At 44.9% G+C, this 72,089-nt stretch overlaps 3 protein-coding genes and 1 pseudogene across 3 annotated transcripts in view; 3 read left to right on the forward strand and 1 right to left on the reverse strand.

Annotated features, from left to right (window-relative positions):
- The window catches only part of LOC147976248 (uncharacterized), a 3,420-nt gene extending 2,624 nt beyond the window's left edge, over positions 1–796 (forward strand). The window contains exon 3 of the mRNA XM_087520795.1: positions 1–796. This exon is cut by the window's left edge and continues 166 nt beyond it. Coding sequence (XP_087376921.1) covers positions 1–796 — 796 coding nt within the window.
- A 9,658-nt stretch (positions 797–10,454) lies between these two features.
- LOC125552215 (uncharacterized) lies at positions 10,455–12,368 on the forward strand. Its single transcript, XM_048715703.2, has one exon. It carries the CDS (start codon positions 10,953–10,955, stop codon positions 12,042–12,044), a length of 1,092 nt encoding a protein of 363 aa, XP_048571660.1. The 5' UTR covers positions 10,455–10,952; the 3' UTR covers positions 12,045–12,368.
- A 10,168-nt stretch (positions 12,369–22,536) lies between these two features.
- LOC125552213 (Chaperone DnaJ-domain superfamily protein) lies at positions 22,537–28,930 on the reverse strand. The gene is made up of 9 exons (XM_048715702.2): positions 28,719–28,930; positions 27,261–27,351; positions 27,102–27,162; positions 26,394–26,471; positions 26,196–26,269; positions 23,437–23,550; positions 23,251–23,358; positions 23,040–23,078; positions 22,537–22,963 (listed from the first exon to the last, which is right to left on the reverse strand). Exons 1-9 carry the CDS (start codon positions 28,805–28,807, stop codon positions 22,877–22,879), a joined length of 741 nt encoding a protein of 246 aa, XP_048571659.1. The 5' UTR covers positions 28,808–28,930; the 3' UTR covers positions 22,537–22,876.
- A 648-nt stretch (positions 28,931–29,578) lies between these two features.
- LOC125554819 (uncharacterized) lies at positions 29,579–35,365 on the forward strand (annotated as a pseudogene).
- The last annotated feature ends 36,724 nt before the right edge of the window (positions 35,366–72,089 follow it).

Here is a 72,089-nt window from a genome sequence, read left to right on the forward strand (position 1 = left end):
GGGTGCTGTGTTTGTTTGGACCAGTGTTGAGGACACAGCCTTTCAGACACTGAAGCAAGCCTTGGTTACTGCTCCTGTCCTGGCTTTGCCAAATTTCCAGAAACCATTTACCGTCGAAACAGATGCTAGTGACTGTGGCATAGGTGCTGTGTTATCACAAGAGGGGCACCCCATAGCGTTTGTCAGCAAGGCCCTGGGCCCCAAAAATCAGACACTGTCGGTATATGAAAAGGAATTTTTGGCAATTCTGCTAGCAGTGGAACAGTGGCGCTCCTACCTGCAACTAAAAGAGTTTAACATTATAACTGATCAAAAGGCTTTAGTCAGTTTAATAGAGCAACGTCTGCATACAGCTTGGCAGCAAAAAGCCTTAACCAAATTGTTTGGTTTGGATTACAAAATCATTTACAGGAAAGGGACTGAAAATAAGGTTGCTGACGCTCTGTCTAGACGCCCTCGTCTATCAGGAGATTGCTATATTCTATCAGCTATACAGCCAGCGTGGGTGCAGGAAATCATGGATAATTATACTTCAGACTCTCATGTTACTGCAATCCTACAGAAGTTGGCCATTGATCCATCAGCTGTCTCTAATTTTACTCTACAAGGAGGGTTACTTCGTTTCAAGAAACGACTGTGGATTGGCTCGAATGAACAGTTACAGCGCAAGATCATCGACAGTTTACATGCTAGTTCGGCTGGGGGTCATTCCGGGTTTCTAGTGACTTACCGCGGAATATCTCAGCTGTTCCATTGGAAGAAAATGAAGCAAATGATCAAAGTTGTACTGCAATAGTGTCAGATATGCCAACTTGCTAAACCTGACAGAGTTCCCTACCCAGATCTGTTGCAGCCTTTACCTATACCTTCACAGCCGTGGGAAATGATGACAATGGATTTCATAGAAGGATTGCCTGTTTCATAGCATTACAACTGCATTTTGGTGATTGTGGACAAACTAACTAAGTATGGGCACTTCATTTCTCTCAAGCACCCTTACACAGCTACCACAGTGGCAGAACAATTCTTGGATCGTGTGTACCGTCTGCATGGCCTTCCTGTATCGCTGGTTTCTAATCGCGATCCAGTTTTTACCAGCTCGTTTTGGAAAGAGGTGTGCAACAAAACAGGTATTAAACTGCGCATGAGTTCGGGTCAACATCCTCAGACTGATGGGCAAACCGAACGGGTGAACCAGCAGGTGGAAGGGTATCTCAGATGTTTTATCAGCGCCCATCCGAATAGTTGGTTCAGCTGGCTCCCGCTCTGTGAATTGTGGTATAATACAAATTGACACTCTTCAACTGGCCGTACTCCATTTGAACTGGTCTATGGGCACCCTCCCCGTTATTTTGGCATATCTCCAGTGGACGCTGTTGGCAGTTCAGACGCTCAACAGTGGTTGCGTGACAGGCATGTGATCATGGAGTCAGTTAAACAGCACTTGTTACGTATGCAGCAGCGAATGAAGATTCAGGCTGATAAATACCGAACGGAAAGATGTTTCAAGGTAGGCGACACGGTGTTCCTCAAGATGCAACCGTACATTCAGTCTTCTATCGCCCCCCGCGCAAATCAGAAGCTGGCCCTTAAATACTTTGGACCTTTTGAAATACTGGCCCGGATCGGTGCAGTGGCTTACAAGCTGAAGCTGCCGGACAACTGCAGAGTACACCCAGTTTTTCATGTCTCCTTGCTCAAGCGCCAGGTCAAACCAGACCAGCAGGTATTGCCTGTTCTTCCTTCAACAACAGCTCACCTGCAGGTTCCGTCTTACTTCATCGATCGTCGCTTGGTTTCGCATGGGGACAAGACGGTGGCTCAAGTACTGGTCAAGTGGAGCCATTCTCCAGTATCGTCGGCAACCTGGGAAGACCAAGACATGCTGAAGCAACAATTTTCGCGCACACCGGCTTGGGGGCAAGCCGTTTTCCTTCCAGGCGGGATTGTCAGCAGCACTGACCAGGACACATCGACAATGCCTGAATCGCTACAGAAGGATCCGGCAAGCGCAGAACAGGCCAGGCCCAAGAGGAGAGCCCAGGCGTCGGCAAGGTTGCGAGGCCTAGAACGGGCCCGCTAGTCACTGTCTATATGATGACTTGTCCTAGTTCTGTAACGGGTGGCTGGCGGCTTCGGCCGAGGAATGGATAGGATAGCTGGCGTGAGTGAATTGGCTGTAATCTTCCTCCTCTCTCGTTGAAACTCGCATGAACAGAGTTGAGATCTGAGTGAATTCATAGTTAATTTCGAGAACCAAGCTTGAGCTTCCAGTCACTTGTTGGAATATCTAGAAAGACTTGTATTTAGGAACCGAGGGAGGAGCCAGTAGGCTTTGGTTAGACTTTTCTGCATCGAGCACATGGATAGCGAAAGGCTGCATGCATTCAGATCAGAATGGACGATCGGCAGGCGGTCTTTCGTTGTTGTTGTGGGCTACAGCTCGTCTAATCAGGCGTACACTAACCATCTTCTCCCTCCCTCCTGCAGACTTGTCGTACAGCATTACTAGCTTCCACACATGTGCTGACACATACGTGAAAGAATCGTACGGCGAACACCCAACGGGGACGTGGACTTGTCAAAATTTCCCCGTCTGCTTCCACACAGACCCAGATGCGGGCACCGACCACGTGTACGTAGCGCCCCACGCAGCAATTCACCGATCTAAACAAGCTGCGACGTCACCCGGTGACAATGTAAATGACGACGCACGCCGCTGGGTGCAAAACGAGCACTGACTTTTTTTTTCCCATGAAAGGGGCCACATGCATGGCCCCCATTTTCACCAAGGAAAATGGAGTCAGAAAACGAGCACTAACTCAACCGATGCATGTGCGAGCTCTTCCCACGAACCCCTGCATATGTGCCTGGAGACGCAAATGCGCGGCTAAGGCGAGCGCACCGTGCTGCCGTTTTAATCCCTTGGATGCTCGTCGCTACTCGACATGGATCACACCCGATCCAGTGCAATTGGGGATCGTTGACGAGTATCGAGAGCAGCCGCCCCCTACAGTTCACGGTAACACGCCTCGTCCCCGTGCTATATGCTTTCGAAGCGCACCGGGTGGTTGCAAATGGTTTTTCTCTGAGATGTGGTTAGGTCTCAGTTGACTAAGATTTAGCCAAGTCTCAGTCAAGTTATACAATATTCTTTTTAAAAATGGAGAAGGACCCCGGCCTCTGCATGACGATGCATGTAGTTATTTTATTAATTGTTCATACAAGACCGTACAAAATCATACAACAGTAAGATTAAAACCCCTGTCTAGGCAACATCTGTCGGTACTCCTAACCAGTTGATGAAGGGGCGCTGATAATCTGAGGCTAATATCAAACAGATCTCGCATCCAAACCTAACAGCTAAGACCTGAGGTCCCAACCAGGACGTCTGCCGGGTATGGGGTACCCACCAGTCCGGCGAACTTCTCAACCAGGACGCCTGCCGGGTATGAGGCCGCCGCAGCCAGTGGCGGAGTCAGGATTTTCGACATGGGTATGCAAAGTCAAAAAATAATTTTCTACACAACAATGTATGACTTAAAAAAGTTCATAATAATAACAACAAAACTATAAATTACTCTTTGGCTTTCAAACATCGATAGATACCGGTGTTGGTGTTGATGTTGAACTTATCTTCAACGCCTTTGAAGCTTTGTCCCATCAACGCTTCGAATCACCATACTTGTTCTTCAGTTTTAATATATACACAAAAAAATACATGTTAGGTAGTGAGTTGGTGGCATCGCGGACAGTCTTACAAATTTGAATGTTGATAATTCTGGATTTTAGATGGATAAAATACGAAAATTCAACCTGTTTTTCTTGCACTTCTGCACAAGTTGTATAGCGAGCTAATGCAAATCACGCTCAAAATTGACTGGATGCTACAAGAGATTAATAAAAAAATAGGAAATGAAGATAATCATCTATTCTCTACTAACAATTCGAAGATATAAAAAATAATAAACCGAATTGCGCACACCTCCGTTGAGGACTTGTCTGGTAGATGGCAGATGCGACTGGGAAGGAGGACATGGGCAGACTAAGCAGATCGATCGGCGAGAAGCGGCGATCTGCGACGGCCGAAAATTGATGCGGCGATTTGTTCGGATGGCTGACGCGGGCATGCGGCGTGGCGACGCCAAAATTTCACGATGCGGCGGTTGTGTCAGCGAAATCACAGGCTCGAGGCGTTGCCTTTTCTTTTCAGCGGTCGAGGCGCTGGCTCGATGTCCTGGACTTCGATCAAATCGGCCAGCATTAAGCGTCAAGGAAGCCCACTAGCATAGACGCATAATACCAGCCCAATATAGGTGCTGAATCGTTCTTTTCATCGTTTCTACGTACAACTAGACAGCTACAAGATCTAAAAAGGCGTACAGGCGCTTACATATTGAAACTTTCTTGCAAAAAACATTGGGTATGCATTGCATACCCTTGCATTAGCCTAGCTCCACCCCTGGCCACAGCCACCTACCACTAATCCATCTTCAGTGTTGTACTGCTGCATCTACCTTGCCCGGTTTCGCTGCCGTCGACGCCATCATGACGCCAGACGGCTCCACCGCCCTGCGCTCATCCATCCAGTCGCATTCGTCGTCGATATGCAGCTGCACTATACCGCCAAAACTCGTCGTCATCTATGCAGTGGATACAACGCCGCACCACCTGACAACCTCCACACCATCGTCACTGCTGGTGGTACTCGGAGCCCATCATCCACAACATCTCTTCCCCGAACAGCAGGTCCTCCCTGGCCAGGCTTTGCCCGACAACGCTGCGGATGGCGGCGAGGATGGACAGGGGCGGAGGAGGTGCTAGAAGCGGCGGCTAGGGTTTGCCCCCGGGTCGACCGCGGGGGCGACGCGAGGGGGCGAGAGTCTGGGGCACTTTATAAGACAAAAAAAAAATGAAAATTTTGCACTGATATTCATGCAAGATCAAACGAATATAACATGGATCGAGACATAATCAAATCTCAGTTGACTGAGACTTAGCAAGACTGTTTTTCCTGACGGAGACGGGCTAGAGCTTCGTGCGAACGAAAGACGATTCTGTTGCATGCCCAACTTTTACCAAAAGCTCGAGATATTTTACCTGTCCTGTCCAGATTAGGTTTAGGTGTGGCATCGAAAAGAAAACCGCCGCCGCTGGCCCCTGAAACGGGCGGCGGGCACGTCGCGCGATGCGTGGACGATCGATTCTCCCCGCCCAGCTGGCCTGCAGTGTCCGCATACGCGGGCGAACCTGCACCTGCACCTGCACTGCAGCGCCACCAGATTCCTCCCCCCCTCGCCGCCCGTGCGGTGGCCCGTCCATGGCACGCGCCCCACCCTACGGCCCATCGTCCTCGGCCCGGCACACGCGCATACGGCCGCGGAGTTCGAGTTGCCCGGAGCAAGACGCCGCCCCCAGCCGGCCGGCGGGTGTTGGTCTTGCTGAAGAGGCAGAGCGCCAGAGGACTGAGCGGTGCCCGGAAACGACGCCAGCGCCTTGGTTGGATGCCAGTGTACATGCTTGGTTTTGGAGGATGCATCGTACTAGCTGCGTGTGTAGCCTGGACCCTTCCCATCTGCGCGCTGATCAGGCGTTTGTCTTGCACTCGCACAGCTAGCACGAATGACGCTGTGTTATCGTCACTTGCACCGTTGCACGTACGGTGGACACGCTGCATGCGCCTGTACTGTAATGGTGGTTTTGGGTGATTGAGGGTACAATTTGGATGATCGACAGTACTGTACCATCAATGAGCGGGCTTGTGGGTTTATAAGAGTATATCGCCTAGACTCATTAAGAAAGTTTTAACCCTTTTTTAGCAGTCTTGCTAAGTCTCAGTCGACTAGGATTTAATGAAGTCTCAGTCGATATTATATCCATCAGATGTTACATTGAGATCCGTGCAAAATTTTATTTTTTATTTTTTCCTTTTTTGCATGTTATGCCATTTAATTGAGACTTTTTTTGCGGGGTTAAAAGGATTTCATTGCTCAACTGTTGGAATATTCGTTCCTACATAGCAGAGGAACGTCTGCAGGTCCAGACCATAACCAAACTGCAGTTCAGCCCTCTGATCGTTCGAAAACAGCAAGGGTGTGGCTAACAACGTTCTGATTCCTACTTGCATGAGCAATAGATATACCCCTTTCACCAAAGAGCCTCTTAATATCCTGAACTATCATTCTATGTGGCGATCTGTCAAGGGTAGGCGACTTGATCAACTTGACCGCATCCATGCAATCCATCTCGATGTCTACCGGGCGAGTAGAACATTATAGAGCAAGGCTTAATCCCTCTTGGCATGCCAACAGCTCAGCCTAGAGCGGTCCGGAACAATGCAAGATGGAACGACAAGCGGAGAATATAATGTTGCCGTCATTATCACGTAGGATCATACCGACTCCTGCTAATCCACCATCGGTGTCAACGAACGACCCGTCAACATTCAACTTCACGCGACCACCCGCGCGGGGCAGACCGCTGAACCGTGGTTGCACGTTGTGTTGCTGTATTTATCATTGTAGAACTATACCGAATCGGCGGCAACATCATCTTCCCTTTGATGATGTCAGTGGTTGGAAAATGATTGATGCATCGAAGAGATTCATCATAGCTAATTAGAAATCTGCAGGAAGCTTCAATTGAAGGTGGTAGCTTATGATATACTATTTCATTATGTACATACCAAGCTAAATGTTGATTAAGTAGTTGCACGTTCCAATTTCCTCGGTCGTCCAGGGGCGGCAAATTTTCGTGTTTGGACCCTTTTCTAAAACCTATTCGAGATTTGACCCTAGTTTGAAAAAATTCGAGATCTAACCCTTTTGTTACCGCCGGAGTCCATGGCGGTAGGGTCTAATAGCCTACCGCCAGGAACTTTGGCGGTAGGAAACATTGCTACCGCCAACCGGGCTGGCGGTAGCCTGCATAACCCTACCGTCAAGGTGCTTGGCGGTAGGCACGAGCATGCGCTGTGTTCAATACTTAGGAGTTTTTTGGCGATAGGACATGCAACCATACCGCCAGGGACCTTGGCGGTAGGCTGTTATACCCTACCACCATGATCTCTAGCGGTAGCAAAAAGGTTAAATCTTAAAAAAAAATCAAACTAAAATTAAATCTCAAATAGGTTTTAAGAAAAGGTCAAAACACGAAATTTAGCCTTCAGGGGCTCGCTAACACGAGCAGCGCCCTGGAGCTCGCTAACTGAGACAGTGAGACTTGATTAAATCCTTTAGTTGTATGAAAGTTTAACTTGTAATAGGATGATGTTACACGTGCACACGGTCCGTACTGCGTCAACATCAGTCTTGAACGAACACAAGAGAAGAAAAGCAAGGAAAATCATTGCCAGTGGCGCCGACACATGCATAATGAGGAGTTCTCGGAACTTGCAAGCATCTGCGCCATACATTGTCCATTCGAAGTCAGAAATGCAGCTAAGCAATCTGGTGCTTTTCCGGCTTTTCTCTAGGTTTTATTTACTTATTTCCCTCGCACCGAACACATGCATTGGCTTTGCATACCAGCGGCGATCCAAGCGCACTTCTATAACCTTGTGTTGAACGATGGTTTCCTGACTAAAAGTTCCGAATTTAATAATGCGGAAAATTAGGGGCGAACTCTCTGGTTCGAAAGAAGCGAACACCTTCTGCCACCATGTGATGCATACATCTGTGTGCGGGCGAGATGCGCTGCGACGAAGAGCATTAGAGATTTAGAGGAAAGGCGGTAGGAGGAAGTGCATACGAGCATCTCCAATAGATAACGTAGACATGTAAATACTCAAAATTTACATCATTTAGCCCTCAAAACAGTGCTTTAACAGTGATGTAGATAAAAAAAAATCTCAGTTTATACTCTAGATGTAAAACACATCACTTGGTGATACAAATCTACATCACCAACTGCCGCACGAGTAAAATCAAATCACGCCGCGCGAACGCCCAACCGCCAAGCAGAAGTTTTCTGCCGCACGCTCGCCCTCCCGCCTATTGCAGGCTGCTATGGACTCCTCTCCCCGATTCCGCAGCAGCCACCGTAGCTCCGCCGCACCTTCCCATGGGCCATGGCTAGCCCCGTGTCTCCCGCCGTTCCCGACACCGTCGTCGCTGCCATGCCACCCCCAAATCACCGTCCCCGATTCACACCCCCTCCCCCCGTTTGGTGGCCGCCGAAGAAGAAAGCTGCCGCGGTTGTGGTGGCGACGCGAAGCGGTGGCCGCGCGAACCCGCCGCCCATCGGAATGGGTGCGCTATAGAAGAAGACGAAGGCAAGGGAATACATTATCAATTGAAGATGCTCTAAAGAGGGTGATGCCTGCAGATGGAGGCGTCACATGAGAGCAAAGTAAGGTAGGACTAGGAGCGCCAGCAGCGTACCAAAGGAAGTGTTGCTCCATTACACGTGGCACGGTGATCACAATACCACGTTTCATCTTTGAATCTTTATTCCTTTATATCATGGAATTGTCTATATCAATATTTCAAAAGTACTTTTGAGATGCTTTGTTATATCAACACAATATAAAATTAGCCTTTGCTATATCAATTGTCCAACCGCCGCATAGGCATTGCCGGACGTCTGCAACTAGCACCTAAGCACCTGCTTGCTTTTTATGACAGCGCCGTCCACCCAGGACCCGTCCACAGCCAGGTACATTCCGCCCCCTGTCGATGACGTCCATGGCGGACACCACACCTAGTAGGTGTTCAGTCAAATGATGTTGAGCTTATTTTCATACGTCATGTCGTTTTTAGAGTACGAAGGATGACGGGGTACTCGACCATGGAGGAAGAGTTGTTGTGCGATGTGTGATTGGCCGTAGTCTTGGATTTCAAAGGCAGGAGCAGAAGGGGGCTCTTCTAGCAACGCGTATGATTTGTTTCACGCACGAAAGCACATTGCGCCCTACGACATGCACATCATCCATGATCACAATGTAAATTCGTTATCGTATCGATGATACGCCATACAAACCACCATCACAAAGTTTTGTGACACAGTAGCTCGGCTGGTGGCAAGGTGGCCATTGCGCACGACAGCGAAGGAGATTGTAAGTTTTACTTCTTCTTACTCAACTTGTATATTGAATCACTCATTTGCTCAATGTTGCTCTACACGTTGTGTAGCCCGTACGCGTTGCGGTGATGTACCATGGGATAGAGGGATGACCTTTACGTACATACACTGTTGGATGAAGCTGAAGGGGCAGTATGTGTGGGATGACATGATCCGTTCATGAGAAACTTGTTGAACATCCGGTTAATCTCATTGAATTTGAACTATTGCCGTGCTAAACTTATTTGCATGCTATGTATGCATGATTTATGCTATTTTCTATCCGGACTTTCATGAATTATGCTGGGTTTGATGAATTTCATCTAGTTTGTTGGAACCCGGCTTGAAATGTATGCGGATATCCGGCTTCCACATTCGTGTCCGCGGACTGACCCACCCTGCTTGCGGACGGATGCGAGAGGAAATTTGCGGGTCAGCGTTGGAGATGCCCTTAGTATTCTTAGATCTGTAATAACATTATAAGATGGAGATACATAGCGTAGTCCATGGAAATAAATTACAAGGTAGATTCGGCCTGTAAGACAAAGATTTCAAAAGGGTTGAACTCCCTCCGTTCAATGGTCTCTTTAAGTATTCTCTGGACAATATACACGGGCAATCTATTCCATTCCATGTCAACTTATGAATTATACGGGTAAAAAGAAAGAAAAGAAAGGAACATGTTCCTTGATGCATGAAGTAGGAAATGCCCCCAGACTAAATGGAGGGGCGGCATTTGCTCCCAGCTCTCTCCACAATCGATGCCTTCAATTAAGTACACTTTGAGGCTTTTGTATGACGATCAAATATACTACTCCTACAATGCAAAGGGAATTGACTTATTGCTAAAAAGGAAAACAATTCGCGGTCTCTTTTGTTATTAGTGGCGATTCCATGTTCCGGTTGCTTGCTAAAGGATGGACTTTAAAAGGGTGTCATATAGTAGCACATAACTAAACAGAAATGGTCGGGCTATTTCTCATGGTGCCGATTTCGAAATCAAGTCCGGCCACGCTTGAGCGCAAAATGATGAGAAAATCTTGACATGGCTTGGTAACCATCAAATGATTGACTGAGCCATGGCCGTTTCAATTGGATTGGAAGAGTGATAAGATGATATGAATATTGTCCCCGCCAAGAAAGAAGGAGATAATATAGATGCCGAGGCACCTGCCTCTGTGGAACACTGTAGATGAAAGATGCAAACATGTTCATTCGGTGATATAGCAGTGTGCGTGTGGTTTTGCCCGATTTTTTGGCAGTGGAGTGCGCATATGTCACGGAGGGGCCCTCCCACTGGCGGCAAAAGTATCTGTTCCCCCCATGCTAGTGGGATATGTGGTGAGCAGCGGCGCAGCCCCCCTACAAATACCCCCCGCCCCTCCCTCCGGTTTCTTATCGTGTGTGCGCGCCTCCCAGCCCCCAGCCGAAGCGAGAGCGAGAGCGAGCGGAGCCCCTCTCCCTCCCTCCCTCTCCCCCGGCACAGCCAAACGACGAGTCAGAAACAGCGCGAAACCCAGACGCGCGTTAGAGTCAGTCTACCGAGCTTATCCCTCCGCCGTCCTCCTCCGCCTCTCGTCTCCTTCACAGTTCACACACACACACACGCCCTGTCAGTCAGCCAGTCAGTCAGTCGGCCGGTCAAGCCAAGCCGCCCTCCTCCGCTTCTATCTCGCCGCCGCGTGCCCGCTCCCGGTTCGCCCCCCCTGCTCCCTCTCTCTCTCTCTCTCTGTTCGTGTGCCTGCTCTGCTCTGCTCTCCCGAACCCCGGTCACCACCAGGTGAACCAGCCCAGCACCAGCCACTCGATATAAACGCACCTACTCTTCCCGCAAAGCAGCACTGTACCCTAGCTAGTAAGTACCTGTGACGCCACCTGCGACGCGTCGAGACATGGCACTCACGGCGCTCGAGACCGCGGAGCGGCGCCTGCCGTGCCACGCCGAGCAGGCCGACGCCGGCGGCAAGGTGGTGGCTGCTGCTGCTGCTGAGCAGGCCGTGCCGCTGCAGGAGGCGGACCACGGCGGCCGTCTCGAGAGGGACGACATATGGAACATGATCCAGTCGCAGAAGCCCGCGGCCCCGGCGTTGACGCCGAAGCAGGCGCCGTACGTGCCGGCCCCCGTGCGCCGCTCCTCCAGCCTGCTCACCCAGAAGAGCCTGGAGATCTGCACAGAGAGCCTCGGCTCCGAGACCGGCTCCGACGGCTTCTCCGACGCCGCCGACCGCTCCTGCCCGGGCTCCGACGACGACGACGGCGAGGGCGGCGCCGACGGGGTGGCCGCGCGCGCCATGCCGCCCCGCGCGTTCCCGCCGCCGCTGCCCTCGCTGGCGCGCCGCACCGTCGGGTCGCTGCAGATGAGGCAGCACCGCCGCGACGGCCGCCTCGTCGTCGAGGCCGTCCCCGTGCTGTCCAACACCCTGTTCCGCGCGCAGCGCCGTGGCGGGCGCCTGCTCCTCTCCTTCGCTGACACCGCCGCCCCGGCCGAGGACGAGGGGAAGAACCGCGCCCAGGAAGCCGACCAGCAGCAGGCCGACGAGCAGACCCGCGAGGAGGAGGAGGAGGATGACGGCGAGGAGGAGGTCCAGGTCGTGGACAGAGGCACCGTCGTCGAGGTCAAGGTCAGCACGCAGCCCCAGGCGCACAACAGTGGGGCGCGGGTGCACCGCTCCTCGCTCGTCATCAACAAGTTCGTCGGCGCCGAGCCCGTCAACGCCTCCGAGATCAATGACACCGCCGCTGCGCCGCAGCAGCCGCCCAAGCCTCCGAGCAGTTCGGAGGCCGCAGCTCCGGCTCTAAGCGCGACCGCGACGCTGCCTGGCCCGGAAGACGACGGCAGTGCTGCCACGCCCTGCGAGGGCAAGGTGCTGATGACGACGAGGAGGCGGCGGAGCAAGCAGGAGCTCCTCAACCACATGCGCCGGTGCGGCCAGCTGAGCGGGCAGCTCTTCATATGGGAGCCGCGCGTCGCCACCTCCTCCTGAGCCGATCGTCGCGCACGGCGCGCCGCCGCCGCCGCCGCCTCCTGATGCCGCCCGATTCCATGCCTCCACGAGTGCCCTGTTTCTGTTTGTTTGTAGCCGTTGCTGCTGCCGGTGTAACGTAAGCGTGCGTAATATATGGATGTTTGTGTTAGTAGTAAGTGATAATCACGTCACGTGATTGGCTTAGCCATATGAGCGAGTGAGAGTGAGAGAGGTGGTAGATTGCTTTGGTTTATCCCCGTGCCTCCGCGCACGTGTTGTATCTACTTGCGTGCTATCCAGTGGTCATAATTTAAGATAAACATGAATGTTTGTGTGATTCTATTATTATTCTAGAGTTGAACAAACTTCATCTGTTAAACAAATTACGGGTATAATAAAAAATAAAAAATTAAACAACACAATAACAAAAATCACCATTTTGTCCGGTTCCTTCTAAACCGACCTGAACCGGCGAACTAAGACCAAAAGGACGATAAGACACACATGTAGATAGGGAACACGACTCGGGGTTGGAATAGCTTGGGCCGGAGGTCGTCAAGCAGTTTTGAGCTCCATCAATCAGCGAGGAGAAAACCAAAATCTCTTCATTCTTTCATAGAATGATAGGAAGCAGGGCTGCAGGGTTTAGGTAAGAAATAGAGGATGCCGGCGAGGCGGAAAAAGAACAAGGTGATTGAGTTGATGCCAAAGAAGTGGTCGGGGGAGCCATTGCTGCCTAATCACCTGTCAGTCTTGCATGAACTCTTGCACTAATCCATATTCTACTCTTCCTTGTTTGTTCTTAGATCTTTTTGCGGGTGCGGTTGGGTATGCTCGTCGTAAGAAGACCAAAGGCAATGATGGTATAACCAAGTGTGTTCACAAGGCTAACAAGTCTAGTCAGGAATAGAGTTAAAGCGCATCACCTAAATTTTCTAGGGTCAGAGGGCAACCTCCAAGACTACAGGGATTCAAGCCTTTGAGTCTGAGTTAGATGAGGAATATGATTCTCAGGAAGATGAACACTACGTGGCTGGTGGGCACGAGGGTCAAGAAGATGAGATCGAGGAAGATGATGTTGACTTTGATGTAGAGAATGAAGATCATGATCTGATAGCCATTGCAGATCTTAATCAGATTGGCAAGCTGGAGTACCTCGTTAAGCGTGAGCAGGATCCATGTATTCGTGACACGGATCCCAATGTTTGTTCTTGTTTCTGGAACAATATCCAACAATGGGTTTATGAGGAGATCCTCAAGGTCAAGAAGTACAAGATTGCAGTTCATCGGAGTTTGGATCTTGAGTTCATGCGCACCAACACACGACCATATCCAGATCTGCACTGGGTTGTAACCAATATGTGGTTGATTCCGTTGCTCACTTTTGACAAGGCATTTAGTGAAGACCTCGTTCTCCAATTCTTTTTCATAATGTATTTTTGGGAGAGAGGAGGGTAGATCTTTCAAGTGGACATCCCAAACTGCCTGGATACGAGCTTCTATGGCTTCTCCATCACCAGAATGCCCTTGCTTTTGGTTATAAGGAGCGCTCTGAGTTCACCATTGGCTCTATGCCAACATGACACCAAAGTAGGATGCTCTTCATTGTATCTTTCGCTCTTCCCCCCCCCCCCCCCCCCCCCCCCCCCCCCGCCCCCAAAAAAAGTTGGAGACTCCAGTGAGCTATTGCATATTTGTAGAAGTTAAAGGAGGACAATATTGCACACATAACATATCATAGTCACAATAGTCACAACAGGATGGATGCGCGTGGGGCGGGCGGGGGGGGGGGGGGGGGGGGGGTAGTGGTATAAATCTGTTTTCAGGGGCTCCGAATATTCATTCTAAGAGAAAACAAAAGCGGTCCTTAGTGTCGGAATTTTTTTGAAGATGCGTGGATGGGACATTGCATTTGCACATAGAAGCTCCAACTATTTCCATATCTCCAAGTTTCCCATAAGATAACTTCAGTTGCTTCAGCAAGTAATAATCTTAAGAGTTAATTACACAAAACCACAACTTCAGGATAACTTATAACACTTTACCACAACGTTTGAGTTTTTTAACACAAAACCACAACTTCGGGGCAACTTATAACACTTTACCGCAACTTTTGAGTTTTTTAATACAAAGCCATAACTTCTGAACTAATTCTCAACATTGAGCCAAAATCTATCGGTCAACTACTTTAATAGCCAATCTGAATGATTTGGCCCACATGTCAGGCTCTAGGTAGCAAGTTCCCTCCTACGTGGCGCTGACTGGATATGTGTAACATAGCAGTCTGCATACGACATCATCGTATCCTCGACGATGCGTTCACCTGCAGCTCCCCAAGACCTCTCTGTCTAGTTCGCGTGCCCCGCCTAACCATGCCATAGTCCGGACGGGTGCGGCTTTGCGACACTAGGAACCTCGCCTTCAAGGATGCTCGGAGTGATCATCCTGTCACGGAATTTCGACCACCCCACCAACAACCAGCTCCCTGCTCAATGCGTCGGTGGAGTTGATAGCGCCGGTACGGGATGGCAAGAGGAGGAAATGGTAGGCCACATAGGAGATGCGCACATGCCACCTTTTTCCAACTTAGGTCCTAACATGTGGGCCCAATCAATCAGATTGGCTATTAAAAGAAGTTGACCGATAGATTTGGGCTCAATGTTGAGAATTAGTTCAGAAGTTGTGGTTTTGTGTTAAAGAAACTCAAAAGTTGTGGTAAAGTGTTATAAATTGACTTGAAGTTGTGGTTTTTTATTTAAAAACTCAAAAGTTGTGGTAAAGTGTTATAAGTTAACCTGAAGTTGTGGTTTTGTGTAATTAACTCTAATCTTAATGGTCTGCATCACAACTGGAAGAAACAACATACGCGACTCATGATGCAACATGCATAAAATGTGGTTCCTAAACCTAAACTGAACAATCTTTTGTGACCCACAACAACAAAAAAGATATATGAAGATGAACAGAGTGAAAGTGTGAGATACAACAAAGATAGCACAAATGGTCCAGGAAGGGAAGGAGCACCCCCCCCCACCCCCAGGTGTGTTCGCTAAATCGGTCAACACTATATATGAAAATATGAACTAAGTGAAATTATGGAATGCAACAATGATAGCACGACAACCATACATGCTCCAGTGAAGGTAGGAGGGCAAAGCCCCCCCCCCCCCCAACCCATCCACCATCATTGGCCGGACAAGGTCATTAAACTTCCCAAAATCAGATCAAAGCGGCCTTTCACAATATTTCGAGTGAATGTTGATATTAATTTTATGCATTGTTGATTAAAAAACTGCACGATACAAACAAAGATATTACTACCACGACACCATGATATTTTGGTTCTCTGAAAAAAATCAAAATTCACAATTTAAATGTTCTTTTTGAGGCAACATTTTTTTTTGCGGGAAAAACTTGTGGCAACATATACTCCCTCCATTTTTAAATACAAGACCATTTTGGGAAATATATTTTGCATCTATACAATGCCACCAGCAGTAACCGAGGCAAAAATTGATGGTGTTGCCTCGTACTAGCAACCCATGATTTAACTAGTGCATTCATGCAACGGATGATAATGACACTCTCAACTACTTTCTTCCTTACGTCCACTCAATTTTCTCTAATCCGCATGGGCCCTATTAAATCACCCGGTAAACAAGAAGACAAGCTAGCTTACAATGGAGACATTAATTTTTACTTGGGTACATGTAATTCGAGTTTGTGGCCTTGTATAAGTAAATGGAGGGAGTATGATATATGGTGTGTTTTAATTTGGTACTGACATTACGTAAAGAATATGAATAAAATGCTGTGAACATTTACATTTGAATAGAAATATATTTCCGCCATATAAAACTGTAAAGAAAGGTGGAGCTTTGGAAACTCTGCTCTTTGAAAACCACTTACTAGACTAGATATTTTCGTGCATGGAGCACGTAAAAGTTCTACACTTCAGACAAAAAAATTTCTTGTACTCCCCTCATCCCATAATATAAGAGCGTTTTTGACACTAGTGGGACGGAGGAAGTATATGTGGTTTTGCTCATAATATTTTAGTTATAATAAATATTATTATGATAACCATATTACCAGAACCACATATACAATATTGCCCTACAGAATGTACAATTTGAAACTTGGCTGTGTGATTGCGAATTATGATCAGCATGGAGAGAGTTATAGTCGTGGACGTTAGCATCCTCCAAAAGATTAATTGGGCCAACCAAATATGACATTTCACCATCATATATATATATATATATATATATATATATATATATATATATATATATATATATATATATATATATATAGTGTGACACCAAGCTGGAACAGGGAAGCATGGCCATCGTCCCTCCCTTTCCACTCTCAAAATTTAGCAATAGTGTGACACCAAGTACTGATAACTTTTCATTTCTAATTAGAGCTCAGAAAGAAGACCTATCCATTTTAACGTACGTACTAAATAAAGATTAGAGGAAGAAACCAGATGCTTCATGGAAATGCACCATGTTCTCAGCACACGGCTTCCAAAAGGCAACGTCATAGAGAAAGAGGAACCGGAATCAGAATCGCAATGTCGAGGCGAGAGCGCAACGGGAATGGGGATTGGAATGTTCCCTGCAGGTGCCACCCTACGAACCGTCCAAAAATCATAGGGAAATCAAAGCCGTTAAAGGCCGCAAAATCCGGGACCGGAGCCAGAAAGCCTAGTAGAGGAATAAAGGACCCGGCGATAGATCGATCGATCGATCGACGGGGAGAGTCGGAGAGATCTTTTCACGTCGATGATCGAGGTTAAGACCGTGAACTCTCCACGCGATCGCACCTCGCGTGGCCTGTATTTAGCTAGACTGGGTAATGCCTGATGTGTACGTATGCCTGCATATGCGAGATTCCGAGGACGATGGCAAGGGTTATCTGCAGGGATGAAGGAATATGGGTGGCTGGCGGCCCAATCCAATCCATCTTTTGCCGGGAGGTGACAGGAAAAGTTACGACACTTGAGATGCTTCACGAGGCTGTCACTCCAGCGCTTGCACTGTCCGGTAATGGAACTTGGAACCCCGTCCATCTCTACTCCCTGGTGCTTCTTCTCTAACTCGTATGGAATTGCAGCACAACGATGTACAGTAGCCCTCGATTCGCGGTCGGCGTGCGCCGATGCTTTTTCGCTTAATCCCGTCCGTTTCAGGCATTTCTAAAGCCGTGTCTCGATCGAGATGTACATCCATATATGCCTGCACGCACAACTTGCACTACTGGCAATCTGGCATGCATAACATGCCGCTTTCGAATTTTCATCCGAAGCGGAAAGCGGGGTCTCAATCGTTTCATGATGATGATGCAGTGGTGGACATAGGACAAAATTTGCGAGGCTTATCGGACAAGCCGATCGACAAGGCTATAGACATGAATGAAAAGAAAAGAAAAACAGTTTTTATGGATATGTTGCCTTCCTTGCTCTTGTGCTATGAAATTTAATTATATTTTAGAAGCCAAATGTGTGGTGGTTACTTAGATGTCAAACCAGGCCGCCTCAGCTCGTGCAAGTCTTTGCACTATCATTAATATTGTATTGTATCAGTGCTCTTTTTTACGTTCATCCATCGACTGTGGCCAGCCAGGACCATCACATCCTGATTGAGCAAGGGAAAAGGCTAATTATTTGCATTAAGACCACCACTTTGCATTGCGGAGCTAACAGGAGGGGAGCATGGCTGAAAGAGATTGCACGACAAACGGGAGAGATTGCGTAAGGGCTAAGTGAGAACTGCTTTCGACGGAAAGCTTTTGGAGGAGAGGGCATGCCGCATGCGACATCACAGCCAGCGATGAATGGTGGTGATAACGAACTCCCTGAAGCAGCGGGTACAGTACAGCGCAACTGAAGCTGTTTTCCCAAGGCAGCTGTTTTGGAAACAAAAGCATATGGACCTGGCTGGGACAGCATCAGCAAAGCACTTGTTTTCCACGTACAGGAGGCCCTAGCTCTATCTAGAAAAGGGCCCTGATTGCACAAAAAGTAGAAAGCTGAGGATCTATAGGAGATTTCCCTTGACTGGATTTTTTTTCTTACTTGAAAATAGCTTCAGGTTCCTCAAAACTAACATGAATGTTTTCAGACCAGAAACTGAGGCATCCTACCTAATTAGAGAAGATTTTCTATTGCCACAATTGATGCATGGGACCTTTTTTCGGGGGGGAAAGTTGGCCCTTTGGCTTTCTAAACATTTGCTCATATCTCATGTGTTTCACTTTCTTGTCCAATGCAACATGTGTTTTTATCTCTCCTATTCTCCCTTTTGAAGAAACAGTTTCCTGTAAAACTTCTGGAGCACCCAAACAACTATATTGTACAATTCTTGTGTCTCAGATTGATCTGTAGAATCTACAAGACATGAAATCCAATTTTCAGTTAATTTTTATTATTACTGCGTTTTTCCTAACCTGTGTTTCAAACAAGCCTTAGGTCATTAACTTGTCTATGTTGCTACATACTACCTCTATTTCAATATAATTCGAAGTTCTAGCTTTGTCCTAAGTCAACTTGTTTAAGTTTGCTATAGAAGAGTATATTAAGATCTAGAACACTAAATTAGTCTTATGAGATTCTTTATGAAATATATTTTCGTACTATGTGTATTTGGTGTTGTAGATCTTAGCACAATTTTCTATAGAGTTGGTCAAACTTAAACGAGTTTAACTTAGTAGTTTTTACTGGATATAGATTTGGGATTCAAAACCGTGTAGGTAATATTTCATTTACATTTTTCTTTATCGAAATAAATTGCTACAAAACGTATTACTTCCAAGAAAATAAAGATGCGTTAGCAGGTAGTGCAAGTATGCGGGAATCAACCTACGAGCTATTTTCAGTAGTGCATTCCCCTTTGGTCTAAAAATATACAATAGTATTGCATTTTCCATTAACTTGCAGTACTATTATGTTCAATTTATTAGACAAAATTGGTACTTCAAGGAAGGCAATCACTCAAAAGGAGACCCAAAGAACCGTGGAGCTCGTAAAGCAAAGCAAAACCAGAAGGGAACAGGCTTATTATGCTAATGACGGGAAAAGGAGGAACCTTATGCTTATGATGCTAGCTACCTAGCTACTACTTGCTTATTTTAACGGAATAAAACAATGATCACTTACTCAAGATAGACAACAGTTTTAGTGGTACTCCCACTTTTGTACCATACAAGTAGCTTTTTATCTAGTTGAAATGTGTCATTTGTCTGGTTAATTTCAGAATGGCAGTAACAAAATATGAATGGAGCAGCCTCTCATTAGAATCTATATCCAGGAGGAACCGAACACCTGTGCGGTCATGCCTCGCTTAAGGCCTCCTTCATCGACATGATTTTTAAAACTCAAGAACATAGTGTCATGCCATCTCCAGGATATTTTTTTTTGCGAATATATCTCCAGGATTATATCGATGTTTGATCGTGCACGGGAAGAATATAAGATTGTTCACAAGAGGTTGGGGTAGAAGTAAATATTCCTACAAAATATAGTAGTGCAAATAAATCTAAGAGAAGACCCACTGTAATCATACAAACAAATTAAACACTCCACACACAGAAAGTTCCAAGGTTTAGACCCTCTCAGATTATTTTTGGAAAAGCCCTCGAATCAAAGAGGCCATACCCTTGCTTTATTTACCTCAGCACACATCCAACTGGAGATGGCAATATGTCCAGGACAACGTACGAAGTACTTATATACTGAACAAATTAAGCAAAGTTTTTTCTTTATGCTCTCCTTATTTCTGTCTTTTGAGCTTTTGATGGAAAACCTTTAGTGTCGTCCAGTACCAGGGGAATAAGATCCGTGAACGGATTACGGATATGTACCGGCCAATGCCTGGCCACCGATCTTTCCTGTGGTTTGCCAAATGCCAAATTGCCAATTGCCGGAGGAATAATTAAAGTTGCTCTCCGCTGCGCGTAGGAGAAGGAAGGGGTATATATTTCTTGGTGCTTGCCTGCCACCTTTCCTTCATGGTGTTTGCTGAAGCACCCGTGGCCCCCATTTGATCTCACAATAATGGCAATCTTTAGGGCAGGGCCTTTTTGTGTTGTGCCAAAAGGATTCTGGCAAGGTGCTAAATCTCCCCTCGCTGTCTGCCCATGATGATCCTTTTTTAATCAGCTTGTATGGATTGTATGAGCTACTGGGTGAAGTGATGTTCATATCACATGTAGCTGGGTGGTTCATACGTATGCATGAGAAAGGCTTAGTTTTGTGAGGAAGGCTTCTGTGAGACTTTTCAACTCTTTTTTTTTAGAGGCCAAGCTTGCATCTTTAGTGGACATGTTGTACTGTAATTCTTGGTGAAAAACTGATCTGTGCATACTCACCGTGGAACAATTATGTGACCTAGCCATATCATAAGTTGCAACCTTTTCAGTTCAAGATAAATAAAATTCCCATTTTTAGTTTTAGGTAATTTTGAGAAATACCTAATACAACTCGTGGATGCATATGTAGCTACATACCATATACACGCACCCGCACAAAGAAACACACAGCTAATGCACATCATGTACTAGGGGTTTGGATTTGCAGAGCTCGAGGACCGGTGAAGTCGATAGAAACATGTTGATACCAAGGAATACATCGTTTACCACCTTGGTGATGGAACATGAGATTGATGTTCTCGTAGGAGCAATCAGCAAACCAGAAAAGGCAGTGGGAGACAATCTTACTTACAAAATCTGTAAACAATCTTACTTAGTACAAAAAAGAGGTCCAGACGGATCACTACCGGTTAGGTTAATGTAAACAAGAATTACAGCATGCAAGACATCATTTTTCCATTAACTCAGGGCCTGGAAGCTGCCATGAATCCACGACCTCTAGTGCCGACCACCGAAGCTCCAAACCAGCTCGACGAGCCCACCATCTTTACGACAGCAAATTAAAAACGGGAGCACAGCAAGGTTGAAGACCCACTTGCTCCGCCGCTCCACCAGTGAGTCGGCGACATGCGTGACCAAAGCTTCAAATCATTCGCGGCCCTTTGCATACATAAATTTTCTAGACCACCACGTTTGTCCCCGCTCCGCTCGCACACCCTGGCCCTGCCCCTGGGATCCGGCTTGCTTGCTCCCTTCCCATGCTCCCATCCGTGCTCCCACCTAATCCAACGGTTGTCTTTCTCCTTTTTTTCTTTCTAATCTAATCATCTCCCCCCCCTGATTTTAAGAGGGTGGGGCCGGGCCTTATTTTGTTCCAATCAGATCAAGCCACGTATGCGGGAGCACGGATGGGCACACGAGAAGGGAGCAGGCAAGTCTCGTCCCTGCCCCTGTGGATGGAAATGGAATGTGGCGTGGGGTGGGGGCGCGCCCGGCGGCTCACGGGCTCGTGGAGCAATCTTCCGTTGCCTTGTTCTCGTTTGGTGCCGTGCTTTGGTGACACCATCATAACGCAGGAGATTGGCCGATCGGGCCGGCGACCACCTCCCGACGCAACGACCAGTGCCCTCTCCCCGTCGTGCTCGCCCGTCACCCAACGCCCGGGCAGGCAGTGGATATGGTCTGCGTCTTGGGGGCGCTCGCAGCTGAGCCGCAGCGCAGGCGGCGGGACGGTGCTGGCGTGCTGCTGCCAATTCGGTCGATCGCATCGAAACTTCAAAAGGTCCTTCGACTAAATAACTTCGGGAGGAGGCAGCATGGGCTCCATTGGGCAGTTGCGGACTGTGATCAGGGTGGGCGTATGGCCGGGCCTTGGCCTTTGGGCAGGTGCGCCGGTTGAGCATTCGTTATGGATAAAGAGGGGTCTGCAGAGGTTTCTGGAGGAAATAGCTGGCCAACTTGTCGTGCTTAATTGCTCTACCATATCTATCCGTTTATGGGATCCAAATATTCTTTCGTGTTTCAGGTTTTTTTAGTATATAGTGCATTTTTTGGGGCTTCGGTAGAATGTTAATGTCCTCAGTCGGTGATAACTTTTTTTGCGGGTCAGTCACTGATAACTTTGCGTCTTTGGCTATCAAGAAATAGAAAAGATTTGCTTGCATGGCGAGCCCAGTTGATCGTGGTCGAGCGGCGAGCGCAATGAGAAGAACCGTGATCAAGCGTTGGAGCCTACGTTTCTGACCGGTTCGTTCCTTCAGAGTTTGACGACGGCAAGTGCATGCAATGTATCAACCCCTTCAACCTTCCACTTTGGCGTTGTATTCTTCTCCGGACCTGTCGTCTCAAACTGAGCAACGTAGCGGATTTTTTCCAGTTGCTGGGTCGTACCAGGACCAGGAGGTAAACACAGGTTGACTTCTCAGTAGAGACAACAACTTTGAATTGCATCTGGGCGAATGTCAATACTACTAGCTGCCCACGAGCTATCCGCTGGGTGGGGTGCTGGCAAAGTCACTCATCACACTCATACCCAGGCCAACGCCCAGAAAACAAAAGCCCATCACAAATTGGCTTTGTAAGAAATTGGGGTGGGTAAGGGATGCCAACGTGACCCAGTATCTAAATTAGCAGAAAATTGTGAAAATATGTATATTAGCATGACACTTACACTGAATATTGAAACAAGGATCATAGTCCAACATCCACTTCAGCGTTTCTTTCCCAACAGAAAATTTCTTTTTCAAGGCATTCTACACAGGTACATTAGTCCAATGTCACTCTAGGTAGATGATATGTGTCCATTGTGCTTGCAATTATCTGCTATGTTCCACTGACTACACTGGGGTCTGGGAACATACAAGCCATAATCCAAGCTTATAGCCTGAAAGATAAACTTGACAGGCTGTGGCTTGGATCAGGTCGCGGCAAGAATGGCCGCCAGATTGGTCTTCGAGTGCAGATGAATACGACACCTTTTAACCACGCTTTACTGGCCTCTGAACATAAGATTTGTTCGGGTCTTCAGTCTTGAGCCTTGGAGGTTTGAGCTCTCCTTTCCGTGCCTGTAGAAATGAAACTATATGTAAGTCAAAAGAGTCATGGGTAACAAAATACAACTTTTCAACTGCACTCTCTAACCTTCTTTCCTGTCTTCATGAAATCCCTCCAGCTAGAGACCTGCAAACCACAAACACATGGTATCAGGCAGTGCCCGTGGCAACAACTCGACAAAGCCTTTCATTTTCCAATAGGGCAATACTTGTAGGTAACTAGTATTTAAATAGCCACAAGCATAGTGTCCAATTAGGATAAAACATTTCAATTTTCTACAAATGAACTGCAAGCTTACTCGCTGGTCTCTCGTCTCCTCCCACTTCTCTTCATGCTCTCTCTTCCTCTTCCACATTTCTTTTGTTTCCTCCTCGTCCTTCTTCAGTCTTCCTTCTTCCTCTGATATCTGCATAGTGCACATGAACAAAGCTCACGTGAGTGGCTCAACTGATGATGTTTGAATATGTTAAAGCCTATTACTTACCCTCATCTGCATTTTCCTCCTACGCCATTCTTTGTCTGTCAAAATCTCACGAACTTTAATTATTAGCTGCTTCTGAAATTCGTCCGATCTTTCAAACTGTTCTTCATACTTCCCCTGAACATAAGCAAGCCAATCAATGGAGGTTCTCAAGTGCTGAAGATATATGAAGCTCCATAATAAGATGTTTCAAGGGTCTAGCAGAACAATCACCATTTAAAAAAAATCGAGACAAGACTGTGAACAGGAAAACATCAGAATTGCAAGATTCTACATGATCATTGACATTAGCAAATGACTCATTTCATGGTATGGGAATCATCTTTTTTCTTCTGAAATGTTGTTATTCTCAAGTATCTAAAATCCCATCATACGCATGCAATGACTTCTAAAATAATTATCATTCCATGCAGTCAACCAAGAAAGACAAACATGCATCACAGATCTGCGTAGTTATTAGAGAAATTGAAGCAAACAACAGGTCACTTCAATGGTGTACAGAGCAGCTAGTATATTTTGAGGACATCTTTCTCCAAGAAACTGTTTTTCACCAAATTGAAGAATAAATAAGTTCAAATCATAGAGTGCAACAGAATGAAGATCGGTTGTTTAAAAAGCTAAATTAGACCAGTGATTGAACTCGAAAGAAATCATAACCAGCAACTTCATCAATGGTTGGGTTTCATTCAAGGACCATCTACATAACCTAGGGTGTGTTTGGTTGCAGTCATGGACTGGAATGTCACGGGTCCAACTCGTTCCTAGGCCTCGTTCTCGCGTTCAGTACGCAGGTGGAACGGTCACCCCTTCATTCCCACGGACCAAATATTCGGCCCAGATCCGGAACGAGGTGAGACCTCCAAATTGAGCGGACGACGCGGAACCGCTCTTCTCCTCACACTCCCGCAGCCCTATCCTCTTGTGCCACTCCTCTCCCTCGTCTCTCTCACTCCCGCGTTGGCGCAGCGCTGCCGCCGGCCCTCCTCCGGTCTGCACCGCCCGCTGTTCTCCAAAGCACGCGAGGCGGGCGAGCGGGTGTGTGGTGGTCTTGCAGCAGGGCAACAGCAGCGGCACACACCGGGAAGCGACGGAGCAGCCGCTGGCCACGCCTGGGTGCGCGCCGTCGAGAGCCGTGGTCGCGCATGTGGAACGCCAAGGCCAAGTCGCACATCCAGCTGGCCGCCACGCTCAGCTGTCGTATTGTTTTCTTGTAGCTGCTGTTTATCCTGCGGTTGAGTCCGACTCTTGTAGCTCACACCCATGTTCGTTGCATGGATGGATGGATTCAATTTGTTGATGTTCACATCCCTGTTCTGTAAATTAATTTTACTGGTTCGGGGGAAATCTGTGATAATAATCAGAATTATATATATAGTCTGCATTTAGGAGATGCGTTTTGTTTCTTGCGTTTGTTGATCCTGATACTGGCTGTTGGTTTGAGTCTTTGTCGCTGTGAATCTTGGCTATCCGGTTCAGTTCAGCGAGGCAGACTGCAGTTGCAGGAACTGCTCCCCCAGAAAAGTTAAATGTCCAATGGCTTTATTTTACGTCAAACTTTGGCACGGAATTAACAGTAAAATGTTTATCTGCCTTTAGTTGCATGGATGGATGACCACTTACAAATCCATTCCATTCCATCTATCAAACCATCAAACCAAACATCAAAATGTAACCATTCCATTCCTTCGAATTACCCATACCAAAGACAAGGACGGAACCGACCCATTATAGTGGAATGGAACCATGACATTCCATTACACTTCGTTCCCGAACCAAACACACCCCTAGTGAACCAGGCGGTTCTGGTGAAAACCCCATGAAACTGGGCATGCTTTAGAACCAGGAGGCGCTTGTTCCTGATACCTATGCCCGGTCCAATCAGCTCACATGCTCATGTGTGAATTGGGTTCCCTGAGCTAACCCTCCCAAGGCTGCCTCTACCAATCTGCATTCCATCCAATATCAGCTCCCCTTTCTCTTTGTTCTTCTACTTCCTCATCCATTTACCATTTCACCCTCTCTTGATATTTTTGCTTGCTCTTTCTCAAACAGAGCCCCGGCATAACAAGGGGCAGTTCAGCGCCACGAGGTCAATAGGCCACAGAGGTAGTGTCTTCACCATGAGAGCTCGGCGGCAATGGAATGGCTTATACATGACTTGATAAACCCCAGCAGAACTAGCTTGATTTATTAGATATTTGGATACAATGCTAGACGCTAGTTAAATGAATAATAGAATCTGGTGCCTAAATTTTGTACTGGATTAGATAATTCTAACAGAAAAACAAGCTTGTTTCTATTGGAGTTAGTTTGATTTTTGCAGGCAGCACTGGTTCCTTCATCTACAATTTTTGGTGTTATGCTTCTCTTTTCTTGAGGGGGTTGAGGTTATACTTCTCAATTTCACGCTGCTCTACATAACATTGTAGAGGAAAAAATGCGTATGACTAATAAAATATTGTATCTAGAAAACTGTTGGTCAGATGGTCAAACTGCTGCCTGTCCAGTTTTTAGAGCGGTCAGCAGTCACCAATTATTACTGACAAACGCTGGTTAAGAGAATCTCTGATGAGTGTGGGGTTTGATTTCCAGATGGCTTAAGTTTATTTAGACCATGAAACTAGCCCAAATTAGACCAGTTCATGTTGAGACATACTTCAAATTACTATTTGCATTAATCTTTGTTTGAAACATGTTACTCCGAGTGAAAGTTACTAAAAAGTCGATGGCAACTCACACAATCTTTCATGGGATTGTCTTACCTCATCTACTTGGGATTTTATCTTGGATGCACTATCTTTCCTCAACTCTTTTTTCCTTTTTGCCCTCAGTTCTTCTGAAATTCTCAACACAGAATAATATCAGTTTTTGTTCTTCATATCTCCTTTATTATAAATTGAACAACTCACTGAGCTCATGTAAAAAAAAATACATTGGGTTAAAATAAGATTGCATCACACCTTTTGCAGAAGTAACTTGATCAAGAATGTACCCTCTTTCCTGTGGATCAAGTAGGAGCTGCTGTGCTTTTGCCAGGGCTGTTTATGAGTAGAGCACGCAACGTTAATCAAATATACATCAATGCATAAAAGACAAGAGAAGCAGAAGAATGCGACACTGGGAAAATAGTAAGTCACTGATGCGCAAAAGGTTTGTTAGTTACAACTAATTGCAAGAAGAGATCAAGCAACACTTACTTATCCTGGTTATCCTGGTTTCTCTTGAAAAATGCATCTCCTACAGGGATGAAAAAAATGCCTAATTCTAGAGTGATACAAAGGCTACTACCATCTCCAAAAAAATTTTGCACAGATTCATCTTCTAAGCTGACTTATCCATGTCGTAAATTTGCACTCCGTTATCTGGACTTTTGGACTTGGTGTTGAGGCCAATAAATTAAAGATTGTTCCAGTTTTTTTCCTAGCATGCCATGATTCTGGTACGTCCCTCTCTCCCAGAAAAATATATATAAAGTCATACGAAACTATTAGTTTTGACATGTCATGATCTTGTTTATGCCATTCATCTGCCGTCACCAAATAATATCTGTAACCTGACCTAAATGAAGCCTACAACAACACAAGTGTAATACTGTCTCCTAACCTGATATTACTATGCATCACCCATCTCATATGCTCCACATGGTCATGATTAGACAGTTCACATACCTCCAAAAGCTTCTTGTGCTTGTGGATGCTTGCACTTGTCAGGATGGACCAACAGTGACAACTACAGAAGGTACATGAAGCGACAACAATTAGCCAACAGCAAGGGGGCAAAGACTAATACTAACAGTGTAGTTCAATGTTAAATCCATGTTTTCTTACCTTCCTATATTGCTTCTTCACCTCATCCACAGAAGAATCAAAAGACAACTTAAGATGCTCAAAAGGGTTTAACTTGAAGCAACCAAGTATCCTGACAAGATTAGAATGTGTTAGAAACAGAGCGTAAAATCAAGAACACGGAAATAATCTGAATGTTTTTGTTTATTTTTTTATCAACTGAATAATACGCCTGTTTGACACACATGGCATTTCGAACGTATCATTTTTTTAACATGCATGACACTGTATAATTTCAAGGTACATTTTAGAAGTTTCCTCGCAGCATAGATCTCCCTCAATAACTTATGTCTAGTCTTCCAATAGAAAAGGACTAATCTAGACGTGAAGGAGCTTTAAATAAGCTTAGATTATAGGATGATTAAATTCGGCTATTATGCTCAGCTAGATGCCTTCTAGAGACTAAAATAACATCTAAAATCAGGAAAAAGACTAAAGGAGGAAGTACAACTAAAAATAAAGCTAAAATGGCATCGGCCAATATTCAGTTTTGCGCTGTTAGGGATCTCACTGATCAACTATCGTGTGTCATTCCAAAAAATAGAACATGCATAGCAAGTTGCAGAGTATGCCTCCCTAGTCAGTAGTCAACCGACCATGTTTAATTGTTTATAATAGGTAAGTAGTTATAATATTTAACCAGCTTCAAAACATAACAGTATGTCTGCTGGGATCCATTGAACAGCATAAGCTAATACAGGAAGACATGAGTATCTTTGGTTGGTGTCCAAAAAGAAACTCTATGAATATTTTGGTTGTGAACAAAACTTTGGCCCTTGTTTTGTTTGTATGGCTGCCAAATTTTTGGCATATGCTCATGTCACCTTGCCTATTCTGGTTCATTTTTCTTGCCAACACTGGCAAAATCATGAATAAGTAAAACCTTGACCGAAGTTGGGCTCAAACAAAGCACATCCCAAGGCACAAACATAGTGCAACAGGCTTACTCCTTCTTGAATGCAAATTTATCAGCTCGGTACAAGTAAATATATATCACAAGAGGTTCTACATATGTCGGTCATGGCATGGTGCGCACAATATCATATCAGAAACAATGATAAGAGGCTCTAGACGTCGTTTCTCATTACCTTGTGGCGTGCGTACAACCTACCATCGCACACTAAGCTACAAGAAAGCAAAGCAATCGCGTCTTAGAAGCAGCATCACCACCAAAGTAGTAAAAGTGGAAAAATTTCCCAATCGCGTCTGAGAACAAGTGAGCGAACCGGACGACTTCTACCTAGGGTTCACGCGGACCCGGGCGGACCCCGTCGCCGACCCAAATTTGAGCAGCAAGCTGCGGCTACATCTACTACATCGCGCGATTGGTCACGAATTCTGCGAAACGGATGGCGCTACTGGGGATCTGAAGCTACGTTGTGCCAGAAGGGGAATGATACCGCTCGAGGAGATGGGGGATTGGGAGGGACGGGGAGGAACCTGAGGACTTCGTTGTCGCGCTCGGCCTCGCTGACCTCGGCCAGGAAGCTCTTGAGGAGCTGGTCGTCGTCGGCCTCCGACGACCCCATGGGTGTACGGGGAGGAGGAGAGGGAGGTCGCGGCTCGGGTGGGCTCCGGCTCTGGGAGCAAGACGAGAGCGCGTTGCGTCGGAGGCACGAGACGCGAGCCGACAGAGGGACAGGGACAGAGAAGGGACGGTGCGGATTTGTTGGCCATGGGCAGCCCGGCCCGAAAATCCTGGGCCGGGCCGGGCCTAAGCGTGCCATCAGGCTGGGCTCGGGCCTGGAAATTGAGCCCGACAGGCAGATCGGGCTGGGCTCGGACTTGCGTGAAATAGGATTTTAGTCATAGCCGGGCTTGGGCCCAATTTAGTAGGCCCGACAGTCAGGTTGGGCCAGGCTCGGGCCTAAGTTTTCAACCGAGATTTTTTTGGCCCGGCCCGGCCTGAGATATGCCCAGGTGTACTCTGAAGGGCGCAACCCACAGAAACTCTGGACTTGGCTCATGCCTCCTGTCCTCATCTCGGTGCGCGTTTGGCTTTATGGGCCAGATCTCAGTTCGCGAGAGATACAAAGACAAAAGTAGTCGGCTAATCGTCGAAATCATTAATGGGAAGTGTTTGTGGCCGGGGCGCCGGCCGAACCATTGCGCCGGTCGTGCTCCGTGCATTGGATCTCTTTTGATCCAAGGGACGTTGTCTGCGCCACGTGTCACCATAGACCCATGTTTTTTTTAACTCGCACAGGTTATCCCTTCCCCAGTTTTTGCTGCAACCGCACGGGGTCGTCATTTCGGTGCCCGGCGGCGGCCCAGGGCGGATATCGATTCTCCGGCGATCTATGGCTTCCCCGGATGGTAACTCTCCCCTCCTGCTCTCCCTTTTCGTTGTTGTCTCCCCCTCCCCCGTTGGCTTTAGGGTTAGGGCGGGTTATGATGCGGGCGAGTCGTTTGTGTTCCCGCGGGCCGGCGCCGGCGCCGGCGCGGACGGGGACGGGGTGGTGTTCCCGTGGGTCGAGGGAGGGGGCGGGGTGGTGTTCCCGTGGGCAGAGGGAAGGGGCGGGTGGTGTTTCCGCGGGCAGATGGAGGGGGCAGGGTGGTGGATTTGAAGGATTTGAATCTTGTGTTCAAGAGGGATTTGGGATGGGATTGGGATTAGGGTTGGATCTCGTCTTGTTCAGGGAAATTCGATGTTTCCTGTCCTGAGCTGTGTTCCATCACGGCGCCAAGGGGACGGAGTGAGCTGGAAGCGGCCGGAACCAGGCTGCGTGTTGGCTTTGCGCGCACGCGTTTGGTGCTTCCGTTTCTTTCCCTTCTTAAAATCTGGAGGAAAGTCCCTTTGAATCGTTCAGCAGGACAGAGTGTCAAGCTCCCCGCGTTCATAAATTATTGGTGCTACTACTCTGTAAGACTGTAGCTGTACTGGGTGTGCACGCTGTGCCCAATCATTTTGCTAGATCACCATGATGATGAGATTTACTGCCACAGGGTGTCAGGGAGGGACGTACTAATTTCAGACCATTGTAGTAGTAGTAGTACTAGTACCTAGCAAACATGAATAATTATTACACCATGTGCATTGGAGTAGTACTTGGTAATGCTAGTGCTAAACCATCTGATTTCAGGTTATTTATCCAGGTATATATGGCTTTGCTTATTTCATCAGCAGACAGTTATATGGATTTTACATTGTTGCATCACACTTTCTTGAGTAGTCATTATCCGGTCTGATGGTCTCGTGTTAACATTTTCTGGGTCACTAATGATTAGTAGAAATAATCAGTTCGTTGAAGGTTACATTTGTATATGTTACTAAGTTGAACATTAGCATATGAACTAGATGCTTTACTAATCAATGCAGCTTATTCATATTTCCCAGTCACTACTCAAACTTCAGAGAATAGTGGGACTAAACTAGACATGGTAGGGACAACGCAATATGACACTTACAAGTTACAGCCAATGTTAGTAATAATAGGACTGTCTCCCCAAATTGGCTAATGGCAGTTATGGTCAAAATACCTGATCATCACATGTAGTAATTTTGTTAAATATTATTTTTCACAAAATTCTTAGTTAAGGCTGAAGTGAAACAAACATGACCCTAATGCTGAAGCGAAACAAACATGGCCCTAATGATGTGCTAACTGAAGGACATGTTTTATTCTGTACATTTTTTATGTGTGCTTGTATGTTTCTTATGTTTTACAGATTTTTTAGGTGTTCTTGTATGTTTTTTCCTAGTTACTGATGATGCAGTTTTAGGGTTTTATTGACTTGTTTTTTTCCTTTTTGTAGATGTCGCAGGCACCGCTGGTGAGAATGAAGGGAGTAAGAAGGTTAAGAAGAAGACCAAGAAGAAAGGCAATCTATGTGGCTTTAAGTCAAGGTTTAACTCAAAAAGGCTGGCTGAGATTGGAAAGCAAGTATCACCAGAAAAACAGAGAATCATAAGGGAGGGACCGTTTGGAGACTTGTTGGACATCCAGTCTTTCAAGGTGCCCCATGAGCTCATTGAGTTTGTTGTGATGAACACAAATCACATACTCTCTGAGTTCAAATACAAGAACAAGTCCATCACCTTCAGCAAGCTCATGGTGAAAAGGATTTTCAACGTGCCATCCGGTGATAGACCCGTGAAGCTTCTTAAGAAGAGTGATGAACATGATCTTCGCAACATCTACAAGGAGGGGAACAGGGCTCCAATCGCCCATGTTGTCAAGTTGCTCACTAGTTGCAGCAATGAGGACGTGGTTATGATAAATAGGACTTGGACACTCCTTGCGTTGGCAACAGTTTTGTGCCTAGGCACTGGCAATATGGTGAATCTCGAGTATCTAGCTTCCTTGGAAGATATGTCTTTGGTGCATGAATTCGCTTGGGATGAGCACTTGTTGGCACGAGCGATGGAGGAGGTTGGAGTCTTTCAAGAGAAGAAGAGGATGCAAGCAAATATAGAAAAAGCAGCGGAGTTTCAGATCGCTTCATGCCTTCCCATGTTAGCGGTATGCAACGCAAAAAAATGAAATACATGCATTTTTTTCTTTGCTGCATGAAACCTTTTATACATTTCTATAGCTCGCATTTATGTTTTTGTTGGCTAATGTCCTTTTCCATTCTATGCAGATCATATACATGGATCATATTGATATTCCGGCCGGCCTCCCAAATGAGCATGCCATTTTATTCCGTGCCAAGGATACATTTTGTTTGTCAAAAGGATTTTGATTGGTTGGATAAAGTTGACAAGAACAAGCTCACTCTTGTCCAACCTTTCTACGGGAAACACACCCAAGTAATTTTGCTACATCCCGCCTATGTACTTTCCTTTGCCAATGGAGTATTAAGACCCCCCTGTTTTTTGCTCACTGAATTTGCATGTAGCAATCTTTGCTTTTCCATTTAGGTTATGGCAGCCTTCTTATTTCCGCCACTCATGTTTTGTTTTCCTAGATACGGAGTTTGTGTAACCCCCCCTATGCAGCACAACTCGCGGGACAGGAAGTTGGTGCTGAAGCAGCCAGTGGGCAGGGAGTTGGTGCTGAAGCACCTAGTGGCCAAGGAACTAGTGGCCAAGGAAGCCAAATTCAAGGTGCTGAAATTCCAGCAAAGAACTCTCAATCAAACGAGGCTCAACAAAATGTTGAAGATGAACCACACCTATCATCCTCGCTCAATGATTGGCTGCAGCAATCATTCCCTAACATGCAAGATCTAAGGGTACTTTTCCCCCATCTACACTATCTTTTTCTTTGTATTCATTTCCTGTTTTGCCTTTGGCTTTGCATTATTTACTATACCCAGTTGCAAGTGTATATTTTGTTTGCTGCATCCCTCATTCTGATGTGCTACAACCATATTCTGTTTTTGCTTCATATGTGGTTTAAGTTCATACCTACTAGGCTTTTTTTACTGCATCCATATGTCTAGTGTGCTACAACTACATTATGTTTTTGTTTCAAACATGTCATAATTTTGCTACATCCATATCCATAATTTGCTACCTAGAGGTATAGACCATTTGTTTTTTATGCTTCATCCATGACAGTAAATTGCTGCAATCACACTGTTTATTTGATACACAGTGACACAGCAGCACACCTACTTCTCAAAATCTGGATTTACTTGTCACTAAAAATGTTGGCCACTTGCCTTCTTGTAGGTACCAACTCAGTTTCAAATGCTATACGACAAGCACAAGGGTATTTTTGCAGCATAGGTGGATGGTGTAGTAGGCAAGTTTGGACAGTGTTTAAAGGAATTGCAGTGCAACCAGATGGCCGCTCTCCTTCGTGATGTTGGAGACGCCATCACAGCTACCAATGAGCCCAACTTTTCCTTTGAAGCACCTATCATGGACGAATGTCGCGGAAAAGAGAATGATGCTAAAGCTGCAAATGCCGACATTGGTGCTCAAGCTCAAGCTCAAGGTACAACACCTAGCATCAACAAGGATGAAGTCACCGGATTGAACCTAGAAGTTGCAACAGAGGCTGCGGAAACTCGTGAGCAACAAAGAGTGAGTTTCGAGATGGAAGACAACGCCTCACCTCACAGCCCCCCACTCTTCTATGATGCACCCAGGAGTGCGACAGCCGGCATTTGGGACGACGAGCCATCCTGTGAGTTGTTCCCAAAGGGCTCCGAAGACTATGAGATGATGCATTCCACAGATGAGCCTATAATTAAGAAGAGCACAGTCAGTCCCATCTATGCAAACATCCCCGTGTTTCCTGTTTCAGACGATGATGATAGCCCAAGTATGCTTTCTTCATCTTGCATCATTTCTTTTTGTTTTTATCCATATCGTTTTTTCACAATTGTGTGATTCCAGCAAATTCTTTTTGTACAATCTCTTGCAAACTCATCCATTTGTATTTTTTTGCTACAACTGCTAAGATGGTCGCTACAGAAGATCATTTTGCTGATGCAAGCAGTGGCCCTAGCACACATGACAAGAACACTAGGAAGAAGAGGATGGCCAAAGTTCCAGCCATAAAAAATATCAAGGCAAAGAAGCAAAAGGTCGACAAGGCTGCAGAAATGTATGAGAGGTTTGTAAAACACGGGAAACCATTGAGGAAATCACAACCCAATGAACAAGTGTGAGCTACCTAAGCCTTATCTGTTTTTGCTTTCTATTTTTTATTTTTTCTGCTCGAAACAAATGATTCATTCGGTTGCATCTATGGTAACAGGACACCTTTCATCAAGCTAGGTGGATTTTACATTGGATACAAGAAATTCCTTGTATGCTTCAAGCCTCGCGGGGATATGAATGATGAGGTCATGTCACTATGTATCGAGATGAACAACATTGCATCCCGTGCAGCAAAAGAACCGGAGCTGAAGAAATACATTTTCTCAGTCCACGCGGGGGTAAGTTTTTGTAAAAACAAGCAATGCTTCATTCTTTTCTTTCTTTTCACATTTTCGTTGCAACACACACTAACCATTTTGTTGTATCTTTCAAGTAGATCCTACTAAAACAAGACCCATCAACTTTCCAACCAGCAAAACTCATGGCTGAGCTTGAAAGGGCTATGAAAGTGTTCAAGGTTCAAAAGTTTGACCTCGTAAGTTTCACGAAGCTTTCTTTTGTTCCACACCACAAATAACTTCCAAATATGATCCAATGATGTGACGCGGCTGTAACATTTTTTACATGTTCTGAGTACCTTTTCGCCTTTCTTTTGTTTTTTGCAGCTCTTTTTCACAATTGTTCATGATCGCCATTGGATAGTTGTTTGCGCAAACTTGCTTCACAAGCAGTGGAATGTATTTGACTCAATCCATTCAAAAGGAAAACAATCTCCTTTGAAGAAGCAAGCCAATAACCTGGTATGCTCATGCTCTCTAATTTTTTCTGTTTAGCCTTCTGATTCATCTACATAAATGCCCTGTTGTCATCTTTACATACCTCATTTTATTTTTGAAACTTTTGTGTGTGTTTTCGGTGCTAGATCACAAACTTTGCAACCCTCGCACAAGAGTGCAGCGAATTCAATGTCAATGTTGGATCATTCACCCGTGTTGACCTAGAGGATTACCCAAAGCAAGATACCCTGTGAGTTTTCTTTTTGAATTTTGCTTCAATCATGTGTTCCATTTCATCATTTTGTTTTTTCAACTACGCATGGGAAGTATGATGGAGAACTTTTTATTATCTCACAGATGTGATTGTGGTTTTTTTGGGCTCAAGTATGTGGAGAACTATGATGGGAAGTCAATGAGAGAGTTCAAGCAGGTACACATTTTTAATTTTTTTTGTCTTGTCATTTTGTTACAATCTACTTTCTTTGTTTTCAATACTCATGCAACAGAAGAATACCATGTTTTGTTGTTGCTTCATATGTGGTTCAAGTTTGTACCTACTAGGCTTTTTTAGCTACATCCATATGTCTAGTTTGCTACAACTACATTCTGCTTTTGCTTCATCCATATCATAATTTTGCTACATCCATATCAATTTTTTGCGATGGATGGATGTGAACTTCTTGCATTCATCACTCATGCAACACAAGAATAACTAGTATCATACTTGCTTACTTTTTGTATTCATTTTTTACAGGAAGACATGGCGCGATACCGCATCGATGTGGCATACAACCTTTTCAGCCACCCAATGAACAACGCCCCAAAGGAGCGGGCGTTCAACGATGAGTTGGCGGCTTGATTTTCTGGAAGGTTCAAGACGAACAAGCTTGTTTCTTCGTTAGGTCTAGATCATGTCCGAGGTGGTAGCGTTCTGATAGGATTAGAGTAGTGCGCGTTCGTATGTAAACTATTGATACCTCCAGTAAACATGTGTCCTTTTGGTATGTAAACCGATGATAACTTGATATTTGGATGATGCACTTATGTTTTTAATGGATGCGTTCTTCTGTTTGCCAACATGATCATGCGGTGACAATTGTTTTTTGTTTCACTGGTTCTGAAATATGAAAATATTTCAAACTTCATCCATTGAAGTTTCAAGGGAATCTTTGTGCATTTTCCCCCTCAAAACATATTTTCTGAAAAATAATATGTGAATGCTACTTTTTGTCACACACTTATATTGCTGGAAGCTCATAGGAAATAGCTACAACCTTCTGTTAGATTTGTTGCAGAGCCAAAATATATTTTTTTACCTGCAAATTAGCTACATCCCTACAATATTTTTGCTGGAAGCATAATGTAAATATGCTTCCTTTCCCAACTTTTGCTGTACAGCTAAATCAACACTTTAAATCATTCAAGGCTTTTTCCTTTTCAAACTTATTATTTTGCTTCAACCATGTTTTAAAAAGCTTCAACCATGTTTGCAAAAAAGTTTCAACCATGTTTCCTAAAAGCTGCAACCATATTTTGCAAAAGTTTCAACCATACTTTGAAAAAGTTACAACCAAGTTTTCAAAAGCTTCAACCATGTTTCCTAAAAGTTGCAACCTTGTTTACAGAAGCTTCAACCATGTTGTTAAAAAGCTGCAACCATGCTTTCCAGAAATCTTATAAACATGTTTTCTTGAAGCTTCAAACATGTTTCCTAAAAGCTTCAACCATATTTTCAAAAAGATTCAACCATGTTTTTCAAAAGCTTCAACCATGCTTTTCAAAAGCTTAAAACATGTTCTTTTTAAGCATGGATCAAGCTGTGGTTACAACAACCATTGAGTACTTTTAAAAAAAAATAAGAAAAAACCCACATTATGCTTTTTTTTAAATTCTACTTTTGGCACCATCATACTACAAAAAGTAAGCTCTCACAAACATATAACAATAAGAATTTATTTAAAAACAACTCTTGTAAAAAGCAACATTCTGCTTTTTTCAAACCACGCATGTAGTAATATGTTGCAATCCCACAAAACAAACATTCACAGCTAGTCAACACAACTTATTATCATAAGTCATGGGGTGTTACAAGGCAATTCATCATTTTTTCCCTCACGAAAATATCCTAAAGTGTAAGGATTGTTTCGACACCCGGAGCTTTCGCGCTCGCACTCGCAGCAAGAAAAGCTGCAAGGAGTTGGCAATCCTTCACGTTGTGATCTTCATCTTCACAATATTTGCATGGAGTCTTCTTTTCCCTTGGCTTTGGAGCTTTCTTCGTTCTCGCCGTGTCCTTCTTTGCTTTCTTCTTCATTTCATCTTCTCGAATCTCAATTAGTGGTTTCCTGCGCTTCTCTTTCTCCTTTGGCCTCCCCTTCTTTACAGACTTTGGTGGGTTCCGCGGTCCTACGGGGGGTGGATCCCGCTGACCTGTACTTGGACCTCCTGAGACTTGTTCATGTCCTGCATGACCTTGGCCTTCTTCGTCTCCTGCAAACCCATCAGTTGCTCTAGCTTTTATTGCAGCAACCCCAACACTGCCCTGATCAATTAGCCCAAAGACAAAACTATAAGCTTCATCATTGAAGCAAGCATCAGAAGCGAGTTTCCCAAACTTCCGGCATAGAGAGTTAAACTTTAGGGTGTTTGTCGTGGGGACGCCGAAATGCATAGCTCTATGCCCATCACCCGGTTCAGGCACAAGGTCGGTTGCTCTCTTAGACCATCTTGGAAGCATGTAAGTCGCAGGTATCGTTTGCACATTCAGGTGCACCATGACACGGATGATATGTGGGCAGATCAGCCCACACATCTCAAACATGTTGCAGGTGCACACATATGCCTGATCTTTAGGAGCAACACGCACCGTGTACACTTTTGGGTTGACGCCATAGTTTGCAACAAGGCGAAACCAGATGACATCCCTTGCAGCTGATATTGCAGACCATAGCCTGTTGATTTAGCCAATAGTTTCTGAAACTTGGAAAATACCTCTCTGGTATAGAAATCTGCAGCTTGCTTTTCAATGTTGTAGCTGCAAACAAAAAAAGCTTCCAACATCAATAATAATTGCTACATATGTTTCAAAGAAATGCTGCAACCACACTGTGCTGGAAAACTAAAAAAAATGCTACATGACTTTGGACTTACTTGCCCCAGAGCGGAGGCCTCGTCGCTTCATTGATGAAGCCAGCATTGTCTTCACGATCAAGCATTAGTTCCTGGCAAAGCTCAAACTGCTGGACAAATGTCCAAACCGAGTCTCCATGATGATTTAAAGTCTTGAAGTAGGAATTCAGGCCCTCGGACCGCCCGGTTGTTCCTGTGAATGGGAAGAACTTATTCCTAAAGTACACAGGAGCCCACATCTCCCTGCTGTCCCACATGTTCTTCAGGTGTTTCTTATCAGCCACACCAGATGACTCGACCATCTGCTTCCACCGTTCTTCAAACTCCTCAACAGTATCGGAATCATTGATGCAACCATAGAATGCTTCAGCAAAAGGCTCATCCTTGCCCAACATCTTCCCTAGTTTCGTCCTTGCAACCCGGAAGACGTGCCACTTGCAACATCTGTGTGTTGAATGTGGAAATACCATTGAGATGGCTTTAGCCATTGCCTGGTCTTGATCGGTCATAATGTTCAACGGATGCTCGTTATTCATTGCCAACATCCATTGCTGGAAGACCCACTTGAAAGTTTCGATGGTCTCATCAGGCAACAAAGCGCACCCCAAGCAAACAGTATGTGTGTGGTTGTTAATGCCAACAATCGGAGCAAAGGGCAAGTTGTAGCGATTGGTGCAGAATGTGGTGTCGAAAAACACATAATCTTTGTACTTTGGATACAAGGCCCTTGTTCTCCCATCAACCCAGAAAAGTGCCCTAACAGCTCCGTCTTCTTCTAGCTTCGAGAAAAAGAAGTTGGGATTCTCCACTTGTCTTCTCTCAAAGTACTCGATTGTCAGCTCCAAATCACGCTCTGACAGGCCCCTTCGCAGCTTTGCTCTTGCATTTGTCACATCAGTCTTCACATACGGCAAACTCCTAGGATCGCAACATCGTGCATCTCCAAGCAAGCCCATCATATTAGCCGTTGATATGTTGCGATAGTGCAGCGAAGTGATGTATTGCATGTCTGCATCGGGAATCTTTCTGTGAGAGCGGCAAAATCTCCGACGCCCCCTTTGCAACATCAGCTGGTGTGTGTGATCGGCCTCAAAAACTGTCACGACCCAGCTACCGTCTTTGAGGCTAACACCCATATGAGCCTTGCAATCATATCGCTCCAACCAGTTTCTTCGCCTCTTGTCGCTCACATCCATATAGATGCCAGCTTGTTTGCTTGGAGATTTTTTATTACTAGCATGGCTCATATCAACATCATCACTTTGATTTGTTGCAGCCCCGTCAGAAATGCTTCCACCAACATTCTTCGAAGGATCTTTCCGTGAGTGTATGCACTCAAAAACTCTATAGATTAGGATGCGCTTCTGTTCCAAGCTATTTTTCCTACTATGCTTTGACGTCACAATGCGAGTTCCAAAGCCCATCTTCGAAGCATATTCATTGTAAACACGCTGAGCTTCTTCAACATTGTCAAAAATCATTCCAACAAAAGGGACAACTGGCTGTGATGATATATCTTCGTCTGGTTCATCAACAGGTGTTGCAGCATTTCCATTGGCATTGTCACCGGTCACACAGGCATTGCAATGGTTTGGAGCTGCACCATCCGTGTTCAGCCACAAGGAATCGTCACTCTCATGCCCCGGAGTATCATTCAGATCAATGCCATCATCTTCTTCTTCGTGCGCAACATTTTGCATATCATCATCAAGGAAAATCGATGGCTCCACAGCAACATTCTGCAACAAAATAAGCACCCAAGTCAGTTTTTTTTGCTGCATGAAAAAACATGCAAAAAACGTGAACAAAAAAGTGAATGCAGCATGTCAATCACAATTCCAAAACAACTCCTGCATGCAGCATTTTAGGATGTAGCATGTAACATCCAGCAAGTAGCACGTAGCAAATGCAACACATACTTGTAACATTTTACTAGCAGATAGCAGGAAGATGCTAGCATTAATTGACAACATATCAGAAACATTACACAAAAATCAAACACAAGTATGTTAAGAACATCTCTTTTTAATCTCATGCTCATCAATTGAAATCAAAGGTTGCAACATTTTGTTGTGAACAAAAGGATCTAGGGTTGCAATTGGAAATCATACTAGATCAATTTCATCCCGTCCATGTCGTGCTGCATCTTGGAAGACCACACCAGGATTGTAGTACCGTTGCAGCACCGGTCCACTGCCACCAGGGCCTTGCCGCCTCGGGGGACTTCGGCCATGAACGGCAGCAGAGCTTGAGCCCAAATCCATGGAGGCAAGGAGGTCATTACGGATGTAAGACATGGTTGAAGCAATTCCAAGGCCGCTTGATAGATGGGGAAGCCCCTCCTCGACGTGATTCAGCCGTGGGGAACTTAAAACAGGCGGATCCGGCCGCCGCCGCCGCGGATCGGGGGCGGGCAGACGCGGGGGATCCAGCTCCCCTGTTTTTCTCATTGTGGCTGTTTGTACAACGGTTGCAACAAAACGTGTTTTTTTGCTGCAACGGTTGGCTCGGTATACACTCGCGCGCAGATCTAACGGTTCGCGCTAACCGCATCGGACGGCTCGGGCTCGACCGGCCGAACCGTTGCGCCGGTGCGCCGGCGCAGATCGCTGCCCATCATTAATTAAGAAGTACTCGTTGCAAAGAACACTCCACTGTCTCAGGTCGTGACAAATGGCGCACTTGCAGCACGTCACTTGTCGCAACCTGGGAGTTTTCCCTTTTTTCGTAGATCCGTTTATTCAAAACATTTTATCTTTTAAACCGTGCGTTCAAATCTCGAACCATTTTTATCATTGGATTCCTCGCGTCGAGATTTTCAAAACTAGATCCCATGTTAATAGGTTTTTACAAATATTTTTTCACGAAAAAAACCAGACGAAAAAAATCGGGCAAAAATACCGAACCGGGAGCACGGTTTTTTTTCATTCCGAAAGAGGCACGCCCGTGCCTCTCGCGAAATCACACTCGCGCCTCTCGTAGAAGCAAAACCGTGACTCTCATGGAAAAAAACAGAAAACATGTTTTTTTTCCATTTTCGAGAGGCACGGCCATGACTCTCGTGAAAGCACAACCGTGCCTCTCGCAGAAGCAAAACTATGACTCTCGCGAAAGAAAAAAAAACGCGTATTTTTTCCCTTTCTGAGAGGCACGACCGTGACTCTCGCGAAAGCACAACCGTGCCTCTCGCGGAAGCAAAACCGTGACTCTCGCGAAAGAAAAAAAACAGAAAATGCGTTTTTTTTTCGTTTCCGAAAGGCACGCCGTGACTCTTGCTAAAGCACAACCGTGCCTCTCGCGAAAAAAACCATGACTTTCACGAAAGAAAAAAAATGCGTTTTTTCGTGAAAAAAAATTGAAATTTTTTTGATCGAAAAGCTAAGGAAGACCAGGGGAAAACCAAAACGTTGAAAAAACAAAAAAAAACCCTTTTAAAAGCCGAAAACGCGTGCGGAAAAATAAAATAAAAAACAAAATTCAGAGGGAGCGTCCAGAGCGCAACACGTGGCGAATGGCTGAGAGTGCATCAAGTGGCGCTGATGGTTGTGAGGCTCCCGAAGGAGCGCTCGTTAACTAGTTGCTCCCGCTAATCGCACAAGGGCGGGGTAAAGAATCAAAAAAAGGGTTTGCGGTCGCTGGGATTCGAACCTGTGATGGCGTGCTGATGTGCACCAAGGAAAAGCCGATACAACAGAAGTGCTCTTGTGGTATTTTGTTGGTAATCAGCTTAGACCGTGGCAGCCTTTTCACTTCAAGATTCTGGGCAAGTTTCCGAGAAGCCATGGGAACTCATTTGTCCTTTTGCACCGCTTTTCACCCTCAGTCTCAGGGACAAGTGGAATGAGTCAACTAAATTCTCGAAGACATGCTTCGAGCTTGTGTCATTTCCTTCGATAAGAAATGGGAGGAATCTCTCCCGTATGCTAAGTTCTCTTACAACAATAGCTATCAAGCTAGTCTGAAGATGACCCCCTTCGAAGTGTTATATGGACGAAAGTGTCGAACTCCTATGAATTGGTCAGAAACTGGGGAACGATCACTCTTCGATCCAGATATTATCTAACATGCCGAAGAAACAAGTCTGCATTATTCGCGAGAATCTGAAAACTGCTCAGTCTCATCAGAAGAGTCAGTATGACCGTCAGCACAAAGATATGGTCTATCAACATGGCAAAAAGGCTTATCTTCGAGTCACAATGATGAAAGGTGCTCACCGCTTTGGGATCAAGGGCAAGCTACTTCCTCGCTATATTGGTCCTTTCCCCATTCTCGAAAGACGTGGAAAAGTGGCATACCAATTGGAAATGTCGCCGAACATTTCTCAGGTTCACGATGTTTTCCATGTGTCACAGCTCCGCCGCTGCTTCAAGGACCCCATCCGAGCAGTGGACCACGAAATGCTTGAATTGCAACAAGACCTCTCTTATAAAGAGCATCCAGTCTGTATTATTGATCAAGCTGAACGTCGCACCCTTCAGAAGGCGATCAAATTCCTTAAAGTCTAGTGGTCAAACCATTCTGAAGACGAAGCCACTTGGGAACGCGAGGATCGTATTCATGATGAATACCCCGCCTTGTTTCCGTCTACCTCCTAAATCTTAGGACGAGATCTCTTGTAGTGGAGGAGATTTGTAACACTCTAATAATTAAGCTATAGTGATCCACTACTAATGGTGCCATGTCATCACCATTACTGTTGCTAAACCTCACCTTGATTCAAACACAATGCAAATTTAAATCTAAAGTAAAGTCAAATAATTAAATTTCTCAAACATGAAAACTAAAATGTTCATAATTTGGCAAATAATCCATGGATAATTATGGCAGAGAAACCAACTTTTTATGAAGTGTTTAAATTCCCTAAACTAATTAAATAGGGGCCAAATCAATAATTTAAATGATTTTTCAATTATAAAAATTGCAAACTAATTAATTTAAATTCCAAAAATATTGTGGCAATGGGCTAAGTTATAACACTAATTTAGGTGCTCGTTTTATATTTTTATAAAATTAAATGCTATAAAAAATAAAATAAAATAGAAAAATAACAAAAACAAAAGAAACAAAAAAGTAAAGGAAAGAAAAAAACCCGTCCCCTGGGCTTTAGCCCACCCGAACTGGTCGACCCACTTACCCCCGCCTCCCCCTTCCTTTGTTCATCAAGGGGGCGTGGCCTCCGCCGATGCCCGCCACGGCCTCAGCCGTCATCGTGGCGGCCACCCCCCGCCTATAAGACCCCGACGGCCTCCACCTCCTTGTCGTCGTCTGGTCGCCCCCCCCCCCCACAACGCAGCTCCAGCGCCTCCCCATCGGAGTACCCCCAAGCCTCACCGCCCCTTCTTTTCGCCAATAGGGTGAGACCCCGTGCCCGTTTTCCCCTCTTCCCCTTCTATCTCCTCGTCGTAGAATGCCATGTTCGTCGCTCGACCTCTGGCCAATGGCCGCGGTCATCGCGTCCAGCCGCACGTCGCCCCCCTGCTCCATACCCGTGCCCACGGGCGTGCCCACTGTAGTCCGCTCGTGGTCCCCACGCCGAGCCACGCCCTGGTCGCGCCTTGCGCTGCTCGTGCACATGCCCCTGCCTCCCCCTTCTCGTCCCGCGACCCGCCCGCTTGTAGCGCCTCCAGCCACCCGCGCGTACGCTCGCCGCCTCATGTGTTGCGGCCCGCTACGCCTATCGCTGTTGCAGCTGCTCCCGCTCTTGGCGCTGCCACGCGCGCCTCTGGCCCCTGCCACCGCTCACCACTGGCGCCATTCTCGGCCGCCCCAACCCGAGCACGTGACACTATCCCGCGGCCGAACGTCGCCTGTCGCGCTGCTGATGGACGCCTGTAGCGCCTTCGGCATGCTTCCGCCGCGGCAGAGGCCACTGATACGTCTCCAACGTATCTATAATTTATGAAGCATTGATGCTATTATATTATCCATCTTAGATGTTTTATATGCATTTATATGCTATTTTATATGATTTTTGGGACTAACCTATTAACCTAGAGTCCAGTGCCAGTTTCTGTGTTTCCCCTTGTTTTTGAGTATTGCAGAAAAGGAATACCAAACAGAGTCCAATTGATGTGCCATTTTTTGATGATTTTTTGTGGACCAAAAGAAGTCCCCAGAGTAAAAGAGTTGGGCCAGAAGAGTCCCGAGCCATCCACGAGGGTGGGGGCGCGCCCCACCCCCTGGGCGTGGGCCCATATCTCGTGGACGACTCAGAGACCCCCTCTGACGTGAAATCGACGCCAAAAATTCCTATAAATACAGAACCCCCCAGAAAATAACCTAGATCAGAAGTTCCGCCGCCGCAAGCCTCTGTAGCCACGAGAATCAATCTAGGCCCTCTCTAGCACCCTGCCAGAGGGGGCCATCATCACTGGAGGGCATGGAGGAGGATCCCGGAGGGGCCATCATCACCATGAAGGCCAAGGACTAGAGGGGGAACCTCTCCCCATCCATGGGGGAGGCCATGGAGGAGGAAGCACAAAGGGGAGAACCTCTCCTCCTCTCTCTCGGTGGCGTCGGAGTGCCATCGGGAGGGGAATCATCGTCGTGGTGATCGTCTTCATCAACATCACCATCCTCATCACCATCCTCATCTCTTTTACGCGGTCCACTCTCCCGCACCCCGCTGTAATCCCTACTTGAACATGGTGCTTTATGCCATATATTATGATCCAATGATGTGTTGCCATCCTATGATGTTTTGAGTAGATATCCTTTGTCTTTGGGTTGATTGTTGATCTAGATTGGTATGAGTTGTATGTTTTATTTTGGTGCTGTCCTATTGTGCCCTTCGTGTGCGCAAGGGTGAGGGATTCCCACTATAGGGTGTTGCAATACGTTCATGATTCGCTTATAGTGGGTTGCTTGAGTGACAGAAGTATAAACCTGAGTAAGGGGGTTGTTGCGTATGGGATAAAGGGGACTTGATGCTTTAATGGTATGGTTGGGTTTTACCTTAATGATATTTAGTAGTTGCGGATGCTTGCTAGAGTTCCAATCATAAGTGCATATGATCCAAGAAGAGAAAGTATGTTAGCCTTATGCCTCTCCCTCATATGAAATTGCAATGACAACTATCGGTCTTGTTAACAATTGCCTAGGACAATTCCGCACACCGACCCATCATTATTCCACACTCGCTATTTATAATAATTAGTAATATATTCTAACTTTATGATAACAACACCTACTTTCATATTTTAGCTCTCCAATATCATGCAAAGTTATCCTCTTCATACCCACAACGTAGTTTTATCTCTCGTTTCTAGTAGGAAGCAAACGTTCGGTGTATGTAGAGTCATATCAGTGGCAGATAGGACTTGAGAGAATATTGATCTTACCTTTAGCTCTGTGATGCCCGGATAATTATGCTACAGTAATACCCTACTAATGATGTCACGTCACCACGATCACTATTGCTAATCTCACGTCACTTCGAAACCGATTCTAGTCCAAATCCAAAATCAAGTAAACAACAAAAGTTTTCAAATATTTAAACTAAAATGTTCGGAGTGAGCCAAATAATGCATAAGTAATTATGGTGGAGAAACCACACTTTAATAAAATGTTTAAATATTCAGATGTTAATAAAACAGTAGCAAAACTATTATTTAAATACCTTTAAATAATAATTAATTACAAAACTATTTTTATTTAGGTGCCAAAGTTATTTTGGTAGAGGTATATTTAGTAATGCAAATTTGGGTGTTAATAAAATATTTTTCAAACAAAAATAAATTGGGAAATCAAATATAATCAGTAAAAGAATAATACACAAAACTAGAAAAAATAAAGAAAAGAAAGAAAGGCCCACAACTCCCCCTCCCCCTGGGCCAACCGGCCTAGCTGGCCATCCAGCCGGCCCACCCCATCCCCCCGTGACCTAGATCGGGTCAACCACTTCCCCTACTCCTCCCCCACGTCTCCCTTCCCCGGGGAACGACCGCGCCTTGGCGCTCGACGCCGCCGCCGCTCGGATCGCCCGAGGATGACCTTGCCGGACCTCCCCGCCGCCCTTCCTCCCCTGCGTATGACGTCTCCGTCCTCCACCTCGCGCCCCACTGCCCCGTCCCTACGCCCGCAGTGAGCCCCGACCTCTCCTCTCCCCATCGCCCGCGCTCACCGTGTCGCGCCGCGCTCCTCTACTCGCCGCGCTGCTCGGAACCGCGCCCCGCACACTCGCCCGCCGTCTCGCGCCGTGGCCGTTCCCTGCTCGTACTACGCTCACCGCGCCCGTGCCCCGTTCGTCACTGCTCGTCCGCGCGTCGCGCCCCTGCTCCTGGCCGCGCTAAAGCCCCCCCCCCCCCCCCCCCCCCCCCCCCACTCCCCCGCGCCCGATGTCGTGGTCTCCTTTCCCTCCACGCCATCCTGCATCGCCCGCCGCCACCCCGCTCCAGCAGCAGCCACCGCTCGCCGCGCACCGCTGCCCCGACTCGCCGACACTGCTGTTGCCCCGTCGACCCGCGTGCCCGTGATTCCCCCGCTTCGGCTCTGCCCCGCCATGGCCTGTGCCGCCGCGCTTGTTGCCGCCTGCTGCGCCCGACGCTGCTACTGCGCTCATGCTGCTGCCCGGCGTCGCTGCTGACTGCGTCCGCCACAGGCCTCGCTCCCGCTGTCGCCTGCTTGGCCTCTCCTTGCTCCCCGCCTCCACCGCCGCTTTGCTACCGCGGCGAAACCGCCGCAGCGCCCCTTCCCGCTCACCGCTCTGCGCCGGCGCCGTCGCATCGCGGCCGCCCGCTAGTGGCCTCTCCTCGCTTTCCCCTGGTCGAGCGACACCCATGACCCAACACTCGTTAGCCCGCGCCCGTTAAGGCCCCTAGGGCCTATGACAAGGTGGCCCCACCCCAAAACGTTTAATAATAAAAAATTAAATTAAATAATAATTAATTAAGTTAATTAATTCTGTTTAAATTAACTACTCCCTCCTTCCATCTATATAGGGCCTAATGCGTTTTTCAAGACCGCGTTTGACTATTGACAAGATTAATAATACATGACATGCATAATGTGAAAATTATATCATTAAAAGCTCCTTTCGCATATGAATTTGATGATGTGCTTTGTGTAACTTGCATGTCATATATTATTGCTTTAACATTTAGTTAAACTTAGCCTCGAAAAATGTATTAGGCCCTATATAAATGGAAGGAGGGAGTAATTATGATTAATTAACCTAATGACTAATTAACCTAATTAACTACTGTTACTTAACTAAACAGTCAATGCATGTGGGACCCACACGTCAGGTTGACCAGTCAGCGCCATGTTGACTGCTGACGTCATGATGACGTCAGCAAACAATATTTTGGATAATGTTAAATTAAATTAATTAAATTAATGCTAAAAATAATTTAAATCTTTTAAAATCAATATAAAATAAACCGTAGTTCGGTTGGAAAAACTTTGTACATGAAAGTTGCTCAGAACGATGAGACGAATCCGGATACGCAGCCCGTTCGTCCGCCACACATCCCTAGCATAGCAAACACGCAACCTTCCCCCTCTGATTCATTTGTCCGAAAACACGAAACACCGGGGATATTTTCCCGGATGTTTCCCCCCTTCGCCGGTACCACCTCATACCGTGTTAGGGCACCCCTAGCACCGCTACTTGTCATGTCATGCATTGATATGCATCTGTTTGCTTAATATTTATTGTTTCTTCCACCTCTTCTCTCGCTAGACACCGAGACCGACGCCGCTGCTACCCACTACGACTACGGTGTTGACGACCCCTCTCTCTTGCCAGAGCAACCAGGCAAGCCCCCCCTTTGATCACCAGATATTGACTACTCTTCTCTCTACTGCTTGCATTAGAGTAGTGTAGCATGTTACTGCTTTCCGTTAATCCTATTCTGATGCATAGCCTATCATTGTTGCTACAACTGTTGATACCTTACCTGCAATCCTAAATGCTTAGTATAGGATGCTAGATTATCATCAGTGGCCCTACATTCTTGTCCGTCTGCCATGCTATACTATCGGGCCATGATCACCCGGGAGGTGATCACGGGTATCTTATATACTTAAGAAGTTTACCCCCACTACTTGATTTATCTCAACATGCAAGCTGTCCACATCACCAACCATGCCACCTAAGCAAAAACTGATTCCATTTACAGCCACATCATCTTTATTTTTATAGCTGGCGCACACATAGTTTCATTAACAAATCGTGGGACTTAAAGTTTTCCTTAATACACAACGATCATGTTCACCGGAGTAACCCGTCGTTTCCACATGATTCAGTTATTCATAGTACGTTTACCATCCTGGCCACTGAATCGATACGTTGTTTCCTTACTATTCATACTTGATGTGTTGCAGCCCTGGTCACTGAAGCAACTCATCGCTTCCTATTCGTAACAGATGGCGCATCCCATTTATAACTCGACGAAGAGCCCAGGTGCATCGTGGTCTCTCACTTCCCAATGCCTCATCTTTCCACCTACTCACTCCAGCGCGAGCGACCTCGATGCCAAAATGCGGTTGGATGTTGCGCCGCCGCATCGTGCCCGGACGGAACTGTCACATGCCCATAGTGTGCTGCTGGCTCCCGCATGGGCTTCGCTTGGCCGAGCAACACACCAACCATCCGCATGGGCTTCTCCTGCCTGCGGCTGCCTGCCACCCAGCACCGTTGCGGCGCCACCAAGATCTTGTCGCCGCCCGCCGAATAGCCCTCCTTCTTTTCCTCTAGCCTGGAGCCCGGCGAGCCGGTCGGCATGTTATGAGGTGGGAGACGAAGAAGAGGCCGTGCAGTTGGGATATGCTCGCATGTAACAAACTACTTTCCTTATTGTCTCTTTTGTCTTCTCCAACATCTGTAGTGCCACCTTAAGCGCATGAAATTTGATTGCAGTGTGCAAACTGACTGCTCCCTATCATTGGCGTCAACGTTCTCGTGTGCAGGCTCAACGGGTAATGCATGACTCTTTTCCTAATTATTTTTATTATCAAATCTAAAGTTCAACTTAATCTAGAATTAGTAACCAATTAACCATCACATATTAGGATTGTATCAGTTCTGCTGTATTTTATACATATCTATGCATTGGATTTTGTTCAGAGAAGTTTGGATCTATACTTCTAGGAGCAGTCCCCGGTCGATCTCTTAACATCTGTTATTTGTCGATCTCCCAATAGTTTGTTAATTAATAAAGAGGGAAGAATGTCTGAAGCACAAAATTAATTAAGTTTAGCAAAGGCAACCAAGACTACCCCCTTGACGGTCAGAATCATTGCCACATGAAAAATACTTTTACCAGTTTGCATGAATTAGTCTGTTCTTTTCAAGAATATTCTGCAGAGTCCATTTTGCTGTGCTATCTACCCCTGCTTCAAAATAAATTTTTAAGTTTGGTGCATCCAAAGGACCTTACGCTAATCCCTTCATTTCCCCGTGGAGTATTCCTATGCTGAAGTATAAATTATCAGTACATCCTCCTCAGTTACAATTATGATAACTTCAATTTTAGCCTGCAGGAAAGAATTTGCAGTAGAACCACGAGAGGAAGCCATGACATAGAGTTTTTTGCAACAGGAAAGTTGTAATCAGTCACATCACCATTTATTTCGATTATCTCTGATGATCATGGGAGCTATAGGGATAAATGAAAACTGCACGATTTTGTGAACATGCATCAGGGATGTGTTTACTTTGCCTTATTCTGATTGATGTAACCGGGTGGGCCCTCTGTGCAAGCAAAGTTTCATCTATCTATGACACAACATTCGACATTTATATCCAATGTTCTGTTTCATAGCTCTCATCAGATCATGTGTTAGTTGTAAAGATGAAATTCAAACGGGCTTTACCAGCAGCTATCTACCGGTTTATGCTACAGGTCGGAGCTTATTCTAAAAAATATGAATAGCCAAACTTTCATACTCAGGCTTGGCTTTGTCATATGTTTAGCAAGGCTGTGATTTAATGTATCTAAGCTGCATTTTGCCTGGGTCATGCAGTGACATCAAGCAATTCGACGGGAAAAAATGTCGGGACGCATATTGTTTTTTAGTTTTCAGCTTTATAATATCTACTTGCAACCTGCAAATATGATGAGACGCTATTCCTCAAACCTATTTTTTATGAAGTGCACTATGTCATAGTTGACACTCTTAGATAACCAAGATAACCTCTCAGCAATCAAGCATTGATAATCCAATAAGACCCTTAATGTCAGCTAAGAATACCGCAGCAATGTGTGGTGCACCACCATATCCTATATAACCAAAAAGACATGTACACATGTAACCTCAATAATTAAATAAAATCAATCATATTTATTTTTTAGTTTTACTTCTCATATTACAAATCAAATATTCATGTTTCAAAGAATCAAATCTCATCATAATATATTGTGACCAATTCCCGCAGCAACGCGCGGGGTATTATCTAGTATACTATATACTTTATACATGATACATGTGGTGACTAAAGTCGGCTCGGCTCGTAGAGTACCCGCGAGTGATTCACGGATAGGGTCCGAAAGGACGTTTGTCCGGACGGCCCTCTGAGTGAATCTTTATGGCGGAGCGACAGGGTAGGTTGAGACCACCTAGGAGAGAGGTGGGTCTGGCCCTGGTCGGCGTCCGTGGTTATTTCAAAATAACATGCTTAACGAGATCTTGGTATTTGATCTGAGTCTGGCCACTGGTCTATACGCACTAACCAACTACGCGGGAACAGTTATGGGCACTCGACGTCGTGGTATCAGCCGAAGCCTTCGTGACGGCAACGACTGAGCGGCGCGCGTCGGGCTGGACTGGAACGCCTGCTCTTGTATAAGGGAGGCTAGGTCTGCTCGCCGGCCGCGTACGCAACGTGCAGGTGTGCAATGGGCGATGGGCCCAGACCCCTGCGCCATAGGATTTAGACCGGCGTGCTGACCTCTCTGTTGTGCCTAGGTGGGGCTGCGACGTGTTGATCTTCCGAGGCCGGGCATGACCCAGAAATGTGTGTCCGGACAATGGGGATCGAGCGTGTTGGGAAATGTGGTGCACCCCTGCAGGGAAGTTAATCTATTCGAATAGCCGTGATCTTCGGTAACAGGACGACTTGGAGTTGTACCTTGACCTTATGAAAACTAGAACCAGATACTTAATAAAACACACCCTTCCAAGTGCCAGATACAACCGGTGATCGCTCTCTCACAGGGCGGCGAGGGGAGGATCATCGGTTAGGATTATTGCTATGCGATGTTACTTGGTGAACTTACCACCTCCTCTCTTCTACATGCTGCAAGATGGAGGTTACCAGAATGGTAGTCATACTGCTTACCAGCATGTCACACTTTGGTTCGGCGGTATTGTTGGATGAAGCGGCCGGACCGACATTATGCGTACGCTTATGCAAGACTGGTTTTACCGCCGTGCTATGCACACAGGTGACTAGCGGGTGTCAGTTTATCCAACTTTAGTTGAACCGAGTGTGGCTACGCCCTGTCCTTGAGAAGGTTAAAACAACACTAACTTGACAAACTATCGTTGTGGTTTTCAATGCGTAGGTAAGAACGGTTCTTGCTCAGCCCGTAGCAGCCACGTAAAACTTGCAACAACAAAGTAGAGGACGTCTAACTTGTTTTTGCAGGGCATGTTGTGATGTGATATGGTCAAGACGTGATGAGATATAAGTTGTTGTATAAGATGATCATGTTTTGTTAAAGTTATCGGCAACTGGCAGAAGCCTTATGGTTGTCTCTTTATTGCATAAGATGCAAGCACCAAATAATTGCTTTACTTTATCGTTATGCGATAGCAATAGTTGCAAGAGCAAAGTTGGCGAGACGACCATGTGACGACACATTGATATAGATCAAGATGATGGAGATCATGGTGTCATGCCGGTGACGCTGGAAATCATGACGATGCTTTAGAGATGGAGATCAAAGGCACAAGATGATGATAGCCATATCATATCACATATTTTTGATTGCATGTGATGTTTATCTTTTATACATCTTACTTTGCTTAGTTATGACGGTAGCATTATAAGATGATCTCTCACTAAATTTCAAGATAAAAGTGTTCTCCCTGAGTATGCACCGTTGCCAAAGTTCGTCGTGCCCAGACACCACGTGATGATCGGGTGTGATAAGCTTTACGTCCATCTACAATGGGTGTAAGCCAATTTTGCACACGCAGAAATACTCGGGTTAAACTTGACGAGCCTAGCATATGCAGATATGGCCTCGGAACACTGGAGACCGAAAGGTCGAGCGTGAATCATATAGTAGATATGATCAACATAATGATGTTCACCATTGAAAACTACTCCATTTCACGTGATGGTCGGTTATGGTTTAGTTGATATGGATCACGTGATCACTTAGAGGATTAGAGGGATGTCTATCTAAGTGGGAGTTCTTAAGTAATATGATTAATTGAACTTAAATTTATCATGAACTTAGTCTTGATAGTATTAGCATATCTATGTTGTAGATCAATAGCTCACGTTTAGCTCCTCTGTTTTATTTTTGATATGTTCCTAGAGAAAACTAAGTTGAAAAATGTTAGTAGCAATGATGCGGATTGCATCCGTAATCTGAGGATTATCCTCATTGCTGCATAGAAGAATTATGTTCTTGATGCACCACTAGGTGACAGACCTATTGCAGGAGCAGATGCAGACGTTATGAACGTTTGGCTAGCTCAATATGATGACTACTTGATAGTTTAGTGCACCATGCTTAACGGCTTAGAATTGGGGCTTCAAAGATGTTTTTGAACGCCATGGAGCATATAAGATGTTCCAAGAGTTGAAATTGGTATTTCATACTCATGCCCATGTCGAGAGGTATGAGACCTCTGACAGTACTTTGCCTACAAGATGGAGGAGAATAGCTCAACCAGTGAGCATGTGCTCAGATTGTCTAAGTACTACAATTGCTTGAATCAAGTGGGAGTTAATCTTCCAGATAAAATAGTGATTGACAAAATTCTCTAGTCACCATCACCAAGTTAGTAGAACTTCGTGATGAGCTATAGTATGCAAGGGATGATGAAAACGATTCCTGAGCTTTTCATGATGATGAAATCGATGAAGGTAGAAATCAAGAAAGAGCATCAAGTGTTGATGATTAACAAGACCACTAGTTTCAAGAAAAGGGCAAAGGGAAAGAAAGGGAACTTCAAGAAGAACGACAAGAAAGTTGCTGCTCAAGTGAAGAAGCCCAAGTCTGGTCCTAAGCCTGAGACTAAGTGCTTCTACTGCAAAGGGACTGGTCACCGGAAGCGGAACCGCCCCAACTATTTGGCGGATAAGAAGGATGGCAAAGTGAACAAAGGTATATTTGATATACAGATTATTGATGTGTATTTTACTAGTGTTCGTAGCAACCCCTCGGTATTTGATACTGATTCAGTTTCTAAGTGTGACGCCCCAAGACCAGAGATTCAGATGCCTTCCATGAATTCCGGGTTTCGTCATGTGTTTTGTTTTGCTTGTTGCATTCCCTTTGCATCATGTCACCATGCCATCTTCTCATAAATCTTTTGCAACTCAACTAAATAAATGGCATGGATCTTTGATCCATTTAAACCGAGGGAATTCACCTGGTGACTTCTCTTTATAACATACCCTCCCAATAGTAGGGAGCTATATTAAATATTCCATCTTTGGAATCACCCATAACACACGTGCAAAATATTTTCCATGTCTATCCCTCTTCGAGTTTGATCTTCAAACCTTGCCAATATTTTCTCATCCCTTTTATCGAGGCTCCTCTAAAAATCTCATTCCATTTAGAGTCCTTTCGAATGGGTCTCAAAATTCAAACATGTTGAATTAAATTCAACATGTGCGAATCTATTGTTCTCCAAAAATCCTCTTGCCATTTTATTTAAATTCCTCACATTTTTGTGAGCCCAAGAAAATTATCCGCTTGTCCAATTTCTTCCCCTAACACCTCCTTCCTTTTTCTTCTCTTCTTTGTTATTTTTTTCTTCCTGTTTCAGATATGAGAGAGAGGAGTTCAGCCTATCTGGCCTTCTGGGCCTCTCTATCATCCGTCAGCCCACCTAAGCCCTCTCTCTCTCTCTACTAGGCCTCCCTAGGCCAACTCCCCCGCAGGCCCAGCCCGCACCGGACCTAACCCTAGCAGCCACTAGGCCCGATCTAAACCACCCTCTCCCTCTCTCGTTCACATCTGCCGCCACCCACACCCGTGCGTCGAACCAGGGAGAGCCCTGCTCGATCTGCTCGCACGGCGCTCGCCCGATCCATCGCCTCGTCTCCCCGTTCCTTCCCGCATCGCCAGAGAGAGGCCAGACCCAGCAACTTCCCCTCGATCCCTCTGCTCGTCTCGTCGGTCTTCCGCACACAGGCGCGCCCATCTCCCTCGACCCCGCCTCCTGCTTCTCCTCGCCCTTGCCGCGAGCCTGCAGCGCCGCCGCTCCTCCTCTGCCTCGCGTCGCCCTCCGCCGTCAAGTGCCGCCTCACCGCCGGCCATCCTCGTCGCCGCCCGGGTTCCTCCTGCACCTCAAGCCCGATGCCCGATCCCGTGACCTTCGCCACCTCGACATCCCAAGGCACCTCGCCGGCCGATCTGGCCCCGTCGTCCGAACTTCTCCATCGCCTGGACATGCTTGCTGTCTGCCATCTCCAGATTGCAGCACCGCCGCCCGTGGTGTTCGTTGCAGAGGCCATCCCCGTCGCCCATCACTGCCCCGCACCTCACCCCGCGGCCAAGCCGTGCTGTCACCACTGCTGCACCTCCAGCCTCTTGTCTTGCTTCCTTTTGGACCAACAAGAACGTCGCAAAGAACCGTACGCGGACGCATCGTCTTCAGGATTTTCGCCAAGTACCTCTACATGCAAACTCGCCAAGTACATGACCCGGATGCGCCAAGTTTGACTATGAATGGCTGCACGTCCGACCCCGTATTCGAACCTCAAGCGTCAAGTTCCACTACTGGTGTCACGAATCCGACAAGACCAAGTGTACGACTACGCCCAGCGATGCAACAAGTTCCTCTTCAAAAAAAACCAAGTACCACAACCGTCGACCCTCGAAGACCCCATGGAAGTCAAGTTTCATGTCGCGACCCCGAACATCTACGGACGTGCACGACTATCGTTGCCCGAAGAACCGCGAGTCACAAGCGCCATGAACAACTACCGTCGCCGTGGATCCGACAAGTTCGCGAGTACAACTACTTCCCACGACTACCCTCGAGGACATTGGTTCCACCAAGTTCGACGACAACATGGGTACAAGTACCGCCGCCGTGATTTTCGACAAGACGTCGTGTACCTCTACTTCCACTACCGTCCCATTTGCACGCTTCGAAGGTATAACCTCGAGACGACGCCCGTGAATGAATGAATGCATGTTGTAAGGGATGCACCCTTGTTTTGCCTCGAGTCTGAACTATCGGTGCACGTTGCCCCTCTTTTGCCTTGCCACCGACATGTGGGAACCCGGTAATCGGGAGCACCCCACCATCCTTGCATGACACGCTCCCGTCACTTTTCCGTTTGCACCGGCATCTCAATCGAGTTACCAGAAACCGGGACGTTGCCGTGGCACCGTTTCGTTATCGTTGTCGTGGCACTCCTTTTCTTTTCCGCCACGATGACAAATGCTTCTTAATATGCCCTTATCAATGTTTCCATAAATACTGCATAAAACTTGCACATGTCATTCGCATCATGATAATAACATTTAAATGTTTAAAATCGTTGTTTGCAATATATTACTAATGCATATGGGGATTTACCGGATTCGTTATTTGTTATACCCGGCCCCATTTAAATTGTTTAGATGGTGTAGTTCTGTTATGCCTCACCTCTTGCCATGTTAACCAACATTTAATATTGTTGAGTACCTAACCGAGAGAGAACTAAATAATTGATGTGGTGTTCCGTCAATATGCAACTCGTTGCATATTGAGCTCCACTTAATTTGTAGGTTTGTTTGTGCTTTTTGCCATGCCATGCCTCTTTAAACCGGACATGCATCATACTTGATTGTGCATCATGCCATGATTATGTGATGGTTGTTTTACTAGGTTGTTTGCTCTTTTCCGGTGTTGCTTCTTCGGGTTGGTTCCGATAACGTCGCGTTTGTGAGGAACTGTTCGACTACGTCCGTTTGTCTTCTTCAGGGACTCGTTCTTCTTCCTTGCGGGATTTCAGGCAAGATGACCATACCCTCGAAATCACTTCTATCTTTGCTTGCTTAGTTGCTCGCTCTTTTGCTATGCCTATGCTGCGATACCTACCACTTGCTTATCATGCCTCCCATATTGTTGAACCAAGCCTCTAACCCACCTTGTCCTAGCAAACCGTTGTTTGGCTATGTTACCGCTTTGCTCCGCCCCTCTTTTAGCGTTGTTAGTTGCAGGTGAAGATTGGAGCTTGTTCCATGTTCGGAACATGGATATTTTGTTGGGATATCACAATATCTCTTATTTAATTAATGCATCTATATACTTGGTAAAGGGTGGAAGGCTCGGCCTTATGCCTGGTGTTTTGTTCCACTCTTGCCGCCCTAGTTTCCGTCATATCGGTGTTATGTTCCCAGATTTTGCGTTCCTTACGCGGTTGGGTTATAATGGGAACCCCTTGACAGTTCGCCTTGAATAAAACTCCTCCAGCATGGCCCAACATTGGTTTTACCATTCGCCACCTAGCCTTTTATTTCCTTGGGTTCTGCAGACTCAAGGGTCATCTTTATTTTAAACCCCCGGGCCAGTGCTCCTCTGAGTGTTGGTCCAAACTGAGCGATGTTCGGAGCTACCAGGGGCAACTCTGGGCTGGCCCACCCGACGTCTGGCTCATCCGGTGTGCCCTGAGAACGAGATATGTGCAGCTCCTATTGGGATTTGTCGGCACATCTGGGTGGATTTGCTGGTCTTGTTTTACCATTGTCGAAATGTCTTGTAACCGGGATTCCGAGTCTGATCGGGTCTTCCCGCTAGAAGGAATATCCTTCGTTGACCGTGAGAGCTTGTCATGGGCTAAGTTGGGACTCCCCTGCAGGGATTTGAACTTTCGAAAGCCGTGCCCGCGGTTATGGGCAGATGGGAATTTGTTAATGTCCGGTTGTAGAAAACCTGAAGTTGACCTTAATTAAAATACATCAACCGCGTGTGTAACCGTGATGGTCTCTTTCCGGCAGAGTCCGGGAAGTGAACACGGTGTTGGAGTTATGCTTGACGTAGGTTGTTCTAGGATCACTTCTTGATCATACTTTTGTCGACCGTGCTTTGCCTTCTCTTCTCGCTCTGATTTGCGTATGTTAGCCACTATATATGCTAGTCGCTTGCTGCAGCTCCACCTCATACCTTTACCTTACCCATAAGCTTAAATAGTCCTGATCGCGAGGGTGTGAGATTGTTGAGTCCCCGTGACTCACAGATACTTCCAAAACCAGCTTGCAGGTGCCGATGAGTCCGTGCAGATGACGCAACCAAGCTCAGGAGGAGCTCGATGAAGATCTTGTCCTTTGTGTTGTTTCGTTCTAGTTGATCAGTAGTGGAGTCCAGTTGGGGTCGATCGGGGGACCTTGTCGCATTTGGGGTTCTTCTTTTATTTTGGTTCCGTAGTCGGACCTTGATTGTATTTGGTTGTTGTAATGCTTTATTCATGTAATTGTGTGAAGTGGCGATTGTAAGCCAACTATGTATCTCTTTCCCTTATGTATTACATGGGTTGTGTGAAGATTACCTCACTTGCGACATTGCTTTCAATGCGGTTATGCCTCTAAGTCGTGCTTCGACACGTGGGAGATATAGCCGCATCGAGGGCGTTACACTAAGAGTAGTAACTTGAAACGGGAGTTGCAGAATGAACAGAGACTAGTTAAGGGTGAAGTGACGATGTGTGTTGGAAGTGGTTCCAAGATTGATATGATCATCATCGCACGCTCCCTATACTTTCGGGATTAGTGTTGAACCTAAATAAGTGTTATTTGGTGTTTGCGTTGAGCATGAATATGATTTGATCATGTTTATTGCAATACGGTTATTCATTTAAGTAAGAGAATAAATTGTTGTTCTGTTTACATGAATAAAACCTTCTATGGTCATACACCCAATGAAAATGGTTTGTTGGATCTCGATTGTGATGATACACATTCTCATAATATTGAAGCCAAAAGATGCAAAGTTAATAATGATAATGCAACTTATTTGTGGCACTGCCGTTTAGGTCATATTGGTGTAAAGCGCATGAAGAAAATCCATGCAGATGGGCTTTTGGAATCACTTGATTATGAATCAGTTGATGCTTGCGAACCGTGCCTCATGGGCAAGATGACTAAGACTCCGTTCTCCGGAACAATGGAGCGAGCAACAGATTTGTTGGAAATCATACATACTGATGTATGTGGTCCGATGAATATTGAGGCTCGCGGCAGGTATCATTATTTTCTGATCTTCACAGATGATTTGAGCAGATATGAGTATATCTACTTGAAGAAACACAAGTCTGAAATATTTGAAAAGTTCAAAGAATTTCAGAGTGAAGTGGAGAATCATCGTAACAAAAATAAAAGTTTCTATGATATGATCGCAAAAGTAAAATATTTGAGTTACGAGTTTGTCCTTCAGTTAAAACAATGTGAAATAGTTTCACTACTCACGCCACCTGGAACACCGCAGTGTAATGGTGTGTCTGAACGTCGTAACCGTGCTTTATTAGATATGGTGCGATCTATGATGTCTCTTACCGATTACCACTATCGTTTTGGGGTTATGCATTAGAGACAGCTACATTCATGTTAAATAGGGCACCATCTAAATCCATTGAGACGACACCGTATGAACTGTGGTTTGGCGAGAAACCTAATCTGTCGTTTCTTAAAGTTTGGGACTGCGATGCTCATGTGAAAAAGTTTCAACATGATAAGCTCGAACCCAAATCGGAGAAGTAAATCTTCATAGGATACCCCAAAGAAAATGTTGGGTGCACCTTCTATCACAGATTCGAAGGCAAGATATTCATTGCTGAGAATGGATCCTTTCTAGAGAAGGAGTTTCTCTCGAAAGAAGTGAGGGGGAGAAAAGTAGAACTTGATGAGGTAACTGTACCTGCTCCCTTATTGGAAAGTAGTTCATCATAGAAATCTGTTCCTGTGACTACTACACCAATTAGTGAGGAAGCTAATGATGATGATCATGTAACTTCAGATCAAGTTACTACCGAACCTCATAGGTAAACCAGAGTGAGATCCGCACCAGAGTGGTACGGTAATCCTGTTCTAGAGGTCATGTTACTTGACCATGACGAACCTACAAACTATGAGGAAGTGATGATGAGCCCAGATTCCGCGAAATGGCTTGAGGCCATGAAATCTGAGATGAGATCCATGTATAAGAACAAAGTATGGACTTTGATTGACTTGACCAAAGATCGGTGAGCCATTGAGATTAAATGGATCTTCAAGAGGAAGACGGACGCTGATAGTAGTGTTACTATCTACAAAGCTAGAATTGTCGCAAAAAGGTTTTCGACAAGTTCAAGGTGTTGACCATGATGAGAATTTCTCACTCGTATCTATGCTTAAGTCTGTCCGAATCATGTTAGCTGTTGCCGCATTTTATGAAATCTGGCAAATGGATAAACAAAACTGCACTCCTTAATATGATTTATTAAAGAAGAGTTGTATATGATGCAACCAGAAGGTTTTGTCGATCCTAAAGGTACTAACAAAATATGCAAGCTCCAGCGATCCATCTATGGACTGGTGCAAGCATCTCGGAGTTGGAATATACGCTTTGATAAATTGATCAAAGCATATAGTTTTATACAGACTTGCGGTGAAGCCTGTATTTACAAGAAAGTGAGTGGGAGCACTACAACATTTCTGGTAAGTATATGTATGACATATTGTTGATCGGAGATGATGTAGAATTATTCTGCAAAGCATAAAGGAATGTTTGAAAGGAGTTTTTTTCAAAGAAAGACCTCGGTGAAGCTGCTTACATATTGAGCATCAAGATCTATAGAGATATATCAAGATGCTTGATAAGTTTTTCAATGAGTACATACCTTGACAAGATTTTGAAGTAGTTCAAAATGGAACAGTCAAAGAAGGAGTTCTTGCCTGTGTCACAAGGTGTGAAGTTGATTAAGACTCAAAACCCGACCACGGCAGAAGATAGAGAGAGAATGAAAGTCATTCCCTATGCCTCAGCCATAGGTTCTATAAAGTATGCCATGCTGTGTACCAGACCTATTGTATACCCTGCCCTGAGTTTGGCAAAGGAGTACAATAGTGATCTAGGAGTAGATCACTGGACATTGGTCAAAATTATCCTTAGTGGAATTAGGATATGTTTCTCGATTATGGAAGTGACAAAAGGTTCGTCGTAAAGGGTTACGTCGATGCAAATTTTGACACTGATCCAGATGGCTCTAAATCTCAATCTGGATACATATTGAAAGTGGGAGCAATTAGCTAGAGTAGCTCTGTGCAGAGCATTGTTGACATAGAAATTTGCAAAATACTTACGGATCTGAATGTGGCAGACCCGTTGACTAAACTTCTCTCACAAGCAAAACATGATCACACCTCAGTACTCTTTGGGTGTTAATCACATAGCGATGTGAACTAGATTATTGACTCTAGTAAACCCTTTGGGTGTTGGTCACATGTCGATGTGAACTATGGGTGTTAATCACACGGTGATGTGAACTATTGGTATTAAATCACATGGCGATGTGAACTAGATTATTGACTCTAGTGCAAGTGGGAGACTGAAGGAAATATGCCCTAGAGGCAATAATAAAGTTATTATTTATTTCCTTATATCATGATAAATGTTTATTATTCATGCTAGAATTGTATTAATCGGAAACATAATACATGTGTGAATACATAAACAAACAGAGTGTCACTAGTATGCCTCTACTTGACTAGCTCGTTGATCAAAGATGGTTATGTTTCCTAACCATAGACATGAGTTGTCATTTGATTAACGGGATCACATCATTAGGAGAATGATGTGATTGACTTGACCCATTCCATTAGCATAGCACTTGATCGTTTAGTTTGTTGCTATTGCTTTCTTCATGACTTATACATGTTCCTATGACTATGAGATTATGCAACTCTTGTTTACTAGAGGAACACTTTGTGTGCTACCAAACGTCACAACGTAATTGGGTGATTATAAAGGTGCTCTACAGGTGTCTCCGAAGGTACTTGTTGGGTTGGCGTATTTCGAGATTAGGATTTGTCATTCCGATTGTCGGAGAGGTATCTCTGGGCCCTCTCGGTAATGCACATCACTCAAGCCTTGCAAGCATTGCAACTAATGAGTTAGTTGCGGGATGATGTATTACAGATCGAGTAAAGAGACTTGCTGGTAACGAGATTGAACTAGGTATTGAGATACCGACGATCGAATCTCGGGCAAGTAACATACCGATGACAAAGGGAACAACGTATGTTGTTATGCGGTCTGACCGATAAAGATCTTCGTAGAATATGTGGGAGCCAATATGAGCATCCAGGTTCCGCTATTGGTTATTGACCGGAGACATGTCTCAGTCATGTCTACATAGTTCTCGAACCCGTAGGGTCCGCACACTTAAAGTTTCGGTGACGATTGTATTATGAGTTTATGTGATTTGATGTACCGAAGGTAGTTCGGAGTCCCTGATGAGATCGGGGACATGACGAGGAGTCTCGAAATGGTCGAGACGTAAAGATCGATATATTGGACGACTATATTCGGACATCGGAAAAGTTCCGAGTGATTTGGGTATTTTCGGGGGTACCGGAGAGTTACGAGAATACGAGGAAGAAGTAATGGGCCTCATGGGCCAAGTGGTGGAAGAGAGGAGGCAGGGCGCGCGGCCCCCTAGCCCAAACCGAATTGGACTAGGGGGCCGGCCCCCCTTTTCTCCTTTTCCTCCTTCTCCTTCCTTCTCCTTCTCCTCCTTCCTTTCTCCTCCTAGTAGGAGTAGGAAAGGGGAGTCCTACTCCTACTAGGAGGAGGACTCCTCCTCCTGGCGCGCCCATAGAGGGTCGGCCGGCCTCCCCCCTTGCTCCTTTATATACATGGGCAGGGGGCACCTCTAGACACACAAGTTGATCAATTGATCTCTTCCAGCCGTGTGCGGTGCCCCCCTCCACCATATTCCACCTCGGTCATATCGTAGCGGTGCTTAGGCGAAGCCCTGCGTCGGTAGCAACATCATCACCGTCACCACGCCGCCGTGCTGACGGAACTCTCCCGTGAAGCTTTGCTGGATCGGAGTTCGTGGGACGTCATCGAGCTGAACGTGTGCTGAACTCGGAGGTGCCGTGCGTTCGGTACTTGGATCGGTCGGATCGTGAAGACGTACGACTACATCAACCTCGTTGTGCTAACGCTTCCGCTTTCGGTCTATGAGGGTACGTGGACAACACTCTCCCCTCTTGTTGCTATGCATCACCATGATCTTGCGTGTGCGTAGGAAAATTTTGAAATTACTACGTTCCCCAACATGAGCCCCTTACTCCAGATGATTACTTGGCCCACCGAAGGATTTCGAAGATACTCTCCGACGTTCTCTCGAGACTTTGAGCATGTTGCTTTTGCAATTCCCTACCACCGAAATATCCCTATGGATAAATACATACACTTACCGTTCTTACTTTTATTCCCAGTTGATCTTGTTATAACAAGATACCCTGAAATCCCCTCTATTGTTTCGAGAATTTTTGTGCCTACTGTCTTGCAGTTCCTTGCCACCTGAATAACCCTACGGATAATTTCTCGCCCTTATCGAGTATCTGCTCATCCCCAGTTGTTCATGTGTTTCACAATTGTCTTCGAAATACTATTCGATCCTTCAAAATTCCTCAGTAGCTTATTTCTCTGTAATACTTGTCTGCTTGCATTATGGATGCTTTCCATATGTCTGGCAATATTCGTTAGTATCCTTAGACACCGTCATTTTGATCCTATTGATTCAACATGAGTGCGAATGCACGCAATCGTCAGTTGATCCTTTTAAATTATCCTTCCGGCTCAAGCGTCATTTTGAATATGAGCTTGTTCTCGACCAATCTATTTGCCGTCAATTGTACCCTTAGGTCTATTGAATTTATCCATCCTTGATCAGAGCATTTGCTTTTGATCCTTTGATTTGGAAATCATATTTCCTTTGCATTTGAGATTGGAATTAGTCAGTAGTTTCTATAATCCGACGCCTTTGCACTCCTTCTTCCTCTGAATGAGTACCGATACTCACATCAACCCTGTTGTGGACCGCCGGAACCATTGCGGGTTATTATCCGACAGTGTCCTTCACATCCAAAATTCTCGTGAGTTCTTTCCCTGATACATAATGCCTTTGGTAAATTGTATCCCCTACTTGTGTCAACCATGCTCAGCTTTTGAGCTTCTGTTAGTTACTCCTGAAGTTCGTGGTATATGTTCCTAAGATGCCCCTATGGGTTAAACCTATGCCTTCTTTAGTCTGTGTGAACCCGAAGTTTATCCGGTTATATATATTGGTGTTTTGTCAGAAAAAAATTCAACTCTATAAATTCTTTGAAGATGGGAAGTGAATGAAAGGTTATGCATTGAAGAAGTGGGAGTCGACCTTGAACTTTGTGTTCATGCCCATGGACATGATGTAGATCCTATCATGGAAACTTCTTGTAATAATAAATACCTTGATAAATATCATCTGGTATTTGTGAATTGATGCTTTGCGACCGTGGTTCCGACCATGATTGTTCTCCTTTGATTCTATTTCTCGGACAAGTTAAAGTACTTGCCTTATGCAGATCAGTACGCCTTCCCAACCTCTATTTTGTTCTACCTTCGAGTATTACCCCCTGGTATCTCGAGGATATCCACCCATTTCACTTCATCTTATGAAATTCTGATGAAGTAGTACCTTTTCCCATCATAGTCACTCCACGGGTTCTGGGTTGTTGTCAACCAAGAACACCGATTTGTGAATCGAATCAGTACTGAGATTCAGTACTCCTAGTACTTTGTTGTTGAGAAGTTTAATACTCCATCACGTCACTCCTAGCCTGATTGGCCATATCATTATCATGGTAAATTTTAACTGTGCTACCTAGTCCTTTCTTCCCGGAGCACAATTTTCGACGATGAGCTAAGCTTATGTCTATTTTCCTCGTCATATCATTTCACCTTGAACAACAAGCTTGATTTCGAGTTTGTGTCGTACCCATGGTTCCAATAACTTTTCGCTTCATCATTTCCGTTGACTTGATGTCATCGCCGGTCGATTACATCTTCTTGAAACCTCTCGACAAATGTGTCGTGATCATCATCAACATCCTAATCTCTTCCAAGATTTATATATCGAATTCTTAATGGGTAATACCATCTTTGCCCCTTGATGATTTGTGTTATCATCTGCCACCTTATTGCCTTCCTTCCAACACAACTTGTTCATGTTTTGTGTTATACCTTGAGTTCGTTACTATCCAGCATTTGTTCTTCTTTACCTTGGAATATTATCACCTTTTATGTCAAGACCATTATGGAGAATTCACCACCTCTTGAGAATTCTTGATACAAGTGATACTTCTCACCATCACAATTCCTTCTTGGTCCCCATGTTGTTTATAACCGGAATGCCGACAAATGAACTATGATGTGTAAATTCAAGGCTTCTAGCAACCATATTGCTTGTAAGTTATTGAACAATAGTTACATTCTTTGTGTATTGGTTATCGAATCACCCTTCTATCATTGATCTTGCTACCTAAGCCCATAATTCGGGAGCACCTTTCACCCAATGTTTAAATTGTGTATGTTTTCCTCGAGCATACATCATTATAACATTTGATCTGACAAATGCTATCTCCTTGTTCACATAATTGTGGACATCCATCTTTTGGAAATATCAATGAATTGTCGCTGAGTTCATCAGCCACCTCCTCATCCTCTCCTTGGTTTAATGATGAACCCATGGTTCGGAACTTGCTTCCATAGTTCATTTCCCGAGAATCTTACAATGTCAGCTCGTCAATTTGTGTTGCACCTTTTCTTCTCAGACATCCTGAGTCCGAGCTATCCTGACACCAATCAGATCTGAATCTCGGTCAGATATGATGGTTGGAACATATTCCCAAGAGTTATAACATTGGTCCTTAATAACCCGATAAGGTGATGTCATCCTAACACCCCTGCCCGGAGGGCCTATTGTTATAGTTTCCTTTCTAGCAAGGTTAGTCATTCTTCCATAAGTAAATTGTAAGACTTATTCTATGAGTTGTTCCTGATGGATCCCTTGTGTATCCAAAGTCTGACCTTTGCTTGAAGACCATGTCAATGCTATATCGAAGCATGTCTATGGTACTCTGATTTTCAACAAGAACATTTGAAGCCCAATGTTAAATGTTTCCTGCTCAATTATCCAAAACCGCTGTATGGGTAATGTCATGAAATTTCTCTCCCCTTACCTAAAGAGTTTTCTACATTATATCCTGTCATGGATATCATGATCTGCTTGTCCTTGGGAAGGATATATCCTTGAATGTGTGTTTAAACACATTTTCCTTTCCATTGTTCTGTTCAAACTGATAATCATATTTTTCTTTCCATTGTTTGGTTTAACCTTTCTTGTGATCTATATGATCTAGGCAGTAATATTCTCCTGACCTCGGTGTACAATTCTGTCAGCAAGACCCTATTACTATTGTTGATGACATTCTCGTAGCCACCGATGGACGAGAACTTTGCCTATTGGTCTGCCTCGTTCAACGAGCAGGAAAAAGGTTCTCTTTGTTCCTCGCCCTTGGTACTGATGCTATTGCCGACATAACTGATAGGCTATCCTCTGACATACCTTGCTTACATGATCATGCAAGACGTCCTCGCTCTTCCTACTTTTAACCCACATGGTGGGCCCATAACCCACAGTTCCACAGGATCGAAACCTGACTCTCCTGTACACCCCTGATTCAAAGTTATCCTTGTGCTTGGTTTCATAGGTAATTCGCGAGCCACCTTCCTAGTGATCTATTCTGGCATCAGACGCAATACCTATTCTCATTGCACTGAAACCCTTTCACCTTCTATTTAGGCATTGAACGATTGTCTGGCCGCTTGAAACTCCTTATTGTACCTTCTTCCTTTGCTCTCGATGTTTTCCTAAGTTTCAACTCGAGGGATAGCTTGGGCCAAAACCCCTGAGCTAATTGCCGAATATCATCCCTTGCAGACATATGTCCTTGTAGTTTTCCCTTCTATCCTTTTGTAAGTACGATGGAGTTCCCGAAGAAAAGATGACGACTTCATCATCATGACCTGAAGCACAGAAATGAAGACATCAATGTACTGGGTCGACCTTCTCAAGAAGAGCAACCAAGACCGGGAACACTCGTTAGAATTTCATAACTCAATCCCTTCCCCCATACTTCCCTCCTAAATCTCGGGACGAGATTTCTTGTAGTGGAGGAGAATTGTGACGCCCGGATAATTATGCTACAGTAATACCCTGCTAATGATGTCACGTCACCACGATCACTATTGCTAATCTCACGTTAGTTCGAAACCGATTCTAATCCAAATCCAAAATCAAGTAAACAACAAAAGTTTTCAAATATTTAAACTAAAATGTTCGGAGTGAGCCAAATAATGCATAGTAATTATGGTGGAGAAACCACACTTTAATAAAATGTTTAAATATTCAAATGTTAATAAAATAGTAGCAAAACTATTATTTAAATACCTTTAAATAATAATTAATTACAAAACTATTTTTATTTAGGTGCCAAAGTTATTATGGTAGAGGTATATTTAGTAATGCAAATTTGGGTGTTAATAACATATTTTGCAAACAAAAATAAATTGGGAACTCAAATATAATCAGTAAAGGAATAATACACAAAACTAGAAAAAATAAAGAAAAGAAAGAAAGGCCCACAACCCCCCTCCCCCTGGGCCAACCGGCCCAGCTGGCCATCTAGCCGGCCCACCCCATCCCCCCGTGACCTAGATCGGGTCAACCACTTCCCCCACTCCTCCCCCACGTCTCCCTTCCCCCTCCCCGATCCAGATCGAGATCGTGGGAACGACCGCACCTTGGCGCTCGACGCCGCTGCCGCCCGGATCGCCCGAGGACGACCTCGCCGGACCTCCCCGCCGCCCTTCCTCCCCTACATACGACGTCTCCGTCCTCCACCTCACGCCCCACTGCCCCGTCCCTACGCCCACAGTGAACCCCGATCTCTCCTCTCTCCCTCGGCCACGCTCACCGTGTCACGTGATACGTCTCCAACGTATCTATAATTTTTGATTGCTCCATGCTATATTATCTACTGTTTTGAATGTTTATGGGCTTTATTATACACTTTTATATCATTTTTGGGACTAACCTATTAACCCAGAGCCCAGTGCCAGTTTCTGTTTTTTACCTTGTTTTAGGGTTTCGAAGTAAAGGAAAATCAAACGGAGTCCAATTGACCTGAAACTTCACGGAACTTATTTTTGGAAAGAAAGAAGCCCAGAATACTTGGAGTGCACGTCAGGGGATCTGCGAGGAGGCCACGAGGCTGGGGGCGCGCCCACCCCCCTGGGCGCACCCTCCACCCTCGTGAGCCCCTCGTGTCCCCCCTGACGTAATTCTTTCGCCTATATATCTCCATATACCCTAAAAACATCCGTGGGCACAATAGATCGGGAGTTCCGCCGCCAGAAGCCTCCGTAGCCACCGAAAGCCAATCTAGACCCGTTCCGGCACCCTGCCAGAGGGGGCAATCCTTCTCCGGTGGCCATCTTCATCATCCCAGTGCTCTCCATGACGAGGAGGGAATAGTTCTCCCTCGTTGCTGAAGGTATGTACCAGTAGCTATGTGTTTGATCTCTCTCTCTCTCTCGTGTTCTTGAGGTGATACGATCTTGATGTATCGCGAGCTTTGCTATTATATTTGGATCCTATGATGTTTCCCCCCTCTACTCTCTTATAATGAATTGAGTTTCCCTTTGAAGTTATATTATTGGATTGAGTCTTTAAAGATTTGAGAACACTTGATGTATGTCTTGCCGTGGGTATCTGTGGTGACAATGGGATACCACGTGATTCACTTGATGTATGTTTTGGTGATCAACTTGCGGGTTCCGCCCATGAACCTATGCATAGGGGTTGGCACACGTTTTCGTCGTGATTCTCCGGTAGAAACTTTGGGGCACTCTTTGAGGTCCTTTGTGTTGGTTGAATAGATGAATCTGAGATTGTGTGATGCATATCGTATAATCATACCCACGGATACTTGAGGTGACATTGGAGTATCTAGGTGACATTAGGGTTTTGGTTGATGTGTGTCTTAAGGTGTTATTCTAGTACGAACTCTAGGGCTGTTTGTGACACTTATAGGAATAGCCCAACGGATTGATTGGAAAGAATAACTTTGAGGTGGTTTCATACCCTACCATAATCTCTTCGTTCGTTCTCCGCTATTAATGACTTTGGAGTGACTCTTTGTTGCATGTTGAGGGATAGTTATGTGATCCAATTATGTTATTATTGTTGAGAGGACTTGCACTAGTGAAAGTATGAACCCTAGGCCTTATTTCCACGCATTGCAATACTGTTTACGCACACTTTTATCATTAGTAACCTTTCTGTTTTTATATTTTCAGATTACAAAAACTATTATCTACTATCCATATACCACTTGTATCACCATCTCTTCGCCGAACTAGTGCACCTATACAATTTACCATTGTATTGGGTGTGTTGGGGACACAAGAGACTCTTTGTTATTTGGTTGCAGGGTTGCTTGAGAGAGACCATCTTCATCCTATGCCTCCTAAGGATTGATAAACCTTAGGTCATCCACTTGAGGAAATTTGCTACTGTCCTACAAATCTCTGCACTTGGAGGCCCAACAACGTCTACAAGAAGAAGGTTGTGTAGTAGACATCAAGCTCTTTTCTGGCGCCGTTGCCGGGGAGGTGAGTGCTTGAAGGTATATCTTTAGATCTTGCAATTGAGTCTTTTAGTTTCTTGTTTTATCACTAGTTTAGTTTATAAAAGAAAACTATAAAAAAATGGAATTGAGTTTGTCTCATACACTTCACCTTTTTAATATATTTCGTGAGTATGATGGAAAGGATAATTGTGCTCATGTGCTAGAAGAAGAAGTCTATAAAATGTTTGGCACTAAATATTTGAATGATGAGCATGATTGCAATGTTGTTAGTATGAATTCCTTGAATATCCATGATGCTAATGATATGCAAAGCCACAAGCTTGGGGAAGCTATGTTTGATGAAGATGATATTTTTTTGTCCCCCGAGTTTTGATGAGCAAATTTGTTATGCTGAAAGCATGCCTCCTATCTATGATGATTATTGTGATGACACGTATGCTTTAAAGAATAATAATAACAATGAAACTTGTCATCTTGATTCAATTTTCAATCCCATGATAGTTATTTTGTTGAGTTTGCTCCAACTATTATTCTTGAGAAGAATTTTGCTTATGTGGAGAGTAATAAAAATTCTATGCTTGTAGATCATGAAAAGAATGCTTTAGGTGCTGGTTATATTGTTGAATTCATTCATGATGCTACTGAAAATTATTATGAGGGAGGAATATATGTTTGTAGGAATTGCAATAATATCAAGTTTCCTCTCTATGTGCTTAAAATTTTGAAGTTATGCTTGTTTTACCTTCCTATGCAAGTTGATCCTTGTTCCCATAAGTTTTTTGCTCACAAAATCCCTATGCATAGGAAGTATGTTAGACTTAAATGTGCTAGTCATATTCTTCATGATGCTCTCTTTATGTTTCAATTCTTATCTTTTATGTGAGCATCATTAATCATCATGCCTAGCTAGGGGCGTTAAACGATAGCGCTTGTTGGGAGGCAACCCAATTTTATTTTTGTTCCTTGCTTTTTGTTCCTGTTTAGTAATAAATAATTCATTTACCCTCTGTTTATATGTGGTTTTGTGCTTTTAATTAGTGTTTGTGCCAAGTAGAACCTTTGGGAAGACTTGGGGAAAGTCTTGTTGATCATGCTGTAAAAAACAGAAACTTTAGCGCTCACGAGAATTGCTACCATTTTTATTTGGAAAGTGCTATTTTAGTTAACTATTTTTGCATATGATTAATAGATAAATTCCTCAGGTCCATCAATTTATTTGAGAATTTTATGAGTTCTAGAAGTATACTTTTGATCCAGATTACTACAGACTGTTCTCTTTTTGACAGATTCTGTTTTCTATGTGTTTACTTATTTTGATGAATCTATGGCTAGTAAAATAGTTTGTAAACCATAGAGAAGTTGGAATACAGTAGGTTTAACACCAATATAAATAAATAATGAGTTCATTACAGTACCTTGAAGTGGTGATTTACTTTCTTATACTAACGGAGCTTACGAGTTTTCTGTTAAGTTTTGTGTTGTGAAGTTTTCAAGTTTTGGGTAAAGATTCGATGGACTATGGAACAAGGAGTGGCAAGATCCTAATCTTGGGGATGAACAAGGCACCCCAAGGTAATATTCAAGGACAACCAAAAGCCTAAGCTTGGGGATGCCCCGGAAGGCATCCCCTCTTTCGTCTTCGTTCATCGGTAACTTTACTTGGAGCTATATTTTTATTTACCACATGATATGTGTTTTTCTTGGAGCGACAATTTATTTTGTTAGGATTTGCTTGCTGTTATTTAGAACAATGTTTTGCATCTTTTATTTCAATAAAAGTGGCATTGATAGCCTTTACTATGCCTATGTTACAAGTATACATGTTCTTGTTTGAAAACAGAAAGTTTACCTCTGTTGCAATAATGCCCTAGAAAAGTCAGAATGTGATAAAATGTTGAAACCTTTTGCATATTAAGCTCTGATAAATTTACTACAGTGGGAATTTTCTTTCATAATTTTTGGAGTTAGGAAAGTATGGATGTTGCTGCATTCTTTACAGACTGTCCTGTTTAGGAAGATTGCTGTTATGTTTGCATTGTTCGCATATGTTTGCTTCTTTAATGATTCTATTTGAGGATAGGACTACTAAATATGTAGAGGCATTTAGTATGCAATGTTGAATAATAATTTTAGTGATTTGCTACAGTAGAGTATGATAAGGTTTTGGCAATGGTTTATACTAACTTATCTCACGAGTCCTTGTTGAGTTTTGTGTGGATGAAGCTTTTGAGATTTAGGGAGACCGTGATACGAGAGGAATTAAGGAGACACAAAAGCTCAAGCTTGGGGATGCCCAAGGCACCCCGAGATAATATTTCAAGAAGTCTCAAGCATCTAAGCTTGGGGATGCCCCGGTTGGCATCCCACCTTTCTTCTTCAACAACTATCGGTTAGTTTCAGTTGATCCTAAGTTTTTGCTTCTTCACATGATGTTTGCTATTCTTAGAATGTCATTTTCTTTTGCTTTGCTTGCTGTTTGAATAAAATACCAAGATCTGAAATTATTTAATGTTAGAGAGTCTTCACATAGTTGCATAATTATTCAACTACTCATTGATCTTCACTTATATCTTTTGGAGTAGTTTGTCATTTGCTCTAGTGCTTCACTTATACCTTTTAGAGCATGGTGGTAGTTTTATTTTGAAGAAATAGATGAACTCTCATGCTTCACTTATATTATTTTGAGAGTCTTAAATAGCATGGTAATTTGCTTAAAATCCTAATATGCTAGGTATTCAAGATTAGTAAAATTTTCTTATGAGTGTATTGAATACTAAGAGAAGTTTGATGCTTGATGATTGTTTTGAGATATGGAGGTAATAATATCAAAGTCGTGCTAGTTGAGTAGTTGTGAATTTGAGGAATACTTGTGTTGAAGTTTGCAAGTCCCGTAGCATGCATGTATGGTAAACGTTGTGTAACAAATTTGAAACATGAGGTGTTATTTGATTGTCCTCCTTATGAGTGGCGGTCGGGGACGAGCGATGGTCTTTTCCTACCAACCTATCCCCCTAGGAGCATGCGCGTAGTGCCGAGGTTTTTGATGACATGTAGATTTTTGCAATAAGTATGTGAGTTCTTTATGACTAATGTTGAGTCCATGGATTATACGCACTCTCACCCTTCCATCTTTGCTAGCCTCTTCGGTACCGTGCATTGCCCTTTCTCACATTGAGAGTTGGCGCAAACTTCGCCGGTGCATCCAAACCCCGTGATATGATATGCTCTATCACACATAAACCTCCTTATATCTTCCTCAAAACAGCCACCATACCTACCTATTATGGCATTTCCATAGCCATTCCGAGATATATTGCCATGCAACTTTCCACCATTCCGTTCATCATGACACATTCATCATTGTCATATTGCTAGCATGATCATGTAGTTGACATAGTATTTGTGGCAAAGCCACCGTTCATAATTCTTTCATACATGTCACTCTTGGTTCATTGCATATCCCGGTACACCGCCGGAGGCATTCATATAGAGTCATCTTTGTTCTAGTATCGAGTTGTAATCATTGAGTTGTAAATAAATAGAA

Source organism: Triticum urartu, chromosome 4A (assembly GCF_056163025.1).
Source record: "Triticum urartu cultivar PI428250 chromosome 4A, HENAU_Tu73, whole genome shotgun sequence".
NCBI lineage: Eukaryota > Viridiplantae > Streptophyta > Magnoliopsida > Poales > Poaceae > Triticum > Triticum urartu.

What these genes read in the sequence shown, in the direction of transcription:
- LOC125552215 (XM_048715703.2), top strand. Translation starts at nt 10,953, where the DNA reads ATGGCACTCACGGCGCTCGAGACCGCGGAGCGGCGCCTGCCGTGCCAC.
- LOC125552213 (XM_048715702.2), bottom strand. Translation starts at nt 28,807, where the DNA reads ATGGGGTCGTCGGAGGCCGACGACGACCAGCTCCTCAAGAGCTTCCTG. An exon ending in TGAAGAAGCAATATAGGAAG is followed by an intron (nt 27,163 to 27,260) that starts GTAAGAAAACAT and finishes TACCTTCTGTAG; the next exon opens with TTGTCACTGTTGGTCCATCC. An exon ending in AGCACAAGAAGCTTTTGGAG is followed by an intron (nt 26,472 to 27,101) that starts GTATGTGAACTG and finishes ACTCATAAACAG; the next exon opens with CCCTGGCAAAAGCACAGCAG.